The sequence below is a fragment of the Emys orbicularis genome, chromosome 5 (assembly GCF_028017835.1).
Source record: "Emys orbicularis isolate rEmyOrb1 chromosome 5, rEmyOrb1.hap1, whole genome shotgun sequence".
Classification (NCBI taxonomy): domain Eukaryota; kingdom Metazoa; phylum Chordata; order Testudines; family Emydidae; genus Emys; species Emys orbicularis.
The window spans coordinates 82496334-82567750 of NC_088687.1; the positions used below are offsets into that span (position 1 = coordinate 82496334).

Genomic DNA, 71417 nt, shown 5'->3' on the forward strand with positions numbered 1-71417 from the left:
CCGGGAGCTGCGACGGTGCCGGCTCCGTGAGTGCGATCAGGTCCCTCGCGGTATTAAACGTCTCCGGAGTCGAGGGGAGACAAGGTTCCACCACCAGCCTAGGTGGGGAAGCAGTCCGTACCGGACTCAACGGCCTCGGTGCCGGAGTCGACGGTGTGGCCGCCTGCTTTTGGCGGTCCAAAGGCGGACGCGGCTCTACCCCCGGCACAGGGGGAGCCGGCGTCTTCAGGGCAGCAGTGTCCTGAGCCTTGCGGGCCTTCTTATGGCCTGGAGAGAGGGATCGGCGCCGAGTCCCCTGAGGTGGGCGCGGTGCCGAAGTCTGCCGGTGCCGGGAGGACTTGTCCGTGGCGCCGGTCGGAGCCGCTGGGGCGCTGCGCACCGACGCGCTCGGTGCCGGGGTCGGGCGCGCCGAGGGAGGATCCGGGCTGAGCGCCGCCTCCATGAGGAGCTGCCGAAGCCGAAAGTCCCGCTCCTTCCTCGTTCGAGGCTTGAAGGCCTTGCAGATTGGGCACTTATCTGCGTGATGGGCTTCCCCGAGGCACTTCAAGCAGGAGGCGTGCGGGTCACTTGTTGGCATCGGCTTCGCGCAGGACGCGCACGGCTTAAAGCCAGGAGCCTTGGGCATGAGCCCGGTATGCTCCGGGGGGAAAAAAAGGGGGGAGAACAACCCCCTTAACCCCCGCTCACAATTTATAACAGCTACCAGCTAAATAACAACTATCTAAAGACTCTAACTACTATACAACTATCTAAACTATCTACAGAAATAAGCTAGACGCTAGGGAGTGTGGAGACCAGCTAAGCTGTGCTCCGTAGTTCCAACGACCGTCAGGGGCGGTAAGAAGGAACTGAGGGGGCGCTGGGTCGGCTGCGGTATATATCCGGCGCCATGAGGGCGCCACTCCAGGGGGCTCCACAGCCGACCCACCGGGTGTTGCTAGGGTAAAAGTTTTCCGACGATCGTGCACGCGGCGCGCGCACACCTGACTGGAATGGATATGAGCAAGCACTCGAAGAAGAACCAGACTTTTGGTGTCCAGTCAGTACATCTGACTGAACACTGCACCAGACACCTGGCAACTCTAAGTTACAAGAATGGACCATGTTTGGAACAAATTAATTAAAGGAACTGTGACGGTGATACCAATTATAGAAAAGCTGAGGCTTATATGGCTTGGGCATGTAACAAGAAGATTGGAATAATATATAGGAAACAGGGTGTTACCCTCCACCTCTAAGTTTAAGAGAAGAGTTTTGGGAGATCCAAAACTACATAGATTCATAGACTTAAAGGCCAGAAGGGACCATCAAGATCATCTAATCTGACCTCCTGCGCATTTCAGGCCATAGAACTTCACCCACCTACTCCTGAAATAGACACCTAACCTCTGGCTGAGTTACCAAAGTCCTCAAATAATGATTTAAAGACTTAAAGTTACAGAGAATTCACCATTGACACTGGTTTAAACCTGCAAGTGACCCATGCCGCAAAGGAAGGCGAAAAACCTCCAGGGTCTCTGCCAATCTGACCGAGGGGAAAATTCCTTCCCGACACTAAATATGATGATTAGTTAAGCCCTGAACATGTGGACAAAACCACCAGCCAGACACCTGGGAAATAATTCTCTGTAGTAACTCAGAGCCCTCCCCATCTAGTGTCCCATCACTATCTGTTGGAGGTATTTGCTGCTAGCAGTTGCAAATTGGCTACATGCCATTGTAGGTAGTCTCCTCAGAGTATCCCCTCCATAAACTTATCAAGCTCAGTCTTGAAGCCAGTTAGGTTTTTTTCCCCCACTGCTCCCCTTGGAAGGCTGTTTCAGAACTTCATTTCTCTGGTGGTTAGAAACCTTCGTCTAATTTCAAGCCTAAACTTGTTGCTGGCCAGTTTATATCCATTTGTTCTTGTGTCCACATTGTTGCTTAACTTAAATAACTCCTCTCCCTTCCTCGTATTTATCCCTCTGATGCATTTATAGATACCAATCATATCTCCCCTCAACCTTCATTTGGTTTTGGATGGATGGATGTCATACAAAAGGATTTGATTAGCTGTGGAGTTTCCAAGGAACTGCTTCAAGACAGACTGGAATGGAAGAGAAGGACTCGAAGAGCTAATCCCATATTGATGAGACTAAGGCTAGAAGAAGACGATGATGTTTGTAATACATGTCTGTTATAAGGTTAAAGAGGAGTCAACACAGATAAAAACTAGGTGAAAGGAAATCCTGTAGTTGGTGTACTATGCCACTGACTCCCCATTTCCCTGCCCCTTGTGTAGTCATTTAAACTTAATCATAGAGTCATAGAATCGTAGGCCTGGAAGGGACCTCAAGAGCTAATCTAGTCCAGTCCCCTGCACTCATGGCAGGACCTGTGCAAAGCTGGTGCAAAATGCTATCATTTTTTCTAGTAGCATGTTATGCCCACTTTGCCTTGATTCGAATGACTACACATGGTGCAAGGCAGTGGATAATCAAGCCTGTGATATTCATGAGTGATTTTCTTGGACAGTTCAATTCCCCAGTTCCTAGCTTTTGGGAGTGTTTGGTTTCCCAAAGCCCAGATTCTGTATCAACTCATCGTTGTATGCAATCGCCTTTAAGTGGTCACATAAACTTGAGGGTTCAAGTTGACAAATACAGATATATACACATAAAGGAATAATAATGACATCAGTGGTTCCTACAGGCCACTGGCCTAGCCACTGGCATTTGCCATAGGTAACATGGTTGAAGTAGGTCTTGAGGAGACATCTGAAGGACAGAGTAGTGGCATAGTTCAGTGAGGGCATTCTGTGTGTGAAGGGTGGCCTATTGGGAAGCATGACCATGCTTATGATAAAAGCACAGGCTTGGGAGATGGAACACCATTGGTTGAGAGTGGAGATGACAGATGCTGACACAATCAGATACAAGAATGGATAAGCAGGAAAGGGCTAAATTGTGAAGGGCCTTAAAGGTAAGGACAAGAAGCTTGTAGAAAAAGGGGACTCCAGGAAGAGATTCAATGGGAGGGAATGTGGGAGGGAGAGAATGATATAGTCACAACAATAGGCCAGGAAGATAATCTTAGCAGCAGTGTTTTAAATGGACTTGAGGGAGTCAGGTGGGTAGGGTAGGGCAGAGAAGAGAAGCCTACAAGTAGTCAGGGTGGAAGATGATAAAGGCCTAGATGAGAGATATGGTGGTATGGACAGAGATAAAATAATAGATCATAGAGATGTTATGGAGGAAAATGACATAAGATTTGGTGCAGTCGGGATGTGCAGGTTAAGAGAGAGGGAGGAGCCAAAGATGACTCCCAGGTTATGGGCCGGAGTGACTGGGAAGGATTGCGTACCTTCACGGCATGATGTTGCAGTTCCTAAACAGAGAGGCCCTGTGTAGAGCCTTGTAGGACAAGGACCCAAATGTGGATGTTCTCCTAAACACTGCACTACTTCTCAGATTGCAGGTAGAAGTTTTTAATTCAAGGAGATTCACAACTGCAAACTCTTATGTGTTTGTGAAAAAGATGTGATTACAAGCTAATATCCTTTAATATTAGTCCATTTGTAACTATAAGAGTTACTAATTTTTACAGATTTCCTAAGTGTCATGAAAGACATCTTAAATTTTCAGTGCAAAATCTTGAAATCTGAACCTGAGGGTGGGTCAAAATCAAATCCCTACATCTGCATGCCCATGGGAGAGGAGTATTTTAGATTCAGGGCCCCGGTGTCAGGCTCAACTCTGCAACTTTGCTTCTTCCACAAACTTACTTGTAACTACAGTTAACAATGCTTAAGAGATGGGTTTGATTACAAATATACAGTATCAGAATTGAAAACTAGGCTACATTTGCCTGATATTTCAGCAGTAGCTTGAACAAGGAAGCCATTGTCACTTTTAAAAGTTATATTGAATTTCTGGAACTGCTTACATGCGATCTTGTCTCCTTCAGTGCCATCCAGTGGAATTAATGTGAAATATCACAATCACACAGAAGATAGAAAGAAATATTGTAGTATGCAAAACAACCCTTTATCTTCAGGATGTGCTGTTCATGGCAGGTAAATTGCAGGTTGTCAGGGCTATTGGTATAACACTGAAAAACAGAACCAAGATTTTCTATAACAATAAATCAAATTACACCTGACATCTTTGCCTGGAGTCCCAATAAAACTTTCTATAGCATTTCTATAGCTATTTGTGTCCATAAAATAAGTGGCACATACAAAATTCATGATGGTGCAGTGGTATAAAGATTTAATAGCATCCATTTGTGTAATGCAGCCATCCCCAGCTCTTGCCAACAAAATATTAGTTATTTTTCTCTCCCTCTATGGTCTGGGCAGTTTGACTTAAGGAACTAAGGAGTCCAGATTTACAGGTACTCTTAACCTCATACACTACATGTATGAAGAGAATACAAGAAGGTATGGTGTTGTATTACTGTGACAACCAGGGTCCACACAACCCATGGGGAGAACTTGGAGTCTAAACCCTGAAGTATAAGAAATTGAATCAATAGATTGTATACAATATTATTGTACTATTAAAATGTATCGAGTAAGGTATCATACAAAAACTGGTAACACACTGGTCATGAAAATCATTGAGTAATGTAGTAACTCCTCGCTTAACGTTGTAGTTATGTCCCTGAAAAATGCTACTTTAAGTGAAACGATATTAAGTGAATCCAATTTCCCCATAAGAATTAATCTAAATAGGGAAGGTTAGGTTCCAGGGAAATGTTTTTCAACAGACAAAAGACATTATATACATATACATTATAAGTTTTAAATAATTTTAAACAAACAATTTAATACTGTACTCACCAATGATGATTGTGAAGCCTGGTTGAGACAGGGGCACAGCGGGGTTAGGGTGTGCATGCTTGTCTTGCTCTGCCCGCCCGGTGCTCCTGCAGGGGAGCAGGGTGGGGGTGTGGGGGCTTGCCCCGTTCCACCTGCTTGGCACTCCTGTCAGGGAGCAGGGTCGGGGGCTTGCTTGCTCCCCGGCTGGAATGCCGGGTGGGCGGAACGGGGCAAGCCCCCACACCCCGACCCCGCTCCCCATCTGGAACACCGGGCTGGCAGAATGGGGCAAGCCCCCGCCCCAACCCCACTCCCTGGCAGGAGCGCTGGGCAGGCATGCAGAACAGGGCGAGCCAAACAACCTTATAACAGAACATTGCACGAATTTAAATGAGTATGTTCTCTAATAGATCAGCAACCTAATAACGAAACAATGTTAACCAGGACGACTTTAAGTGAGGAGTTACCGTATGTATGGGTTGTGAACAAAGAGTTATATATGTGTCTTGCAAATATGTTCTTAAAATGTGTTTGGGAGGCCATGCATACATCAAGTCTGCCCCAGACAAAGGAAAGTGGATTCCTCTGTCTGACTGGCTTGATTACAGGCAGAGGCTAATGAAAGTACATGTACATGTAAGTTAAACAAAGCAATCAAGTTAACAAGTAACAGAGGAAGGAGCTTAGTGAGCTCACATCAGAGGCCAGAGTCTGCACCCCAGGAAGTCTTCCTGGCTCTTGAGGCAGAGACAACGGGCTTTGGTAACATAAGAGGAGCAAAAAGACGTTTTAGTTATCCATCACTTAGGGGACATTGGGTACAGCACTCCCTGAGCCTGTGAAAGTTGGATCCTCTTGCCTGTAAAGTTAGAGCTGCAGATAACTTTCTGTAAGTAAGAAAACTGCTTAAGCAAAGATTGTAACTTGCTAAAATTAAGTTTTAGACACTAGAAAACCTGCTTAATTTTCATTTGTAAGTATCATAAGTATCATTTAAGTGATAATTTTCTCTTGCTTATTATCACTTAAATCTCTGGTCTTTGTTAACATACTTACCAGTATTCTTGTTTTATTACAAAACCTTCTGAGTGCTGTGTATCAAGCTGAAGTGTGAGTCTTCAGTTAGCCAACAGGCTGGTGTATACACAGTCTCTTTGGATGCAGCAGCGAATAATTTCTGTGAGTGTCACAGTGAGAGGGACTGGACACTGCAGTCCAGATGTCTCTCGGGAACTAGGGTTAACGGTATGTTACCGGCAGTGCAAAATTTAGCCTGGCAGAGTCTCAAGGAGTTTGTTGGTGAAGCAGACAGGCTGGTGTGGCAGGGAGGTGATGCACTCTAATCATCAGCAAAACTCTCACCTGCTGAAGCAAAGGTGTGACAGGGATGTATGTCTACACTGCAATAAAGAAACTTGCTGCACCAAGTCTCAGAGCTCAGGTTAATTGACTTGGTCTTACAGGGCTTGGGCTGTAGGACTAAAAGTTGCAGTGTAGACATTTGGGCTCAAGCTGGAGCCTGGGCTCTGAGACTCTCCCCCCACCGGGGTTTCACAGCCTGGGCTCCAGCCCAAACCCAAACACCTACACTGCAATTTTTAGCCCCACAGTAAAAGCCCTGTAAGCCCGAGTCAGCTGACTTGAGCCAGCCACGGCCATACCGTGGGTCTTTTATTGAGGTGTAGGCATACCTACAGTGGTTTACAGTTTTGGGTATGATGAATAGACCATCACTCCTTGTTCCAATTTTGTCAGAGAGAACCTTCTTGCCCTTGATCTTGGGTTGGGTTACAGTGATCTCATTCTCCCCATTTTAATATTTGCATAAGGAATCTTTGGGCCTTATCATCTATTTCTTGGACTCTGGCTCTGGTGTACAGCTGTCATATGAAACCCTAACGTTCTATCTGTAAACCCTTTAAAGGTGACCTGCAAGAAAAAAAATTGGGCTTGATCTCTTTTTTGTTTCTTTATGATATACAAAGACTTCTATAGAAAAAATGTAGGCTCTTATATAAAAAGTATCTTCTCCTTATTTTATTACCATACAGATTCAGGTCTTGTTGACCCTAAAAGATGTTATGGCCCTAAACTCTTTGTTTACTTTTGCTAACTCTATTAACTCAAATGCCAAATGAACATTGGGAAGAATGGATGTCTTTGTAGATTTAGCTCCCTTTCCCCAACTCACTGGGGAGTAGTACTCTGCAAGGCTCTGTCCACAAATAAGTTATGCATGTGGATTGCCAAAATGAGACTGCTCACAATAGATGGTGCAATGTTCAGAATATGATTATGCTGCCACTTGGTTCCACTGGACTCCATTAGCTTGGCTTCCCTTTGGTAGGACTTCAATAAGCCCATGGGCTCAACTAGGCTCCTTGAGGTTGGCTTTGCCTTGATTGGTGAAAAACAAAAGTTGGGGAATTTCCCAAACACCCCTCACTTCAGGCACCAAAATGAGAACAAAATGAGTAAATGGGGCAGCTCTATAGCCTCCTTCTCCTAGTAACTTGGCATGTGAGTTCACACCTCTTTGAGATGAATGGGTACTTCACACCTCTCAAAACTATTGTTCCAGACTTTTTAATGTTTTTTTCATAACCATAATGGCTACAGACTTGCTTTCAAAAACAAAAAACAAAATCTGAGCTTCTGAAGGACAAGTGCTGGTGCAGTAATGGTCATCTTTGCCATCATTCTTCATATCTGTAAGTTTCTCCATCAGCAGAGACTTAAGGAAAATGTTCTACTTCAGAGAATTGCACAAAGAACTGCCTTTTTTCAAAATGGCCACTATCTCCTATTATTCTCCATGATATAGAGGCCACAGCTTGTCCTTAGTAAAGATGGCCACTGCTTCCATTTACCTGCTCCTTCCAGTGCCCCCCTCCCTGACTCTTGACAGCATAGGGAGCCATCATCTTTCCTGAGGGCAGCTTGATTTCACTCCCATTGTAAACAATGGAAGACTGGTCATTTTGAAAGAGGGCATTTTAACTAAGGGTCGTCTGTAGCTTCAGTTTCATTGAGAATGCATTTTTGGTATGTAATTTACTAGGTTTTTCAAAAAGAGCAAACTGGGGGGAAAAAGAAAAGAAAAGAAATGCCATCATGTGGCATCATATTGATGCCTATACAGGTCATCAGTAGGGTTGGAACTTTAGATCCACCTCATGGATCTCTGCCACTTGAGCTAGTGCAATAACTGATAGCAATAGTAGGTTGTCATATCTATGTGTTCCAGCACTAGAGGGAGATAAGACACATGTTGCCAGTGAATTTCACAGATACCTACTGATGGTAGAGGAATGATGAGTCTTGGCAAACTTAGGTTCCATTCCATGCTCTGGAGGGGATTGTTCTCTAATGGGCATAGACTCTTCTGCCCATTTCCCCCAAACTTGACACCTTCTGCCCTCTCCACGGCTGGCTCCTCATCCCAGACCCAGTCACAATCTCCTTGCTAATGCAGTACCAGCCATCACTCCTCAGGCTTCTCATCTCAGTCCCAGATTCCTTGCCCAGCCAGTCCCAGTTCCCCAGTCCCAGCTTCTCATTTGACTTGTCTTGCCTCTCCTCCACTCACTGGCTCCCAGTACCAGTCTCTCTCCCCAAGCTCCTCATGCAATCCCAGTCTTCCCTCGCTGACTCCTTGTCCCAGTGCCTTTGCCCAGCCAGTCCCAGTTCTCCCCCTACATCCCACCTCGTTGGCAGATCTGGCTCTCCTCCTCCTGTTTCATTCATCCCTCCCCTGATGCAGGGCTGGTGCAAGGATATTTTTCGCCCTAGGCGAAACTTCCACCTTGTGCCCCCTCTCCCCTTCCCTCCCTCCCAGAGCATCGCTTATTATAAACTTTCAAAAATGCATACTGTAGTGTAAAAAAAAAATTTTGCTCACCGCTTTTTGGGGCCCCCCAAATCTTGGCGCCTTAGGCAGCCGCCTAGTTCACCTAGTGGTTACACTGGCCCTGCCCTGATGGCTTGTCCAGCCAGCCCCAGTATCCACTCTTCCTGCCAGCTCTTCATTCACTGTGTTCCCCTCCCTCAGCGGACTGGTTGCCAGTCAAACCTGCCCCCACGCATTTCCTTCACCAGCTGCCAGTCCCAGCCTCCCCTGGCTCACAGTTTCCTTGCTCAGTCAGTTCCAGTTCTCTCCTGCTAGCTCTTCATCCAATCTGTCTCCCTAGTCCCACTCCCACATTGGCTCCAATTCCCAATCTTCTCATTCAATCTCAGTTTCTCTCCTACTCCCCTCTCCCACTCCCTGCCGGCGTCTTCTCACATTCTCTTTGCTGAGCCAGTCCCAGTTCTCCTCCCACACCTCAGCTCCTTGGCAGATCTGTCTCTCCTCTTCTCTTGCCCCTGTTCCCCCCACCCCAGCAACATTAGTTCCTAGCTCCAGTCTCCTTGTCCAGTCAGTCCATCTTCCCCTCCCCTCATGCAATTTCAGTATTCTCCCTGTGACCCAGGGACTTCTTGATGCCAGCTGGCAGTGGGCATAAGAGATGCATAAGGGTTACAGGAATCCCCCTCATAATTACATTCTAGTTCACCAAAAAGTGTCATATGAGATCTCTAATAAAAGCCTGAGTCACACTGGTCATCAATATCATTGCAAAATGCATGTACAGATGTTATCTAAGGAGATATGTACATACCCTGAAAATTATGTTCTGAAGTCTATGTCTAGGGTCTGATCACCAGCAAAGGTGAAAAACAAGTTTTCTTTCAGACAAGAGATGTTTCTGCCATCTAACTGTTTACATGTAAACTGAGTATTTCCTGGTTCACAATGGGCCTCCAGTCTTAGCTGAATGCTAATGAAGAATTGTGAAAACTTCAGAGAGTGGATAACTAACAGGAAGAGGTAAACAGCAGGGAGTGATACCCTGTCTTGAGATGCACATCAAAGGTTTGTTCTGGTATATTTATGGGCCAAAGACTTCAGCTAGGAAGTAATTGGACAGCGAGTTTGCTTCATGAAAGAAGGATCTCAGCCGGGCTTGGTTGAAAATGCTGGAGAGAACTTTGGGAGAGAGAAGCTTCTTCAGACAGGAGGATAACTTGTTATTTAAATTGAGCCGCTAGAAAGCAGGTTATGATTTTGTGTTTTATGTAACCTTTTGTTTCCAATATTCTTACTCACCGTCACTTCAGTGTCTGTTCTTTGATAATAAACTTATTCTTGTTTTCACTATAAATAATCTAAGTACTGTGGTGTTAAGCAAAGTGGTGATCTGAGTTGAGGCATACAAACTGGTGTGTTTTGTTCCTTTGGGACTAGTGGATCTAAGAGTTCTGTGAGTGCTCAGTGGAGCAGGGACTGAGCACTGGGACGTTTGGAGGCCTCAGGGGTTGGCATGTACCTATTGCTTACCTGTACAGAGTGAGGCCTGTGGAGGCCTGGAAGGAAGTGCGTGTGTTGCCAAAGACAGGTGGTTTCAGGGAGCTGATCCACAGCATGTACAGACAAGACTTCTTCACGCTAAAGGCAGGCGGTTGTGAGGTGCGTCACAACCCTGGGTGATCCTGGGAAGCATCACACTTATCCCAACCAACTGGTTCCTAATCCCCAGTTCCCTCGCTGGCTCCTAAACCCAGTCTTCTTGCTCAGTGAGTCCCAATCCCAGTCTCCTGGCCCAACCAGCCCCAACTTGCTCTTTCCCCCAGCTCCCAGACACCTTGCCCAGTTTCCCTGCTCCAACTCCCAGTCACAGTTTCTCTCCTGTCCCTTCCAGTCTCATTCTCATCAGAGTCCTTGTCCCAGTCTAATCCTTTCCTTCCACCTCGTCTGGCTTCTGTCCCCTCTGCATTTGAATCAGTCAGCATCCTCCTCTGTTCTATTCAGGTTTATATACTGTTTTCATCACCTCCATGCTGCCTGTGTGCCAGCAACATTGAAAGCACAGGAGAGAGAGGCTCCTATGCTCTCAGTGCCAATGGTTGGCCTCACCATGGCCTGGAGCAGTAATTACAGTGAAAGCCCTTCTTTGCCCCATAGCACTGGACTGGAGCATGCTCTGTAGGATTGTGCATGTACAGTCCTGTCACACGTTCGAGTGGTGAGGGGATGGTGCATGGACAGTTGTTTTGTGGGGATAGCATGTGCACAATTTGGTCAGCACTAGGAGCTGTGAGAATCTTCAGAGACTTTAGCTACTAAAATCGAAGACGTCTATTGAGAATGCGTAAACTGCAATTTTTCAGAGGCTGATAACTTGGCCACATAATGCAGATTTTCAGGAGGATGCACAAGGCACATCCCTGACACAAAGGTCAACCCTCTTGCCAAATGTCAAGCCCCTGCTCCAAACCATGTGGGCAATGGAGCTTTCCAAAGGAAGGGTCTCAAGAATTTAAGATGGGCAAAACGTATTTTTCCCTAGTTTCATTCTCAGAACGAAACGTTTTAAAAAAACACACACTGAGGCAGACCTCCAGCATGGAAATTTTCAGCCCGAATAGTGGAAGTTTAGCAAAGTTATAAACAGCTGGAAACAGGGTCATACAATGGGAAGTGTCCAGTAGCCTTAGTAATAGGTGGTGTTATCAGCCCCACATATCAATTTATTATATACAAAAGAATGTTTAAAGCAACCATTAAGGTGTTGAGAACACACACATATGCACATAGGGAAGAGATTCAGTTAAGACCTTCATTTCTCTCTGTAATTTTACTCTCTAAGCTTACACGACGTGGTTCTTGATTATGATGAAGCCTCACAACAGAGGGTGATTTTACACTGCAGAGCTGTTTACAGTGGCACAACAGAGGGAAGTAAGAATTTAATAGTAGTCTTCATCCCAAATTTCCATCTGCTGATGGGATTAAATAAAGTCCTTGATGCTATTTTAACAAGCATTTCCTTTTTGTATTGAGGATTCTTTGAGGACATGGTATCTAATAAAATTCCATGGTCTGAGACAATTAGATTGGGAGAATGCAAATTACTGTTTCCATGTTTTCTGGTCCATTGGCTGGGAGACAGTGGGAGAGAGTGCACACCCACACATGTGTCAGTAGAATTGAAATACACTGATGTCCCTTGCTTGACTGTGAGGATTTTGATGTGCTGCACTAGTGGAACGTGAATGCCATCTTGTGTGATGGTGAGACGTTGGTTGCAATTTTGTTTTCCTGGTGATGGTGTCAAGTTGCTTTTTTAACAGAATCCAACCTGGAGCTTTCATTGTAAGTGCCTGATGATAATTACTTCTTCTTTCAAGGACCTACCCATGGATGGCGCTCTGAGAATTTATTACAGTGTGGTGATAAGAGCCCTTAGTTCTCACCCTACTGTGATAATAACTCTGAGTTCTCTTTACTTTGCTGTGCTCTTAGGTGCAGACTGCTCATATTAAGCTGTGTAAATAGTATCACAGCATATTATCCTTATAGCACAAAATATAATTGAACTCAATGGGGAAACTGCCCTATTCATTTCAGTGGGACTTTGCTTCACAGAAATAATTGGATCTGGCTACACTAGTTTCAGGAGCAGAAATAAACTTTCCTGATATAGCAAGTGAGGGTGCACTGTTGTGACAATAGCCATTGGAGGGTTTCACCTGGAGATTTTAGTTTTGTTTTTATCAAGAGAAGCTATTATGGAGCCCCAAATGACTAACAATACCACCATCAATGAGGTGTTTAAAACTGCTTTGCCTAGTGGGAACAAAAACACCTCTTTTGTTCCTATCTCGAAAATTAATTGCACAGTATTAGCACCACCAATGAGGTGCTTAGCTTCAGAAGTGCCTTCCCTGGTGAGAATGAAAGCATTGCTTCTCTTTCTTTTTTCTTCCTTTTTTTTTTAATTAACAGCACATTCTTTCTTTCTTTTCTCTTCTACATACACTTTCTTAATCAACCTACACCTATGTGACGCTGTGTGGAATTTGGGGGACACTTTGGGATATTATGCGTACCAATATTGTAAAATTGCTATGAGTTATGCCAGATATGCCGTGTAAGGTATCTGCAAAAATGTTATAATTTGCCAGGTATGATAATCTTGTTTTTGTGTCTGTAGTTCCAAACTTATACTGTGCATCTGGATGACGCCCCCAGAGAGTTTGGCATCAGCACTGCCTAGCCTGCTTGACTGCCCATCAAGGGACATCAGCTACACAACTGACCCATTGAGACAAGACAGATACACCTTATGACTCAGCAAGGCATGCAGGGGCATGCCTATGGACAGAATTCTAACTGCCAGGCCATGTGCTGGGCAGCTTGTGTTTGGAACAAAGGAAATCAAGCTGTATGGCAAAAGACTATAAAAGGCAGCTGCATCTTCTCCATTTTGTCTTCATTCCTGCTTCTACTGGAGTAACCTTTCTACAAACACAATAAATTAGGTGCAGTTCACATTTCTCAGAGCTAGTGTTTTAGACTCTCTGCTAACTCAGGCACATATTACTGCATCAGTTACACTTGGCTCACACTTTGAAGGTTTTATTCATAAGCTGAACAGCTGGAGACCTTTTTTTTTTTTAAATGAAAACGTAGATTCTGGAACACAAAATGACAGCCTATAAAATACCAGCGCTTTGAGCAGCTGCAATCCAGCCTACTTGACACTTTTCACTCTGTTGGCTGGATGTTTTTTTACCATTCCACTCTGACCTATTCCAGAGTATCCAGTTATCTCCTGCACTGCTCTGAAGAACCCTTTTATTGCCAGCATTTATGCAGCAAAGAGAGTGCATGTGTTTTGGAGGCAGACTTCAGGTCTTGTGCAGAAGAGCCTAGATGAAGGAGGTCCCTTGCTGCATATCCTTGTCTGGCGTCAGATGGATGGGCAGCACTGTCTTTTTTTCAACTTAGGTAACTGGTACCCCCCATTAGCCAATGCTTTCATCCCGCAACATCCAGCCTACAGTTTCTCTTCACATTGTTGCCTTCAGGCCCCCTCCTTATCTAGCCCAGTGATTTTCAACCTGTGGTCTGTGGACCCCTGGGGCTCTGCTGACTATTTCTAAGATTTCACCTCCATTTGAAATTTTGTAGAGGTCCCCAAATGAAAAAAATGGTTGAAAACCACTTAATTGGACCACCTCCACCAAGCTAGGGTTACCATATTTCAGCAAGCAAAAAAGAGGACGGGAGGAGCCCCGCCCCCATCCTGCCCTAGCCCCGCCCCTGCCCCTCCCACTTCCCGCCCCCCTCAGAACTCCCAACCCTCCTCCCGCTCCTTGTCCCGTGACTGCCCCCTCCTGGGACCCCTGCCCCTAACTGCCCCGCAGGACTCCACCCCCTACCTAAGCCTCCCTGCCTCTTGTCCCCTGACTGCCCCTTCCTGAGACCCTCCCCCCATCCTAACTGGCCCCCTAGGACCCTACCCCCTACCTGTACCCTGACTGCCCCAACTCTTATCCACAGCCCCACCCCCAGACAGACCCCTGGGACTCCCACGCCCCATCCAACCACTCCCCACCCCCTGACAGCCCCCCCCCAGAACTCCCGACCTATCTAAACCCCTCTGCTCCCTGTCCCCTGACTGCTCCGATCCCTCTCCCCACTCCTGCCCCCTGACAGCCCCGCCCCCAGAACTCCCAACCCCCCCCTCGCTCCTTGTCCCCTGACTGCCCCCTCCTGGGACCCCTGCTCCTAACTGCCCCCCAGAACCCCACCCCCTACCTAAGCCTCCCTGTTCCTTGTCCCCTAACTGCCCCCTCCTAAGACCCCCCCCACCCTAACTGCCCCCCAGGAGCCTACCCCCTACCTGTACCCTGACTGCCCAAAACCTTATCCACCCCCCCCCCAGAAAGCCCCCCCCCGAACTCCCGACCTCCCCCCCCCCCGTCTCTTGACTGCCCCATCCAAAACCTCCCTGCCCCTTCTCCAACCCCCTGGCCCCCTTGTTGTTGGCCTTCGCCTAACATCTCTGTGAACTTGCTCAGGAACGACCTGAGCCGTTTGTCCCGGCACGCTGGGCAGCGGGGGAGGAGCTCCAGACTGCCGGAGGTGATCTGCAAATGCAGGGAGGGAGGAAGGGAGTGATCTCTGCTGCAGGGGAGAGGAGGAGGGGCTCTCTCTGGCTGTCGGAGCCCCATGTAAGTGGCACCATCCGGCCGGCTGCACTGTTAGCCGCGCGCTCTGCATGGGGGGGGGGGGGGGAGTCCAGACATTTACAAATTCCCCCCGGATGCTATTTTTAGCTCAAAAAGCCGGACATGTCCAGGGGAATCCGGACGAATGGTAACCCTAACCAAGCCAAAGCCAACAAGCTGTTGGGGGGCTACTAGGCATAGCTACCAGGTAACTCGGGAGAGTGGAAGACCAAAGTGTCGATGAAGCTCTTTTGCTCTGGGCCTATCTGCACCCCCAAACCCCATCTTGTGAACTCTCACCTACTTCTGTGCTCGCTGCTTACAGGCTTTGTAGCAAGCTGAAGCAGAAATGTAAGGGTCAGCTTTTCTAGCAGGCAGACTGCTGTAAACAGGCCTTGCAAGGCCACAAGATAAGCAGGCGTATGGGAACTGTTCTAATTGTAACTGCTAGAGAAGGGAGGGGTGGGAGGTGTAAGAGGGAGTAACAGGACAAAGGCTTACACAGAGACTGCTTGAAGTATAAAAGGTAAAAGTTATTTGTATTTGTTGCACTGGATTTGAGACATGCTGGTCTCCTAGTGCCATTTCAGAGCTCTGAAATAAACTTGGCTTGCTTTCTCCCCTCGGTGTCTTTATTGGTGCCAAGCACACCGGGCAACGGACCATTTGAAGTCCGCCTCGAGCACTTGGGCGGTAACAGTTTTGGCGTCCCTGGGTGGGCTCGAGGCTGAAATTTAGCCTTGCCCGGATCCCTCCTGGTGGCCGACGGATTACGACGACGACCGACGCCCAGCGCGCACCGGTGACTTCATCGGGGGCCTCGGCAGAGACGTGGTTTGCTCGACCCCGGAGGGCACAACGGTGCAACGCACACAGACAGTGGAGAAGCAGCTGCGGGCGACGGTGGGGAACCGGTCCCGTTGATAGGGCGACGGACCGTCGATAGGGCGACGGTGCAGAACCGGACCCTTGGATAAGGTAGGAACAGTCCAGTGGGGACTTTATCTGTCTTGACCTGGGGACGCCCAGAGGTCTACCTGTTGTGACTTGGGGACGCCCAGAGTCTCCCTCAGTATGGGGCAGGGACAGAGTACAGCCGGCAGGGTACAGTGTACACCTTTAGAATGCATTCTGGTGAACTGGAAGGTGTTTGGATCTGATCAGTTGATTAAAAGTAAATTGAAAAGGTTCTGTACAGTTGATTGGCCTCAGTACCAGCTGGAGTGCCAAGAAAGGTGGCCACCGAAAGGATCACTTAATTACAACACGATCCTTCAGTTGCTTTTGTTTTGTCAGAAAACAGGTAAATGGAATGAACATCTCTATGCGTATACGTTTATGGTGTTAAGAAATAGGACTGATATTTTGCTCAAGTGTCATTTGACTCCGACTGGCTCGGTAGTATGTGCTGCTAAACCCCAGAACCCTCCCACTGTTGTAATGCCAGAATCGGTGTCCCCTTCGGCTCCTCCACCCCCACAGGCTTTAGAGAGTACCCCCCCCCCGTGGGATTGTATCCGTTGATTACTGAGAGTGTGGTAGCCCGTCCAGGAACACAGGAACGGCCAGCACAGATAGTGTCTGTATATTCGTCCATCTGGCTGCTTTTAAGGCAGAGGCTGGAGAATTCTCAACGAATCCAAGCAAGTTCATTTCTATTTTTGAAGGTTGTCTAGCTAGCCATAAGCCTGACTGGGATGATTGTAATATACTTATGGGAACCCTGTTGTCTGAAGTGGAGCGGAATCAGGTTACAGCTAAGGCTAAGGGGAAGACAGAGAAGGCATTTAAGGTTTAAAAGGGAAAGCTATTGGACTCCAGATGTTGTACAGAGTGGAATCCTTAGAAGTGAGTGTGCTCGTCCTGGTTTGTTGCTTCAAAGCTCTGTACAGCAGTTATGTTACTGGAAAGGTGCATGATGGCAATGAGTATGTGTTAATGGTTGGAGGAAAGGTGTATGAGTGAAGAGTGGAAGGTTCCTTTGGAAGTTAGAAGAAGCTGAGAAAGGGAGAAGAGGAAAAAGCATGGAATGGGTTAACTGAGAGGAAAATACAGCTGGCCTCAGTCCAAGGTCAGTGTTCACAGCCAAGACTTTGCTGACAACCAAGAGAAAGGGGGGCTGAATGTGCCCAAGCAACTGAGATCAGCAAAATACTGCAAGGCATAATGAGGACAACAGAAGGGTTAAAAAGGCAGTTTTGTTGGACCGTATTGGCTCAAGGATTTAAAAATTCCCCCACTCTGTTTGGACAGGCTTTGGCCAGAGACTTGGAGGAGTGGGCTAATTCAGATAAAGCCCTCTTGCTGCAATATGTAGATGATTTGTTAATTGCTGCTGTGGGTCTAATCCCTTGTTTCAGAGCTACTGTGAGTCTCCTAAACTTTATTGGATTGCGAGGATACAGGGTATCTCAAAACAAAGCCCAAATTGCTCTTACAGAGGTTCAATATCTGGGATTTCACATCAGGCAGGGAGAGAGACAGCTCTCAAACGAAAGAAAGGAGGCTATCTGCCAAGTTCCCATCCCCAGCAACCGTAAACGGCTTAGAGCATTTCTGGGCATGGCAGGCTTTTGCAGAATATGGATTCCAGAGTTTGGACTGTGGGCTAAACCTCTGTATGAATGTGTTAAGGGAGCGGATCAAGACCCCTTTCACTGGTCCCCAGAAGCGGACAGGGCATTCAAGATCTTGAAAAGGAAGCTAATGGAAGCTCCAGCCCTCGGCTTGCCCGATATATCTAAGCCGTTCCAACTGTATGTGCATGAACGAAAAGGGGTAGCTTTGGGAATGCTTACCCAGCTATTAGGTGCCTGGAAGCGTCCTGTAGCATACTTTTCTAAACAACTGGATCAAGTTTCAAGGGGCTGGCCAGCCTGTTTGAGGGCGGTCGCAGCTACTGCTCTGGTGCTTGGGGAAGCGGAGAAGCTGACACTGGGAGGAGCTGTGCAAGTGTATGTTCCTCATATGGTCCGAGCCTTGCTGGACACTAAGGGGGGTCTTTGGCTCACACAGGCTCGGGTTGCTCGGTACCAGGCGAAGCTGTTAGAGAATCCTGAAGTCACCCTGCAGATCTGTCCCTCCCTTAATCCAGCTACACTGCTACCAGAGACAGAAAGGCAGGAACATGACTGTTTAGAAATCATAGATGTTCAGTATTCTAGCCGCCCAGATCTAAAAGATCAGCCACTCCCAAATGCTGACTTGGAATGGTATACAGATGGAAGTAGTACTGTTGTGGATGGGCAAAGGAGGGCTGGTTATGCTATTGTGTCTCTTCATGATACCGTGGAAGCTGAGAGTTTACCGGCAGGAACGTCTGCCCAGCTTGCTGAACTAGTGGCCCTGACCCATGCCCTCGAGCTGGCAAAAGACAAACGGGTTAATATCTTTACTGACTCAAAGTATGTTTTTGGGGTATTGCATGCCCACGCTGGTTTGTGGAAGCAAAGGGGAAAGTTAACAGCTCAAGGCTCTCCGGTCAAGCATGGGTCTCAAATTCTCCGGCTTTTAGAAGCAGTACAACTCCCCTCAGCAGTAGCAGTGGTGCATTGCAAAGCCCATCAAAGGGAAGATCAAGATGTAACCAGGGGCAATGCCAAAGCAGACAGGGAAGCTAAGCGAGCTGCTACCCTGAAATCACCAACAGAGGAGAATGCCCAAATGCATGCCCTCATCCCATCAGTGGGTGAGCTTGCAGCCCCTCAGTACTCCCAAGAGGACAGAAACCTGGCTGACAGTCTCGGTCTCCAGGAAAAGGAGGGATGGTTTTATTCCACAGAGGGAAAAATCCTCCTGCCCAAGGGCCTGATTCGACCGGTGTTGCAGAAACTGCATCAAACCACACACGCAGGCAGAGAGGCTCTCACCCAGCTCATGACTAAATATTTTCTAACCTCTGGATTTAAACCCCTAGCATCACAGGTACAAGCTGAATGTTTAATCTGCCAAAAGAATAACCCACGACCAGGAGTAGCAGTGCCACCAGCCACCCTGGAACCTACCCCAGGCCCAGGATTGGTGTGGCAAATAGACTTTACTGAGTTTCCCAGGACTCAAGGGTACAGGTACCTTCTTGTTTTAGTGGATCGATTCAGCGGATGGCCTGAAGCCTTCCCATGTCGCAACAACACTGCCAAAACAGTGGCTCTTAAGTTTGTCAAGGAAATTATTCCTCGCTTCGGCCTTCCTCAATGGATGGAATCTGATAATGGAACACACTTCACATCTCAAGTGGTTCAAAAGATATCAAGTGCTCTGCAAATCCCCTGGAAACTCCACACATCCTGGCGACCACAAGCCAGTGGAGTAGTGGAACGCACAAATCAGACGCTCAAGAGACACCTTTCAAAGGTCTGTCAGGAGGCCTCTCTTAAGTGGCCTGATGCCTTGCCCCTTGTGTTACTTCGCATTCGTGCTCTCCCTAAGGGTAGGATAGGGCTTAGTCCCTTCGAGATTATGTTTGGAAGAGCATGGCCTATGAATGGTACCCCAGTTCTGGCAGGGGAATGGGAAGTGGGGTGTGGTTTTTTGTCTCAGTACATGTGCCCTCTGTCTGCTGTTCTTTCTTTTCTTCACAGGTACACCAAAGATTCACAGCCTCTTCTGCTGGATGTCCCGGTCCCCTCCCTGCAGCCTGGTGACTCCGTTCTCGTGCGGACCTGGAAGGACGAGCCTCTCCAAGAGAAGTGGAAGGGACCCCACACCGTCCTGCTTGTCACCCATACAGCGGCAAAGGTCGAAGGACACAAGAACTGGATTCATCACTCTCGACTGAAAGCAGTGCCCGCTCCTAAACAGTGGACTGTCCAGCCTGCGGAGAAGACTGCTAACGACGATTTGGGACTTAAGCTGTTATTTAAAAGACAGTAAGGATCGCTGGGAATGCGTTGTGATCTTTCTGAACAGTCACGGCATACTCCCCGCGAAAACCCTGAGCATTGGTTTTATTTTCTCACAGAAGGCGGACCTGGCCTCTGTATTTGGTCTTGTTATTTTTTTGACTTGTTTAGTGTCAATAATTCTTTTTGTCTTTTGGGTATTTGGGTTTGTGGTACTAGTGCCTACAAATGGCTTCCTAATGGTTGGCATGGTAGCTGTTACAAAGGCTATCTTGCTCCTCCCCTCCGCATTCTACCCAAGGCTCCTTCAGGTCGTCCCAGGTACTATCGGTCCTTGAGAGCTACCTTAGAACCCATCAGTGAAGGAGACAGGTTTGGGATGATAGCCCTCCCTTCCTATGGGGTGGGACGACTAGCCCAACTTTACAGAAGACTATCTAAATTTCTCACCCAGTTTGCCAATGATACCCTAGCCATAGAGAAAAGCATAAGTTCTGAGCTGTACCAGCTTCGACTGCTGGCTTTGCAGAACCGACAGGCCCTAGATTATGTGTTAGCCTCACGAGGCGGGGTCTGTGCCCTTATTGGAGAAGAGTGTTGTACCTATGTCCCAGAGTTTTCACAGGACATTAACAAGCACATCTTGTCAGCTGAACGGGCCTTTAACCAGTGGAAGGCCCAGGAAGGGGAACCCACTATTTTGGATTCCCTTTGGGGTTGGATACCTGGTTTAGGGGAACTAGGGGATATAGGGGGAAACATTGTTCGCATCTTGCTCACAGGTGTGGTGATATGTTTTGTTCTTGTTCTTTTGCTCATTTGCTGTAAAGTGCTCATATGTAAGATTTGTACCTCTCCCTCCCCAGAAGTTCCTTTATACCCTCTCATTGATAATCCTGATTGTATGGAGCTTAATCGCATTTTGTCTTTAGAGTATGAGAAAACTCTGACAAAGGTTTGTTGAGTGTTCTCAAAGGAGGGATTGTTGGGGGGCTACTAGGCATAGCTACCAGGTAACTCGGGAGAGTGGAAGACCAAAGTGTCGATGAAGCTCTTTTGCTCTGGGCCTATCTGCACCCCCAAACCCCATCTTGTGAACTCTCACCTACTTCTGTGCTCGCTGCTTACAGGCTTTGTAGCAAGCTGAAGCAGAAATGTAAGGGTCAGCTTTTCTAGCAGGCAGACTGCTGTAAACAGGCCTTGCAAGGCCACAAGATAAGCAGGCGTATGGGAACTGTTCTAATTGTAACTGCTAGAGAAGGGAGGGGTGGGAGGTGTAAGAGGGAGTAACAGGACAAAGGCTTACACAGAGACTGCTTGAAGTATAAAAGGTAAAAGTTATTTGTATTTGTTGCACTGGATTTGAGACATGCTGGTCTCCTAGTGCCATTTCAGAGCTCTGAAATAAACTTGGCTTGCTTTCTCCCCTCGGTGTCTTTATTGGTGCCAAGCACACCGGGCAACGGACCATTTGAAGTCCGCCTCGAGCACTTGGGCGGTAACAAAGCTGTTGCTGCCTCATTGACCCTCCTGAGTTGAAACCCAAGAAGCTGTTTTCCTGCACAGATGCCCTCTCCAGCATCGGGCCAATCTGCACTGAGCCAAACAGGGGAGGGGCTCTCAGGGTGACCACGACAGGGGCGGCTCTATGTATTTTGCTGCTCCAAGCATGGCAGTCAGGCGGCTTTTGGCGGCGTGCCTGCGGGAGGTCCGCTGCCTCCGAAGGCTGCCTGACTGCCGCCCTCACAGCGACCGGCAGACCGCCCCCCGTGGCTTGCCGCCCCAGGCATGCGCTTGGTGCGCTGGTGTCTGGAGCCACCCCTGGAGCACGAGCTGCCCCGAACAGTGGGAGACCCATATTTCTATGGGCACAATGACACAGAAGGACAGAAAGGCATTTCCTAGGTTCCTTCCTTGGGGCCTCACATCGGGTCTCGTGCGGTCACGGTGCCGGGGCAGGGACCCAGGGGCCACGCGATGGGGCGGGCAAATCCCGATCCCCGGGAAACCTTCCCGCGCTGAACCAGACCCTGACCCTCCAGCCGTATCTTGGGCACGGAGCCTGGAGAGCACTCCCGGTGACGTCATAATCACTCATGGAACGGGACGGGACAGACGTTCTTATTTATGAGGTCGGTGCAGGCGGCCGCTTCCCTAAGCGCTCCCGGCTCCTGGTGGGAGGGCCCGAGAAGGACAACAACAGACACCAGTTCGAACCGCACAGCACGCTGGGAAGGCAGCTGGTTGCTGCTTCTCGGTTTCTCCCGCGGAGGGAAGAGGGCGGCCGCACCGGTAGTGAGGTCATAATGGACAGACGGAAGGAAGCGGCGAATCGGCTGCATCCGTTGTTCTTGGCTCCGAGAGCGGTCCCCGCGCGCCCGCTGCAGCGGCTCGAGGCGGGAGGGGGTCAGGGCTCGCTGGTGGTCGGGCTCGCGACTCGCGTGCAGGCGGGAAGCCGCTGCAGTAGCGGCCTCAGCCGGGGGCGAGGCGGGCAGGCGCCGCGGGGCCGAGCCGCGAACATGGCGGAGGCCGCGGCCTCAGAGCCGCTGGGCCGGAGCCGGCAGGAGGCGGCCTGGGTGGAGAAGCTGCGCGGGGACTGCGAGCCCGAGCACCACTGGCGGCACCGCCGCGAGTTCCTGCTGCGCAACGCGGGGGGCTCGCCGGCCGGGGACAGCGGGGCCCTGCAGCGCCTCGTCTCTCTCTCCATGGTGTGGGCCAACCACGTCTTCCTGGGCTGCCGGTGAGTGGGGTGGGCGGGGGCGGAGGGACACTGGCCAGGGTTGGGGCGCCCCGTTTGCGGGCTGATGGGCGCGCGTTTCCCTTGGAGACGTGCTGAGCTCGCTCCCGTTGTCTCCCCTGCCCAGGTACTCGCTGTCGGTGATGGAAAAGGTGCTGGAAATGGCTGAAGGCATCAAAGTGACCCATGCGCCCGCCCACACTACGAGAGATGAACTGGTTGCCAAGGTGAAGAAAAGAGGCATATCAAGTAGCAATGGTTAGCAGATCATAGCTGTGACAATTCCTAGGAGTCTAGAAAATGATTTTCAAATGTTGAGAACTTGCCTTTGCCCATCTATAATAATCGGGATTTAGTAGCTAGGATTTAAAACCTCCCAGGATAATAGTTTTATGTCAGTGCTAACTCTCATTTGTCAGTCTCAATGTTAAACTTTAAACATGAGAGTACAGTATCTTGCTATTTTAAGTGTTTTAGTGTTGCTGTTTGACTGCATCAAATGCTTCTGAATTACTAAGTTAAAAGTATTCTTTAAATAGGTTTGTCGATGTGTTGCAGGCATTTGTGCTCTGACCTTTCATCCCATTATATTGTGCTCACCGTAGGCTTTTCTAATAGTAATGATGACCAATGTGAAGCATATCCAACTTTATACTCATATTGGCTGTAAATGTGTCTAGTTTTAAAGAAATTGCCAGAAGAAAACAGTGCTTTGAAGAGATTTAGTAAACAAAATAGAGAGGTGTCCAAATCAAAACCTTGCATTTGAACCCTGGATCTATGTTTGTATCATAACACCCAGTTTAGCATATCTCTCTGCTACTGAAATGCCTTGGAATTTCAAGGTAACATTTGGAATCAGATTTCAAACTCTTGAGTTTGTGGGTGTTTAAGCCAGTGGTTCTCAACCTTTCCAGACTATTGTACCCCTTTCAGGAGTCTGATTTGTCTTGCATATCCCAAGCTCCACCTCACTTAAAAATACTTGCTTACAAAATCGGACATAAAAATACAAAAGTGTCACAGCACACTATTACTGAAAAATTGCTTTCTCATTTTGTCTGTATGAAATTTAGTATGTATTGACTTTTCTAGTGCTTTTTAAGTAGCCTGTTGTAAAACTAGGCAAATATCTAGATGAGTTGATATACCCCTGGAAGACCTCTGCCCGGGGTACACATACCCCTAGTTGAGAACCACTGCTTTAAACTAATCAGTTTTAGGGCCAGGTGAGATTTTTGTTTGGACTAATATCTCTAGAAACTTTAAATCAATTGCCAGTAGACAGGGAGCTATGCTTCTTAGTTATGGAAGTAAGGACATAACTCTATTTGTGTTTTTTAGAAGGGGTAGAGGAACCTTGCAAGAAACGAGCTGTTGACAAAAGTAGAGATTCTAAGGATGTTGGAAATGATTCTAAGTCGACAAAGACAGAAGTTTCCAAGGAGACCGAGAGCATGTTGCCGAAGAAAGAGGAAAAAGATGTGGGAAAAGATTCAGAGCATTCACTGTCATCCTCTATCTCAAACCAAGAAAAGAGCACAGTGCCAGGAACGGGAACAGAAACAAAAGCAGCTAATTATGAAACCACTACCATGCATAATTCAACTGCAGCACCTGCTTCATCTGGAACTGAGTCAAAAATGAATTATCATTCAAGTATGGAAACCAAACATGAAAAGAAGAGTACATTGCCCAGCGCTCCGCCGGTGGCGGCGGCTTCCAAAAGCGGCTCCCCGGCCAGCGCTCCGCCGGTGGCGGCGGCTTCCAAAAGTGGCTCCCCGGCCAGCGCGGCGGCGGCTACTAAAAGCAGCTCCCAGGCCAGCGCAGTGGCAGTTACCAAAAGCGGCTCCCAGGCCAGCGTGGCTACCACCAAAGGCAGCTCCCAGGCCAGCGCTCCGCCAGCAGCGGCGGCGGCTACCAAAGGCAGCTCCCAGGCCAGCGCTCCGCCAGCAGCGGCGTCGGCTACCAAAAGCAGCTCCCAGGCCAGCGCTCCGCCGGCTGCCAAAAGCAGCTCCCAGGCCAGCGCTCTGCCAGCAGCGGCGGCGGCTACCAAAAGCGGCTCCCAGGCCAGCGCTCCGCCAGCAGCGGCGGCGGCTACCAAAAGCGGCTCCCAGGCCAGCGCTCCGCCAGCAGCGGCGGCGGCTACCAAAAGCAGCTCCCAGGCCAGCGCTCCGCCAGCAGCGGCGGCGGCTACCAAAAGCGGCTCCCAGGCCGGCGTTCCGCCGGCAGCGGCGGCGGCTACCAAAAGCGGCTCCCAGGCCGGCGCTCTGCCGGCAGCGGCGGCGACTACCAAAAGCGGCTCCCAGGCCGGCGCTCCGCCGGCAGCGGCGGCGGCTACCAAAAGCGGCTCCCAGGCCAGCGCTCCGCCGGCGGCAGCTACCAAAAGCGGCTCCCAGGCCAGCGCTCCGCCGGCAGCGGCGGCGGCTACCAAAAGCGGCTCCCAGGCCAGCGCTCCGCCGGCAGCGGCGGCGGCTACCAAAAGCGGCTCCCAGGCCAGCGCTCCGCCGGCAGCGGCTACCAAAAGCGGCTCCCAGGCCAGCGCTCCGCCGGCGGCAGCTACCAAAAGCGGCTCCCAGGCCAGCGCTCCGCCGGCAGCGGCGGCGGCTACCAAAAGCGGCTCCCTGGCCAGCGCTCCGCCGGCAGTGGCGGCTACCAAAAGCGGCTCCCTGGCCAGTGCTCCGCCGGCAGCGGCGGCGGCTACCAAAAGCGGCTCCCTGGCCAGCGCTCCGCCGGCAGCGGCGGTGGCTACCAAAAGCGGCTCCCTGGCCAGCGCTCCGCCGGCAGCGGTGGCGGCTACCAAAAGCGGCTCCCTGGCCAGCGCTCCGCTGTCGGCAACGGCTACCAAAAGCAGCTCCCTGGCCAGCGCTCTACTGGTGGCTTCCAAAAGCAGCTCCCAGGCCGGCGCTCCACCGGTGGCTTCCAAAAGCAGCTCCCAGACTAGTGAAAGTCCCGCTAAAGTGTCATGGAAGCCATTAACAAGTGAAGATGCAAAAGAAAGACAGCCTTTTTTCAATAGACTGTACAAATCTGTGGCCTGGAAGTTGGTTGCTGTTGGAGGTTTTAGTCCCAATGTCAATCATGCAGAACTTCTAAACTCATCCATTCAATCTGTGAAAGCCACTTTAGATGTAACTTTTGTTCCACTGAAGGAACTTGCAGACTTACCTCAAAATAAAAGCTCTCATGAAAATATAGTTTGTGAACTGAGGTGCAAGTCTGTTTATTTGGGTACTGGCTGTGGAAAAAGTAAGGAAAATGCCAAAGCTATAGCTTCAAGGGAAGCTTTGAAATTATTTCTAAAGAAGAAAGTTATTGTAAAGATATGTAAAAGAAAGTACAAAGGACGTGAAATTGAAGATTTGGTACTTCTTGATGAAGAATCAAAACCCTCAAATTTACCCCCAGCTTTAAGAAATCCTCAAGAGATCCTGTAGGACACATAAGAACTGAGGGTTACTTTTGTACTCTGAAAATGTAGGCTTCCAGATATTTTGTATTTCTCAGTTTTGCAGAACAACTACATTATTGTTCCTTTCACGCGGTAGCAATTGTAAATAACTTCTTATAGATCACAAGAAGTGTGCATTTAAAGGTATGCCTTAATATAGAGCACACTAGCGTGCTGTTTTATTTGCTAAATAGTCTACCTAAGTCTTCTATTTTTAATTAAAAGATTAAGGTACAATTTGATTAAAGTCTAATAATTTTGTAATTCTTACAATTTGGTGGTAGTGTGCTCAGTTGTCTACCATGTCTTTTTAGCTGCATAGGAATGTATATAGGGACCATAGTACTTGAATGGTTGAAAGTTGTTAAATTTCAAGGAAAAGGTTGTCTGTTTGAAATTTGTTGCCCATAATGTTCACTATTCTTGTTTAAAAGAGAGAAAATAGTTGGCTGACTATTTTTATGAAAAGTTGTAACATTTTAAAGTTAATCCTAAAATAATATGTGATCCTGTTTAACATTATTACAATAGCAAATTGTCAGTAAATAATAATCAGGGTGATTTCAACCACCAAAACTCTTTAAGCAAATTAAACTTGTGAAATACCATTTACACTTCGTTTTTCAGATAAACATGGACTTCTATATAAGCATATTTTATGACTGCTACTATTAAAAATAATAAACTTCTGGGATATCCTCACTTTTAATATTTTGTTTTGGATATTAAATGCTTTGAAAACTGACCATTTTGATAAATGTTAGTAACATCTTTTTTGAAAAAAAAATCTTAGACATTAAACTGGGTCAGAAGCATCTGTGAAAATGATCAACAGAGCAGTACTTCTTTTTTTATATAAAAAGAAAAATGTACACTGGCTTCAGTGTGGATGGGTTTCAAGGTGTAGTTACTGGTGGTTCTTATTGTTTTTTTAAGATGCACAAGAGATACTAATGTAAAACTAGAATAACAATATTTTCCAATAAATAATGGAATGTATACTATTCCCACTCTATCATCAATTAAATGTGGGGCAGAGGAAATGCAGGTGCTTCTGTTGTGTTGAGTGTGTCTTCTGAATTGAGTTTACACATATTTTGTGCCTCATTTTACTCTGTTTACACACTCAGTACTCACACTGATATCAGGAAGTTTCATACAAAGATCAAGGGAAGCCATGGCCCTTTAGGTGCAGCAGTCTGGAAAGAATTATAAATGGAGTGTATAAAACACTGGATAATAAAAGTAATGGCTGAGAGCATGTTGTTCATAGTGTTTTTTCAATGCTGTGAAAGGAGTTTCTCAAATTTAAAATGGTGGTAGTTAGGCACTTTTTCTATGTAAAAATGTGCTATCTCACTCAACAGATCTGCTCTATACTATCAATATCAAATTCTACAACTGGTAGCACTGTAGAACTAATAAAAGTTGAGGAATGGTCTACATGGTTCTCTTCAGTCCTGTGAATTGACAAAACTACTTTCTGATTCCCGAATCTCTGATGGTATCATAGAAGGCAGAATACAGCTTGATGGTGAGTTTGCTGCACCAACAGTTGGAAAAAAAATTGTCATTAGATTAAATTTGATGGGTAAGAAAATGTATTGTACAGATGGTGTAGTGGTTAGGGTACTAGCTTAGGTTACTGAAGACTGGGTTCATTTTCCTGCTCTGCCACAGGCTTGGTGTGTGACCTTGGACAATACCTTTGAAGATCTGGACCTTAGTCTCTGCCTCGGTTTCCCATTTGTAAAATGGGGATAATAGTACTTCCCTACCTCAGAGGGTTGTGAAGGAGGATAAATACATTAAAGATTGTGAGGCGCTCAGATTCTATGGTAACAAAAGCACCTAAGCTCTAGACACTTGATTGCAATACATTAAAGTGATTATTCTATAACTATTTTGCATAATGAACTCATTGGTGGTAAAGTATGTAGCTTATGATTTCAGTGAGAGTTCTGTGTGCAGTGCAGCTGAAGAAGTGGCCCCATTCTCCTCCTCTTCCTCATCTACAAAATCCTCCTCCGTGTTGCGTGAGACTCGAAGCGGCATGTATGGGGCTCTGACCCAGAGCAACCGTTTGCCTCCTTTGTCTTTTGATAGGCTTGCCTGAGCTCCTTGACTTTCACGCAGCACTGCTGTGTGTCCCTGTTGTAGCCTCTGTCCATCATGCCCTGTGCGATTTTGGCATATATATATATGCTAATATATATATATATATATGCCAAAATCGCACAGGGCATGATATATATTATATATATATATATTAGCATTTATATCTTCTTTTTGATTGGAGTTCTGCCTGCACAGATTCTTCTCCCCCTACAGCAATCAGATTCAGTGTCTCCTGTTCGCTCCATGCTGGAGCTCGTTTGCGATTCTGGGGGGACTGCATGGTCACCTATGCTGCTGAGCTCGCCACGCTGACCAAACAGGAAATGAAATTCAAAAGTTCCTAGGGCTTTTCCTGTGTACCTGACTAGTGCATCGGAGTTGAAAGTGCTGTCCAGAGCAGTCACATTGGAGCACTGTGGGATAGCTCCCAGAGGCCAATAACGTCAATTTGCGTCGACCCAGCAAGGTCGATTTTAGCGCTACTCCCTTCACCGGGGAGGAGTACAGAAATCGATTTTAAGAGCCCTTTAGATTGATGGAACAGGTTGCTTGTGTAGACGCATTCATTATAAAATTGACGTAACGCAGCTAAATTTGACCTAACCCTGTAGTGTAGACCAGGGCTAAGTCTTTTGTGAAGCATTTCAACCCAGGATGGTTTAAATCCTGTTTTCATGGATGTTACTGCACTACCTGATTACCACCTCAAGTGAAGAATAAGCAAGGTGTCCTTTTGCCTTCTTTATACCCAAAAGTTCATTGTCTCTGCACCCTAGAGACGACAACTCCCTGGGATTTAGTCTCTGCTGTTTTCCCATCCTGTTTATGCCATAATGGCTTACAATGCATAATTTACATTTCACAGAGAGATCCACATCTTATTTCCTTTCTGGAAGAAACCTTTTCAACTGTCCCTGGTTACAGACTTTAAAACATAATTCTAGTAAGTCATATAATCACCAGTACATACATTTCACAATAATATTAATGACCTGTGTGATCCCAGTTTTCATTTGATACCTTACAAGATGCTATTTTTGGATAAATACTATGAAAAACAGGTGTTCTGCATAGTGAGTTTGTCAGGCCTGTTAAGAGTTGCTGATACAGAGTAGTGAAGCCTTTGCTAGCTGGCACCAATGGTTGTGTCACACTTACGTAGCTCAATCTAACACATTCTACAAAACTAAGACTAAGTAAACCAGACTCCAACATGAAGTTGTAAAGTTCATTGGCTGACTAGTGAGGCAGTGCTGATAAAAAGGATCTGGACTTGATGGCTTCAAACCCTAACATTAGACTTTTCTTTATTTTTAAACAGTTGTTTTGAGTTAAATTTGCCACAGTCTATTCTTATGTGCTTGTAGCATGTGGCTTCAAGCTTTTCTGCAATATCATAAATGGGAAATAGGAAATGACTGCCTCGGCAGGAATGGTCTAGATAATACTTAGTCCTGCCATGAGTGCAGGGGACTGGACTAGATGACCTCTCAAAGTCCCTTCCAGTCCTATGATTCTATGAAACGTGTGATGTTACATTTAGGTAGGTGGCTCAATCTAACATCACAAATTTAATTCCTAGGCTATATCTCTACTGCAAAAGGTGTGTTTTTAACTTGAGATCGCTATCTTGATGTAAAATCCTAGTGAAAACAAGGCTCTATAACTTTTATCTCAATTTAACTACTCGAGGTTAAACCCGCAGGGGTGGGGAGGTGGAGGAAATAAGGGTTGAACTTGACTAATTATATCAAGGTAAAAACTACTGGTGCCATGTATCCACTAGGATTTTACATCAAGATAGCTGTCTCATGTTAGCTATCTCTATGTAAAATCACATATTTTTTGCAGTGAATGAATACCCTTGGTCTAGACAAGGTTCTAGTGATTAGATGTTATAGGCATGTCATATATTACATGGCTATATATTCCGGTTGTTTATCCTATTTAAAATTTTACTGGACTTTTTCCTTTACAGCGTTGTCAGATTTCAGGAAATGGTTTGAAGGAGGCTGTACAGGACCAGGGACCTACCCAGGCAAGTGATAGCATGAGGCTTGTGGATGAGTGGAAAATAGATCCCTGATGCAGGGTACTACTGCTTCAGGTGGGAGCCTTGACATCTAGTTAAACATAGACCTATTAGATAATCAAGTCTATTCCTTTGCCAGGGCAGGATATTGTTCCTCTCAAACCTTCAAGGTAATTGCCCCTGTATTCCCATTCCATGATGCACTCCAGAAGTTAACAATCAGGTCTCAAGTCTTCTGGACATTACTTGTTTAGGGACAGGGACCCATGTTCTACTCACTTCTTACCAAAGTTTTAAGGCTGTACAGTCCCCAGCCATACATTGTGATATCCCCAGCAATCAGTGTGCCTAAAGGCCAGTACCTGCGCTGTGCTGTTGTCTCCAAGGTCAATGACGGTGATGATTTACCAGTGACCATACAACTCTTTCTCAGCGGAGTACATTTATTCCTAGGACAAGAGCATCACAGAAAAAAAAACATATAAAAACAAAACAAAAGGACTTAAATACACACTAAACATACCAAGAATCACCATATGGGAAGTCTGGAAGGCCAGTATAATTTCAATCCTTCAGCACAACTGGGGCCTCCTTGTTGTTCATTTCTATTTACTGGATCAGAAAGAAAGTGCTGAGTCTGTTTAAATACAGCTTTTTATACCAAAGCCTCTTTCTTTGTCTCCTAGTCTTTGGAAAACCCAGTTTTAACCCATATATGCAAAGGGCTCATATACCGTATACTGTTCACATACATATGTACTGTTGTTCATATACTGTATATTTATTAATTAATATAATTGCATCTTATTGGGAATGTGCACAAGACTCAATGGCTGGGCAAAAGACTATTCCACAGTCTGATATCTTTCAAATAGGAGACTCTAAGTCTAGATGGAATTATTGGTTACATTTCAGGATTGTTTGAATGTAGAATGTCTGTTTCGAACTGGGGTAACTTGAAAAATATATTTTAAAAAATTAACTATTTTGAGCATCAGGCAGCAGAAACCATTTCTAAACCCATAATTCATGGCATTCAAGGCCTCACTACTAAAAAATCCAATACAGTATGTGGTGTATAATATGCAAAACATTGCTAAGCTGTTTAGCAAAACACAAGTAAAACTTAAATTAATTGCAACAAATAATAAAAAGGTAAAGGAAAACCAGAAAGGTAAAGAAATTATTTGTACATGTTAACTACCACAACCAGCTCATTAGGGAATATTAAAAAAGGAAAACTGCTTGCCCTTATTAGCAATAAACTATTAGCTAAATCATATTGTCCTCCATGTATAACAGAAAAAGTGGTAAATTGGCAATATGTTAAATTGTGTAGGCAAATTCCCTTTAGCACAATTTGTAATTTGGGGTCAGTGACACTGTATCCTACTCAAGGCACATATTATTCAAATCAACTTTACTCAGTGTCTGGTCCCATATATAAATATCAATACTGGATCACAACACAGCAATATTTGATAACCTACTGAACAGACAGTAGCTTATTTATCTGGAAGACAGCATCTACAAAGAACAACTGGCTCTACCTTAACTAGAGGTGTAACATGCAGCAGTGAAAACTTGAGGAGCACTGCATATAATTTGTTGTGCCAGGAATGCTTTGGTATTGCAACTTCAGGGTGTGGCCATGATGGCTTGAATCAAAAGCTAAGCTGCTCCTGTCTCCTGCCCACGGAAGCTTACCACATAGTGACAACCAGCAGTAAGGGTAACCTATAATATGGATGGGCAGGACTATGTAGTAACTAATTACAAGGAATTTATAAATGGAGGCCTCATTTGTAGTGTCATTATTCCATATTTTTGTTTTACTCTTCATGTTTATAGCACTGTGGGACACACTGTAATAATGCCTATTCCAGTTTTCAAAATGAATCTATGGGCATGTCTACACTATGGGATTAATCCGAATGTATATAATTCAAATTTAGGAAACCGATTTTATAAATTCGAATGTATTCGGCCACACTAGGCACATTAATTCGGTGGTGTGCGTCCAAGCTACCGTACTAGCATCGATTTCCAGAGCGTTGCATTGTGGGTAGCTTTCCCATAGCTATCCCATAGTTCCCGCAGTCTCCACCCCCCTTGGAATTCTGGGTTGAGACCCCAGTGCATGATGGGGCAAAAAACATTGTCGCAGGTGGTTCTGGGTACAGCCTCCCCCTCCCTCCCTGAAAGCAACGGCAGACAACCATTTCGAGCCTTTTTTCCTGAGTGAACTCTGCAGACTCCATACCGCAGCAAGCATGGATCCCGCTCAGCTCCAGAACGCAGTCATGAACATTGTAAACACCTCGCACGTTCTCGTGGAGTTTATGCTTACCCAGGACCAGAAAAAAGAGGCGAGGAGGAGGAGGCGGCGACTGCAGCGCAGCGACAAGCGTGATGAGGACATGGACATGGACCGTGAATTCTCTCAGACCGTGGGCCCCGGTGCTTTGGAGATTATGATGTTAATGGGCCAGGTTATAGGCTTGGAACGCCGATTCTGGGCCCGGGAAACAAGCACAGACTGGTGGGACCGCATAGTGTTGCAGGTGTGGGACGATTCCCAGTGGCTGAGAAACTTTCGCATGCGTAAGGGCACTTTCATGGAACTTTGTGACTTGCTTTCCCCTGCCCTGAAGCGCCAGAATACCAAGATGAGAGCAGCCCTCACAGTTGAGAAGCGAGTGGCGATAGCCCTGTGGAAGCTTGCAACGCCAGACAGCTACCGGTCAGTCGGTAATCAATTTGGAGTGGGCAAATCTACTGTGGGGGCTGCTGTGATGCAAGTAGCCAAAGCAATCACGGAGGTGCTGCTACGAAAGGTAGTGACTCTGGGAAATGTGCAGGTCATAGTGGATGGCTTTGCTGCAATGGGATTCCCTAACTGTGGTGGGGCGATAGATGGAACCCATATTCCTATCTTGGCACCGGAGCACTAGGGTACCCAGTACATAAACCGCAAGGGGTACTTTTCAATGGTGCTGCAAGCACTTGTGGATCACAAGGGACGTTTCACCAACATCCATGTGGGCTGGCCGGGAAGGGTTCATGACGCTCGCGTCTTCAGGAACACCAATCTGTTTAAACGGCTGCAGCAAGGGACTTACTTTCCGGACCAGAAAATAACCGTTGGGGATGTTGAAATGCCAATTGTTATTCTTGGGGACCCAGCCTACCCCTTAATGCCATGGCTCATGAAGCCATACTCAGGCAGCCTGGACAGGAGTCAGGAGTTGTTCAACTACAGGCTGAGCAAGTGCAGAATGGTGGTAGAATGTGCATTTGGCCATTTAAAAGGTCGCTGGCGATCCTTACTGACTCGCTCAGACCTCAGCCAAACCAATATCCCCATTGTTATTACTGCTTGCTGTGTGCTCCACAATCTCTGTGAGAGCAAGGTGGAGACCTTTATGGCAGGGTGGGAGGCTGAGGCAAATCGCCTGGCTGCTGATTACGCGCAGCCAGACACCAGGGCGATTAGAAGAGCACACCAGGAAGCGCTGCGCATTAGGGAAGCTTTGAAAACCAGTTTCATGACTGGCCAGGCTACAGTGTGAAATTTCTGTTTGTTTATCCTTCATGAAAACCCGCCCCCTTTATTGACTCATTCTCTGTAAGGAACCCACCCTCCCCCTTCCCCCAGCTTGCTTTCAAAGGAAATAAAGTCACTATTGTTTAAAAATCATTTATTCTTTATTAATTGATTATAAAAAGAGGGAGAGAACCTGAGTGGGGTTTGGGAGGAGGATCAGCGGGAAGGAAAAGCCCACTAAAAAAAGGTTAAAAAAATGGCAGCCTTTTGCTTGGGCTGTCCACTGGGGTGGAATGGGAGGGTGTATGGAGCCTCCCCCCCCCCCGTGTTCTTACACGTCTGGGTGAGGAGGCTATGGAACATGGTGAGGAGGTAGGGGGGTTATACAGGGGCTGTAGCGGCACTCTGTTCTCCAGCAGCCGTTCCTGAAGCTCCACCAGACGCCGGAGCATGTCTGTTTGCTCACGCAGCAGCCCCAGCGTTGCATCCTGCCTCCTCTGATCTTCCTGACGCCACCTCTCATCTCGAGCGTCTCTCCTCTCCTCACGTTGGTCCCTTCTGTCCTCACGTTGGTCCCTCATGTCCTCACGTTGGTCCCTCCTGTCCTCACGTTCACTGGCTTCTTTCCTATACTTGCAAACCGTGTCCTTCCACTCATTCAGATGAGCTCTTTCACTCCTGGTGGATTGCATGATTTCTGCAAACATCTCGTCTCGCGTCTTCTTTTTCCGACGCCTTATCTGGGATAGCCTTCGGGAAGGAGGAGGGAGGCTTGAAACATTTGCAGCTGCTGGAGGGAGTGAAAAAAGGAGAGAATTTTTTTAAAAGATACATTTTTCAGAACAATGCTTATACTCTTTCACGGTGACAAATACTATTCACATTACATAGCACATGTGATTTCTGTGCAAGGTCGCATTTTGCCTCTTAATATTGAGTGCCTGTGGCTTTGCTGCTAGAGATCACAGACGCAGGTCCGGGCAACAGAATTCAGCTTGCATGCTGCCATGGTAAGCCACTGTCTTTAGGCTTCTGCGCCCTGCTTTCCCACATACCAAGCAAAGCCTGTTGTGCTGCAGTTTTCCTGTTAACCTTCAGCAGCAGAAAACAAGCTAACACCCCCCCACCATCCAATTCTCTGGGATGAGTGCTTTATCCCTCCCCCCACCGCGTGGCTGGTATCAGGGAAGATCCCTGCAGGAACCAAACTAACACCCCCCCCAACCCGCCATGAATTCTCTGGGATGAGTGCTTTATCCCTCCCCCCACCGAGTGGCTGGTATCAGGGAAGATCCCTGCAGGAACCAAACTAACACCCCCCCCCAACCCGCCATGAATTCTCTGGGATGAGTGCTTTATCCCTCCCCCCACCGCGTGGCTGGTATCAGGGAAGATCCCTGCAGGAACCAAACTAACACCCCCCCCCAACCCACCATGAATTCTCTGGGATGAGTGCTTTATCCCTCCCCCCACCGCGTGGCTGGTATCAGGGAAGATCCCTGCTAGCAAAACGCGAAAAGCTCCGGGCCAATCCTCCCCCCCCCTTTGCACTTGGCTAAATGCAGGGAAGGATTTCTTTTCAGCCACAGGCAAACAGCCCAGTAGGAACGGCCACCTCTGTCCCCTTAATTAAATTCCCTTATTTCAACCAGGTTACCCTAAGCGATATCACTCTCCTGAGGATTACACAGCAAGATAAAGAACGGATGTTGCTTGAATGCCAGCAAACACCGGGACCATACGCTGCCAGGCTTTGTCATGCAATGATACCAGATTACTTGCTACTAGCATGGCGTGGTCAAGTGTCCTACCATGGAGGACGGAATAAGGCTGCACTGCCCAGAAACCTTGTGGCAAGGCTTTTGGAGTACCTCCAGGAGAGCTTCATGGAGATGTCCCTGGAGGATTTCCGCTCCATCCCCAGACATGTTAACAGACTTTTCCAGTAGCTGTACTGGCTGCGAATGCATCCCAAGTGCTCAGGGCAAATTAATCATTAAAAATGCTTGCTTTTAAACCATGTTTTATATTTTAAAAGGTAAACTCACCTGAGGTCCCTTCCATGGGGTCATGGTCTTGGGTACTGGCTTGGGAGGCTTGGGAGGGTACTTCAGTCAGGGTGAGAAACAGATCCTGGCTGTTGGGGAGAACGGAGAGCTGGGTGCTCTCTGCCAGCTCGTCCTCCTCCTCCTCCTCTTCCCCTTCCGCGGAATCATCAGGTGTACCTGATGAGATTATCCCCATCTCGGAATCCACAGTCAGAGGTGGGGTAGTGGTGGCGGCCCCCCCTAGAAATGCATTTAGCTTGGCGTAGAAGCGGCATGTCCGCGGCTCTGACCCGGAGCGACCGTTTGCCTCCTTTGCTTTTTGATAGGCTTGTCTGAGCTCCTTGACTTTCACGCGGCACTGATCTGAGTCCCTGTTGTGGTCTCTCTCCATCATGCCCTTGGAAATTTTTTCAAAAGTTTTGGCATTTCGTCTTTTCGAACGAAGTTCTGCTAGCACTGAATCCTCTCCCCATATAGCGATCAAATCCAGTACCTCCTGTACGGTCCATGCTGGTGCTCTTTTTCGATTATCAGCCTGCATGGTTACCTGTGCTGATGAGCTCTCTGTGGTCACCTGTGCTCTCCACGCTGTGCAAACAGGAAATGAAATTCAAATGTTCCCGGGGCTTTTCCTGTCCACCTGGCCAGCGCATCCGAGTTCAGATTGCTGTCCAGAGCGGTCACAATGGTGTACTGTGGGATAGCTCCTGGAGGCCAATACCATCGAATTGCGGCCACACTAACCTTAATTCGGATTGACAATACCGATTTTGACGCTACTCCGCTCGTCGAGGAGGAGTACAGAAATCGAATTAAAGGGCTCTTTAATTCGAATTAAATGGCTTCGTTGTGTGGACGGGTCCAGCATTAATTCGATTTAAAGCAGCTAAATCCGAATTAAAGTCGTAGTGTAGACCAGGCCTATGATAGGAAGTGAGACCCAATAACAGGATGAAGTTGAAACTTACCTACCAGTTTTTAATGGGAATATTGATCCACTCACTTTAAATTTAAAATTATTACTAAACAGAAAAGACACACATTATTCAGATTAGCAATGACATGCACAAGGCAGAACAAGCCTTTTGACCGTATCCATGATGGAGAATCTTGAAATACTCATTTCCCACACTTTGCTTGTGTTATAAGGTGTATTAATTTTAGTTGCGTTAATTATGTATTGTCACTTACGCAGTTTGGTAAAACAAGTTACATATAAAGGCCCTCACCACTGTTTTACATATTAATTTAGCAAAGATGTTGGCTTAACTATAACAATTATCAAGGCAACAAGCAGGGATATGTTGACCAGTATATGCTGGCTCACATGCATCTAATCTATTTATCATATTAATATGTCCACACCTTATGTATCTATTCGTATGCAGTAAGCACAAACAGCATTAAACACAAATATTATAGCAGTTATATAGGCTAAATTGATCTATATCTTTACTACTATCCAGTTCATTTATGCTGAGTATCCCATAACACCTTGCTTTAGCTGAAGTAAGCTTTAGCTTAAAGTATATAGGAAAAATGCCAGGATTGGGAAATATGATGATTGTACCATAGCAACAGGCAGGGAGCTATTCTCACAGTCCTGTACTGGAATGTCGCAAAGGAAGAGGACAAAACATATGATTGTTCTACCGTAGTACAGACCTAGGAGGTGCCTTCTCACCCTGTCGTACCTGGAACACATCTGTTCAGAACAAAGAGATAAGGTGTACACCTTGGTACCCAAAAAACAAAGTAGAAAGACGACTGGTTAAATCTAATTTTGTAAGATGTACACAGTATCTTTCACTTGTAAACAGGGTACAAGAAGATAACTTTAGGGGTGTAACTTTGGGAGCACACCTTTTGAGTAAAGCAAATGTATAGGGCGCTACCAAATTCATGGCCATGAAAACCGCATCATGGACTGTGAAATCTGCTCTTCCTCCGTGAAATCTGGTCTTTTGTGTGCTTTTACTCTATGCTATACAGATTTCATGGTGGAGACCAGCGTTTCTCAAATTGGGGGTCCTGATCCAAAAGGGAGTTGCAGGGGGGCCGCAAGGGTGGGTCACAGTGTTGCCACCCTTACTTCTGCACTGCCTTCAGATCTGGGCGGCTGGAGAGCGGCGGCTGTTAGCCAGTCACCCTGTTCTGAAGGCAGTGCCCCGCTAGTAGCAGAGCAGAAGTAAGGGTGGCAATACCATACCATGCCACCCTTACTTCTGCGCTCCTGCCTTCAGAGCTGGGCAGCCGGAGAGTGGCAGCTGTTGACTGAGGGCCAGCTCTGTAGGCAGCAGCACAGAAGTAAGGATGGTAATACCATACCATGCCATCCTTCTGCGCTGCGGCTGGCGACGGCATTGCCTTCAGAACTGGGCTCCCGGCCAGCAGGCACTGCTCTCCAGCTGGCCAGCTCTGAAGGCAGGGCCACTGCCATCGGCAGTGCAGAAGGGTAGCAGTGCCGCAGCCCCCACCTACAATAACCTTGCGACCCCCCCCCAACTGCTTTATGGGTCAGGACACCTAAAATTACAACACTGAAATTTCAGATTTAAATAGCTGAAATCATGAAAATTATGATTTTAAAAATCCTATGACCATAAAATTGACCAAAATGGACCGTGAGTTTTGTAGGGCCCCATGAATATAACAACATTGCACGAGATGGCTTCCCGGAAACTGGTATCATATAGAACCTTTTTCCTGTACTACACTATTATTGACATATAGTAATAAACCTGACTGACATTGGTTATTTGGTCTCTTACGTTTATTTCATAATCAACCAAAGTGTGGTCATGCAATTGACTATACCATTTACCAATACACCCCAGTGGGTGACATCTCCCTGGAGATGTTTGCACTCCTTAATCACCCTCCACTATTTTTAGTTCCTGGAGGAGCTGTGAAGCAGAACACAATCATATATAAACCATTCATAAATTTAATACAGTGGTCCCCAAAGATACTGCATGGGATATCAATATCTGTCACAGTCCCCAGATATCACATCAGACAATATACTGATACTAGAGAATTGTACATTTTTTTAGTTTTTGCAGGCCAAAGTCACTGCATGTACCAGGGGCTCCCTGCATTCATCCATTCCCTCTCAAAAACTCCCAGGGTGTCACCATCCCATTCCCTTTATTTCAGGTACTCTCTACAACTCCACTCCCTCACCTTGTACCAGGGGCTCTGTGTCCCCTCTTCCCCCACTCCCTCCATACCAAAATTCCCCATTTCCCTTCCATCCATGCTAAGGGGCAAAGGCTGTGTGAACCTTCCCACTACCACCATTCCCCTTCCCTTTCATCCCATGCTTCCTCCCCCATACCCTCCTTTTCCCCTTTCCACAACATGCGAGGGTCCCCTTTTCTCCCCCCACCCCTGGCAGAGGTTCTGTGTATGTCCCCCATCTCCCTATGCCAGGGGCTCTGTGTGCCCTCATTCCCTTTCTCCCCATCCCAGGGACTCCCATTCTGCCTTATATGCCAGGAACTCTGTGTGCCCTTCCCCACCCCACCCCAGCAGGATTCCCCATTCTCTGACTCGCCTACACCATGGCTCTGTATCCCCCTGCTTCCCTCACCATTATTATTTTTCTTTTTTCTGTCTGGGAAATAAATTATTCTAGGTGTCAATATATTAAACTCTGTTTGGGGGATAGGCGGAGCCCAGGGTGAGATAAGGGGATTTTAATTTTGGAACGTGTTAATTGGTATAATTGTTTGATCTATAGCAGGGGTCGGCAACCTGCGGATGCATGCCAAAAGCGGCACGCGGGCTGATTTTTAGTGGCACACTGCTGCCAGCTGGGGTCCTGGCCGCCGGCCCTGCTCAGCCTGCTGCCGGCCTGGATTATGGAACCCCAGACCAGCAGTGGGATGAACCGCTCAGCCTGCTGCCGGTCTGGGGTCCCAGCCACCAGCCCCTGCCAGCCGGGGTCCTGCCCGCCAGCCTGCTCAGCCCGCTGCTGGCCTGGATGGACGGCAGCGGGCTGAGCAGGGCTGCTGCCGGTCTGGGGTTCTCTCTGCCGCCCGCGCTGCTGGTCTGGCACACGAAACCTTTTACTGGCATGCAAAACCTTAAATTAATGAAGACTTGGCACACCTCTTCTTGCCGACCCCTGATCTATAGATTGCAGAGGAGCTTGAAACTGTGGCTCTGCTAAACAGATGATCGCCGTTCTCTGTGTCCCCATTTTTCCCACTTCTGGTTTGATTTTACCCAAAATCAATACAATTCTGCCTACTAAAGCCTAGAACAGTTCCTGAAATTTTGGAATTGATCCAATATGACATTCAAAAGTTATGTTGCATCCAAACAGAGAAATGCCACCAAGTCGAGTGTAAGACGTTGCAAACTCAGACAGCTAAATTTGGTATTAATGTTAATTTTTGTCCTTTTGGCTATGTCAAAGTCATCAATATTTACCATTACTTGTAAACACCCCAGGCCTGATAATACCATGAGTAGCCTGAAAACTACCCCTAATGGGAGATGGATGTGTGCAATTGTTGGGCTAATTAGGGCTTGCTTTTTAAAAATCACCCACCAAAACATACATTAATTGAGCCTTCATTATTCCAGGACCACCATTTGTACCGGCTTCCCCTCCCTCTCGTCGGCCCTGCCGCCTACAACAAAGTCCTGGAAGGAACCAAGATGAAGCAGGGGTGCAACTGCTTGCATCTGTACTGTGCTCCCCGTTGAATCATCACTTTGTGGTGGAAGACCGGTTGGTTCACTAGTGTTACTCTGACTCCAGTCGGTGGCTCAAGGCAGGTGCAGCGAGCTGGGCCCTCCGGGCGCCCACGTTTGAAGGAGGGAAGGGTGATGGTCCCTGCAGAAGAAGGATTATGAGTGATGTGCTGAAAGAAGGAGGAGGATCTGAAGACCAGGAACAGCTGGGAGCGGACACCAGCATTGCTACCAAAGCGTCTGCACACCATAGCGCCCAGCATCCCCTCCTCGCTGAGCAGAATTAAGAAGCTGTGCTGCAGCCCCTCTGACGTAACTCGAGTGTAGTGGGACACAAAAAAATTCCCGACCCCGTCCCTCCGTTGCAAACTCTGCTCTGCAGCTCCACCCCATTGGGAGGGAAGGGAGGGGGCCATGGCAATGTTAATCTGCATAATGTATTCACACGTGATGTGCACAACAAGGTCTGACGCTCTGAGGTAAATGTTTGTCTGTAGCTGGGGCAGTTGCTTTTCGTTTAAGCCGGACACGAAGCACCGCTCTCTGTGTGGGTCTCTGGGGCGCTGTAAGATAAACAGGTCGGGCGTGTGGGGTTGCGGCCCGTTGCCTCACTGCTCACCGTGACCGTAAAGCATTATTACATGCAGGCCGATATAAGGCAGCCCGCAGAGCCAGATTAATAGGGCGTTCTGAAGACCTGCTCTCTAGGCTACATGCTGAGGACGCTGGTTCCTCCAGGGCTCCCGAGCCCGCCTAGGGGAAAGTCCCCGGACCCCGGGCAGAGAGTGCCGCTCGCTCCGCAGCGTGCAGTGACCCGCCTCGCCGGCTCACGTTCTCCCCGCCGAGAAGCCCCCCGGGCTGAGCGGGTGGGCGCGGGATGGGCTGCCCGTCACTCCCACAGGAACGCAGGTAGTGCGCAGGCGTGTTTCCCTCCGGGCTCCCGCCGCCGCACCAACAGAACGGGGCTCATTCTCAGAACGCCCGACCTTTTGCCAGCGCCCCTCCCGAGCACAAGCTGCGAAAGCAACTAAATGCAGCAATCGTTATCTGAGGGTCAATTCTTTTGAACAGTTCTTGGGGTATTGTAGGGCACCCCATGGAAGTACGGCAGTTAAATTGTACACAGGATTTTAAGAGGCGGTTGGAAGAACACATCGATAGAGAATGACAAGAAAATCTTTAACATCAGAATGGATTGGGTGGATCAAACCAAATTAATTTACCGGAAGTCACTTCTATATATAGGTGCAGGAAGAAATGTATGCGTTGGGGAATTGTTGACAGATATGCTCCTAAACATGTCAGGGATAACTGGTTTGATCAGCTGTAAACCTTGACATAACTAATTATTGCAAGTAAATAACTAATTCCTCCATTGTCTAAATCAGGACTTCAAACAGTTCAGGTGCATTTCAAAGAACGGGATGCAGATAGAATAAGCATGACACATATCTGGAGCAAATGGTAGTTTTGATTAAGCAAACTAAGGATGTATAAATTAGATGAGTAAAATAGATTTCAATATAACTAAAGAATCAGCAACATTAGGAGGAACTTATTGCATCAATCAATAAATTCAAATCCTGCTCACCTGACACATGGGAAGTTCCAGTCACATAAATGGAAGCAGGCACTAGATTCATTCAGAATATATTTATATTCCGTCAGATTGCAGTTGTGTAGGCTTGTGTGCAGTGGCAGAAATGCAACTAGTACTGTTCCACCTGTGCAGCACCACTAGTGATAGCAATAGTTAAAGCTTAGTGTAAAGAGAGTTCGGGTGTTTTTACCAGGGCTATATGACACAGTGGTGAAAAGTCCATTGGCTTTCTATTGATTTGAATGGACATGTGATTTGAACAAGGTATTAGGTTGATGTAGTATCAAAGGGGTAGCTTCAAGGTAATAGGTTGATCTAGGTTTTATCTTTAATTATAAGCTGTTTTTTCCCTTTAAACTTGTTTATTTAATGGCTTTTTTACCTTAGACTACTAACAAGTAATTGAACTGCTCCCTTTTCTCTGTGTCAGACTTCAATGCTGTCCAAATTACCTTGTGCTTTCTCTGTTTCTGACTTTTTCTCTGTCTGAATGCAGGAAGAAAAGTGGTGGTACTGTTCCAGGCTACTTCCACAAAATAAGTTCCACCCACGTGAATCTCCACAATGAGACCTCACTCACAATTAATTGTATGGGTGTTCAAAATATGATAGCGTTGCCACTTGATTCCCCTCTGGTGGGGCTTCTATATGCTCATGGTCCCTGCCAGACTCCTTGGACTGGGGTCCTTCCTGATAGGGGAAAATCAAAAGTTGGTGAATCTCCCAAACATCACCTAGCACCAAAAAGATACTTTCCTCACAGTAAATTATGCAGACATGTGATCTGTCCTCTTCTATCTTACACCAGTGATAAAATAGTTAACAATATTAACACTTAAATGATCATCATGACTTACCAAGATTAAAAAAGAGAATGGACATTTATATGGATATCCATATAAACAGAATATCCAGAGTTATCGTAATTAATTATGACCATATCCCTTCCAGAATTTAAACCTGTGCATCAGGGCTTAAGTCAATCTATTAACTATTATAGTATGAGACCCAAGGGGGGGCAGACTACTTCTATTTCTGCCTACTATAGGTTTTTACACATTGCTCTTAAGCATCTGTTACTTGTCACTGTCCAAGATATTGGACCAGATGGACCTTTGGTCTGATCTAATATTACAATTCCCATGTTCCAATCATGGGGCATCTGCCTTAGCTTCTCACTGAGATGAATAAGACAGTTCAGATCTCTAAAAGTTGTTGTTCCAGGCTCTCTGCTGACACATCTCTGCACTGAGAGATTTGCATTCTGAGGTTTTTTGCTTCAACCATAATAGATAGAGATTTTCTTTAAAAATTTAAGAAAGCAAGCTGAGATTCTGAAGGACAAGATAATATCTTCAGATAATTGCTGGCTGTTCCTGAGCCTTGATCTGAGTCTGGGGCCTCTCTGAGGTGGAGCTTGTTGAGCTTCTAAACCAATAGTATATGTAGCAGACATTTTTATTACAATCTGGAAACTCATCCACCATTTTATACTGTTTCTTTCTTTACCTCTTTTCTCCTCTAATTTGTCATACTGAACAGCCATATGTTAGTGAAGCTATGTTAAATGAATCAAATAACAAAATTCTGTCAAAGAACCATTCATAAAGAAAGCACTGAGGGATGGCACAGATATGTAAAGTTATTTTGGGAGAAACTGTAATGAAATCTCAGTGTTCTAGTTTCGTCAGCTGGTGCTGTGATCTCTCAGGCTGTAGGGAGCTAACGTCTTGCTTTGGTATCTCTGTTTATTGGTGGAAGCAGCTCCCACATCTACTTCAAAGAAAAATGTTGTCTTCAGGGTCTTCTATCTCTGCTATATAAACATATTTTTTCACACAAATTTGTATGTCATATGTTGAACCCAAATTGACAACCCTTAGCTATTGTTTTACATGCCATTTAGATGGCTTTTTTATTTGCTACTACAGTACTACAGAGGATGTGTTTCCATTTTCTAGTTTCCCTTGAAATGTATTTTAGTCATTTAAACTTGTTTTCATATTCCATGTAATATTTTGTAGTCTGGTGTCAGATTGTATAGATTTATCTAGAATAAATATTATTCCCCTTTCTTGTAGGAATAAAAGACTGAATTGACTGAAGACCTATTCTAACATTAGGAAAATGAAGAGTATATTCTGAGTGATCTAGGATTATGAATAACGTACTGCTTTCACATGACTAATCAGACACACTCAATTCTACCTGCATTTAAGATACCTCCATGTTTGAAAATAACTGCTGCCTGGTAATATTTTCAACATTTATAAAAATCAGTGAGAGAGGAGTGGAAATATTATACTGAGTGCTGTTGCAGATAGATGACTTGAAAATGGTGTGTGAGGATTTGCAAGTACCACATACAATTGTCTATAAATAAGGCAATATATAGCTGACTTTCAATGAGTCCAGTTAAATATTTTTTCCCCACCAGCAATGTTGATGTTACAGAAAATGTATTTTCAGCTCTGACATCTGAAACTAGAACCTTTTAAAGAATTGCCACTTGCAGTCGACTGAGTGTGGCTCTAGTAGGCTGGGCTCAAATTGGCTGCAAAGCTACTTGCTGTGCTGTTATCTTAGATGAGTTCATTTGAAAAAATATTTGTTACATAAGAAGAAAAACAGATGTAACCACCCTCTCCCATTTTTCTAACTCTTCTTGTGTTTTTGACATTGTGTTTTAAGAGATGTAATGATGCAGAGTAACTCCGTTAGGTGTTGCCAATATTTTAAAAATCTTCTGCAAAAAAATTCCCTCCTTGATCTGTGAGGAATATCATGCCTTGGATTAATATGTTTGGATAGAGGAGGGATGAAGGGCTGAGGAAGTATTATTATTTATTATGATGATTTGTATTACCATAGTGCCAAGGAGCTATAGTCATGGACCAGGACTCCCTTGTGCTGGGTTCTGTACAAATACAGGACAAAAAGAGAGTCCCTACTCCAAAGAGCTTAAAATCTAAAAAAGAAAAGAGACAGCAGATAGATACAGACACAGTCTGGAGAGCACAAGGAAACAATGAGACAATAAGGTCAGCAGGGCTGGCTTTAGGCCGATTCCCCCGAATTGGGCCCTGCGCCTAAGAGGACCCCGTGCCCGCGCCAAAGAGGACCCTGCGCCCTAAAGAAAAGCGCCTAACTTAGGCGCCTTTTTAATTTTTTTACTCACCCGGCAGCGGTCCGGGTCTTCGGTGGCATTTCGGCAGCGGGTCCTTCAGTGCTGCGGAAGACCCGGAGCGAGTGAAGGACCCTCCGCCCAAATGCCGCCGAAGACCCGGACCACTGCCAGGTATTCGAATCGGGCCCCGCACTTCCTAAAGCAGGCCCTGAAGGTCAGCATGATAGGCAGTGGTCTCACACCAACAGCCTAACAGTTGTTGAGCTGTTTGTAGGCATCATGGAAAAGGAGAATTTTAAGGATAGTATTGAAGGAGGATAATGAGGTAGTTTTTGCAGATGTTTACAAACAGCTGCTCCCAAGAGTGAAGGGCAACATGGGAGAAAGCACAAAGGTGCTTGTTTGAAAGTTGAACAAGTGTGTGGTGGAGGCTGACATCTTGATAGAGAATCAGAGATGACAGCCAGGGTGGGAGGTTGACTGTGAAGGGCCTTCAAAGTGAAAACAAGTTGCTTATGTTAAATGTGACCGAGAAGGGGGAGCCAGTGGAGGGATCAGAGGTGACATGGTCAAAGTGATGGGCTAGGAAAATGATCTTTGCATCAGTATTTGGAATGGATATGTGCAGGGCAAGATTGCATTTGTCAAGGCCAGAGAGGAAGATGTCAAAGTAATCGAGAATAGAGATAATGAGAGCTTGGACAAGAGTTTTAGCTGTGTGGATGGATAGGAAAGGCCACATCTTAGAGATGTTATGCAGAAAGAATCATCAAGATTTAGATGTAGCCTGGATGTGAGGACCTAGAGAGGTCCAAGTTGAAGATGATGCTCAAGTTACAGGCTTGAGTGGTAGACAGGATAGTGGTGGTTTCCACAGTGACAGAGAAAGAAGGTAGCAGGAAGGTTTGAGGGGAAGCTTATGAGCTCTCTTTTAGCCATTTAGCGCTTGATCTGACAGTTAGACATCCAGGAAGAGATATCAGAGAGATATTTAGTTTGGACAGAAGGAAAGAGGTCTGGAAGAGAGAGAGAGATTTGTAAGTCATCAGCATAAAGTTGGTTGTTGAAGTTGTGTTTACAGATGAGATTACCGAGAGAGAAGGTGTAGAGGGAGAAAAGAAAGGGATCAAGGGCAAAGCTGTGTGGAACCCCCACAGACATGTGGAGGAGGGGAAAAGGAGGATCCTCCAAAAGACACCTGAAGAAGTGATTGGACTGGTAAGTAGAAGGAGAACCAGGAGTCAACAGTCACAGAAGCCAAGGGAGGACAAGATTTCAGGAAGAGCATGGCTGATTGTGTTGAAGGTGGCTGACAGGTCAAGGAGGATGAGGATGGAGTACAAATTATGAGAATTTGCTAGGAAGAGGTCATTCCATTCCTTGTTTAAACAAAAATGTTATGTCAAAACTAGAACCAAAGAATAAGACAAAGCTATACTTCGTTGGAAATACTAATACATTGTTTTTGAAAAACATGTATATTGGTAGTATAGCACAGTGTTCCACTTGGGTAATTTAAAGTGGTGGTGGCAGCGAATGCCTCCCTGGGAAATATTTAAAGATACCTGCCAGTGAGGGCTACTTGATTATTTCATAAGTAAAAAATTGCTCTTCAGCAGTATTTTTAGTTACTCTCTTTTTCATCCTCATCAGAGATGAGTCATCTCTGGAAGGGATGGTTCAGCATTTTTCCAGAAGGACAATGAATTCGTGAAAGGTTAAAAAATTGCCTCAAGTTTCACTTTAGGTTGGTGGCAAAATTTTAACAAGAGGTTCCTAGGAACTTCCAAGAATCTTTAACTCATCAGTGGAGTGACTGTAATATTTGAATTTAGTAAATGCCGACCATTGACTCAAAATAGTACTCAAATTTCAGGATACTTATTGCCTGACCTGGAGGGAAAATGAACATAAGCACATGCAAATATCATTATGAGGGTCCAGAATCATCAGTCATTGAGTCTTCCTGAAGTTGTAGAGCATACTTCTTTCTCACAAACTTGCTGAGTTTCCCTTTGTTGCGGAGGTGTGGTTCTTTGTATACTTCTCTGTTCCCCTCAAAAAGGGACTGCTACTGTAGGAACATGTCAGCAAGATCCTTATTTTTCTTGGGCAAAATTGGCTTGTTCCTTTTCCATATGAAGCCTTCTGTCTCAAGAATCCAGCACAGTCAAAACCATAATCTACTGTGACAGGGTCAGGCCAGATGGCTACAGGAGAGTGATAGAAGGTAGATATAAGCAGGTCCCTTTTCCCTGAGTAAGATAATGGGCTGTTCCAGAACAATCAGGAAGTTGCTGGAACCAATTAAGGCAGGCTAATTAGGACACCTGGAGCCAATTAAGAAGCTACCAGAATCAATTAGGACAGGCAGGCTAATCAGGGCACCTGGTTTTAAAAAGGACCTCACTTCAGTTAGTGAGGTGTGTGCGAGGAGCTGGGAGCAAGAGGCGCGCAAGAAGCTGAGAGTGAGTAGGTGTACTGCTGGAGGACTGCGAAGTACAAGCGTTATCAGACATCAGGAGGAAGGTCCTGTGGTGAGGATAAAGAAGGTGTTGGGAGGAGGCCAAGGGGAAGTAGCCCAGGGAGTTATAGCTGTCATGCAGCTGTTACAGGAGACACTGTAGACAGTTGCAATCCACAGGGCCCTGGGCTGGAACCCAGAGTAGAGGGCAGGCCTGGGTTTCCCCCATCTCCCCAACTCCCTATTTTGATACAAGAGGACCTGGACTGTGGGTCCCACCAGAGGGGAAGGTCCCTGGCCTGTCCCCCGACCCACTAAGGGGGTCAGCAGAGACTGCGGGGATTGTTCTCTTCCTTTTACCCATGCTGGCCAGTGATGAGGTTAGCTGAGTGAACGGCAGGTTTGAGCCACTGGCAAAAGTGGCCAAACTGAGGGGCAAGCAAATCCACCAATAAGCGCAGGACCCACAAAGGCAGAGAAGGAACTTTGTCACAACTGGTGTCAGGAGTGGGATTTAGTGTGCACAGCATGGCAGAAGGAGGGTGTTGTTGTTTAAAAAAAAAAAAAAAGAGAGGTGTTTCCCCCCCCCCACACACACACCACCACAATGGAAGACGTTGTGCGGGTACTGATACAAGCCATGGCTGGCCAGCAGGAGGCTACCCGTATCCAGGCAGCTGCCCAACAGGAGGCAGTGCGGCTGCACAGGAGACCAATCGCTTGTTAATGGACCAGGCCACTCAAGACCGTACAATGTTGCGGGAACTGGTAAACCAAGTGAAGGCCCTTACAGAGATGAACCGCGGCTATGATGGGACGTGGATCATGTGGGCCAGCAATTGGCTGCAGAAAATGACGCGGGGGGATGACGTAGAGGCATATCTCCTGGCCTTTGAGAGGACAGCCCTGCGGGAGGCTTGGCCTCGAGATCAGTGGTCTGGCATTCTTGCCCCATTCCTGTGTGGGGAGGCCCAGAAGGCCTACTATGATATGTCTGCAGGGCCGGCTCAGGCTTTTTTGTTGCCCCAGGCAGCAAAGGGGGGGGGGGGGAAGCCGCGATCGGTGGCACTTTGGCGGCAGCTCAACTGCGCCGCTTCATTCCTCGGCAGCTATTCGGCGGCGGGTCCTTCGCCCCAAGAGGGACTGAGGGACCCGCCGCTGAATTGCTGCCGAAGACCCGGACGTGCCGCTCCAAGCACCTGCTTCCTGCATTGGTGCCTGGAGCCGGCCCTGTATGTCTGAAGAGGCTGCGGCAGACTACCCCCAGCTGAAAGCAGAGATCCTGGCCAGATCTGGAGTAACAAACGCAGTGCGGGCCCAGCGGTATCATGAGTGGAGGTACCAGGAAAACAAAACCCCGCGGTCCCAATTATATGACCTCATCCATCTCGCACGAAAGTGGTTATGAACTGAGTCCCAGAGTCCGGAGGAGATACTAGAGGCTCTGGTCATCAACCATTACATGAGAGGACTACCGTCAGACCTTCGCGCCTGGGGAAGCCAGAACGAACCCTCCACCTACAACAAGATTGTTGCACTGGTAGAGAGGCAAAGGACGGCGAGGGAGCTGACTCGACCAGTTAAGGAAGGGGCACCCTCGGTTAAAACTAGCAGCACCAAGCCCCAGAGCTCAGGTGACTGGGCCACCAGGAGGGCTCAGGTGGAAAAAAAGGAGCTGAAGGCCCACCAGAGGCCACAAAGAGTCGGAGCACTGAGGGGGAAGAGGATAGTGTCATTAGGCTACCCAAACTGAGAGCGCAGGGAATGCCTAAGGCCCCATATAGATATTACGCCTGCGGGGAGTGGGGACACATAGCTGCCCAGTGCCCAAATGCCGAGGAGTCTATGCAGTGTAATCTAGGAAACTGTGAAAACCCATGCTCCCTAATTCACATTGTGGCGGTTGCACTAACCCCACACAAATATATTAGGCAATTGAGGCTAAATGGAGTAGAGACTACAGCACTGATAGATTCGGGGAGCGCCATCACACTCCTCTCAGGAAAGCTTGTGAAACGTAATCGGTTGTTACAGGCAAAACACACAGGGATGACATGCGTCCATGGGACAGTTAGTTACTACCCACCATCCCAGTAAAAATTGAAATCCATGGGAATACTGCTGAGGTAGCAGCAGGTGTAGTCCCTAAACTCCCATACCCGGTGCTCATAGGGAGGGGCTTCCCAGGATTTTGAGACTTACTCCTGGTAGGGGGATTGGAGAAAGGGGGAAACCTTGAAGTTAGGGAGGCATCCACAGTAGACTCTCAACCCCCAATCTTCTCTGAAATATCCCCAGATTTGTTCTCCACTCCCAAGTGGGGCAGAAAGACAAAAAGGGAAAGAAGGGCAGCTAGGGACTTGGGGACCTGGATCTGACCCAGGGACAGGCAGTCGGACCGGGGTAGCTGGAAAGGAGGCTGCCCTGGAGGGAGAAGCACCCGAGCCAGACCCCAACGCTAATGCCTCTGAACCAGGAGAGGCGATGGAGACTGGCCCCCTAGATCTCAGACAGATTAGCCCTGGGAGAGAGAATTTTAGATGGGACCAGGCTGAAGATCCAAGGTACAACAACTTTAGGAAGGAGGTGACAGAAATAGATGGGGTCCCCGTGGAAGGGAAAACCCAAGGACCAGGACCCTACTTCATAATGAAAAAGGATCTCTTGTACTGTTATCATCAGTACAGGGGCAGAAGGCACAGCAGCTCCTAGTACCTCAAAAACACCAGAACGCCTTATTAAGCCTTGCCCATGGTCATCTTTTTGGGGGGCATTTGGGGGTAGAGAAGACCCTGGCATGGGTCCTACGACGGTTCTTTGGGCCCGGAGTACATGAAGAAATGCGGAGGTATTGTGCCTCCTGCCCAGAGTGACAGCTGCACAGTCCCCGTCCTCATTTGAAGGCACCTTAGTACCCCTTCCCATCATAGAGGTCCCCTTCAAGCGAATAGCCATGGACCTAGTGGGACCCCTGGAGAAGACGTCCCTGGGCCACCAATATATACCTGTCATTCTGGACTATGCTACTCACTACCCAGAAGCCGTCCCCCTGTGGAACATGGCCTCTAAAACGATAGCCAAAGAGCTGGTGGGGATCTTTGCCCGAGTGGGGCTACCAGAGGAGATATTAACAGACCAAGGAACCCCATTTATGTCGAAGCTAATGAAGGACCTCTGTACTCTGCTCCACATACATAGACTGAAGTTCTCAGTGTATCACCCGGAGACCGATGGGCTGGTAGAAAGGTTTAACCGAACCCTCAAGGCTATGATAAGGAAGGTGGTAAGTTGGGACGGGAAGGATTAGGACACCCTACTACCTTACTTTATGTTCACCATCTGGGAGGTACCTCAGGCCTCAACTGGGTTTTCCCCCTTTGAGTTATTTATATGGGCGCAACCCCCGTGGCATACTAGATATCGCCAAAGAGATCTGGGAAGAGGAACCCAATGAGGGGAGAAATATAATTGAACATGTATTGCAGATGCGAGACCAGATAGCCCGGGTCACCCCTATTGTATGGAAACATTTGGAAAAGGCGCAGGAGGCCCAGCAAACCCATTACAATCGCCAGTCAAAAGTCCGACAATTCCAACCAGGGGATCGGGTGATGGTGTTGGTACCCACGGCAGAAAGCAAGCTTTTGGCCCAATGGCAGGGGCCCTATGAGGTGGTTGAACCCGTGGGGGAAGTAACCTACAAGGTGTGGCAGCCAGGACGCCGGAAACAAGAACAGATTTATCACATTAACCTCTTGAAACCTTGGCACCAGCAAGAGGCATGTGTAGTGGCCCAAGAGACCCCGATCCAGGGAAATAACCTGCAGGCGCAGATCAGGATATCCCCTGATCTGACACCGAACCAGAAGAAGGAGGTAACTGAGATGATCAACCGGTACCAGGACGTATTTTCAACCAAACCAGGACAGACCACCGAAGCATATCATCACATTATCACAGACCCTGGGGCAAAGGTGACTTTCAGGCCCTACCGAGTCCCAGCAGCAAAAAGAGAGGAGATCAAGGCAGAGGTAAAAAGGATGTTGGAACTAGGAGTCATCGAAGAGTCCCACAGTCAATGAACAAGCCCGATTGTGTTGGTGCCCAAACCCGATGGCACCACTAGGTTTTGTAATGACTTTTGCCGGCTGAACGAGATATCCAAATTAGATGCATACCCCATACCCCGCATTGATGAGTTAGTTGACCGCCTGGGAAATGCCCGATTTTTGACCACCCTTGATTTAACAAAGGGATACTGGCAGATTCCCCTTGCCAAAGATGCGAAAGAAAAGACGGCATTCTGTACACCAGAGGGTCTGTTTCAATATACTGTTCTTCCTTTTGGACTGCATGGGGCACCTGCCACCTTCCAGCACCTTATGGACAAGTTCCTGCGGCCCCATAACAGTTCTGCAGCTGAATACCTGGACGATGTGATTATTCATACCCCCAACACGCACTTGGAAAAGGTGGAAGCGGTTCTGGACACGCTAAGACGGGCTGGCCTCTCAGCGAACCCAGCCAAGTGTGCTATAGGGCTAGCCGAGGCTAAATACCTTGGCTAGATTGTAGGAAGGGGCATGATCAAGCCCCAACTAAACAAACTGAGGGCCGCCGTGAATCTCTGAGACAAGCAAATCCGCCAATAAGCGCAGGACCCACCAAGGCAGAGGAGGAACTTTGTCACACTACCCAGACTGAATATTGAGACTCCTTTTGTAATAATCTAGTAACAGCTTTCAGTTTAAATTTGTTCTTCCTTTAAATCAAGTATGTAGTAGCAGTTAAGGCAGAAACATTTCTATATGAGATGATGTTCAAACTTTCCCTATCTGCCATTATACCAGTATCCATATATTCCGTGCTGTTATCAATCATCCAAAAGAGTGTTATAAGACACATAAAACACAAAGAGTCAATCTCTGCCCCAGAGAGATTACAATCTACAGTTTAGACATGATAAACCTAACAAAAGTGGCAAATAGGAGGAGGTGATCAGGCAAGGAAGGCCAAGGGTTGTATCAATACAGTTGCATAGTTATATGGTTAATATTATTGAATAGTCATTGCAGATGAAATAAATTTGCAGGATGGATTTAGACCTGGACAGAGAAGTGTCTTAGCAAACAAGAATGGGGGAGGGCATTTCTTGTACAGAATGGCCTGAAAAAAGGCAGGGAAATGCTTATGGCAGAAATCGCAACCGCTGCTTTTGGGGCTCCTGAGATGATGGATTTAATCAGTGCATCACTGGCTGCTTTGGCAGTGCCTCTTCTCCAGACAGCACTATACAGTTTTGGTGTTGCATTGGCCCTCTGCTACACTCCCAGCAGAAAGGATATTGTGGTTGATGCTGTCATCATAGCTTTCCCCCGGTGGATTTTCTCCCAGATAGCTTTGTGTTTGGTCTTCTACTGGTGGAAGCCAGTATAAACCTAGGCTGTGTCTGGTCCAATGTCTTGAAACATCAGTTCAATGGTAAAAAGTGAACCAGAGTGAATCTTGCAAGAGATTTTATTCTGGTTCAAGCTTCAGTCTATGAGAAACTAGCTTCATGTTCCGTTCAATATCAGCTGTGTTTACCATCACAAAGTACCCAGGCACATTGGAATTTCCAGAAAAGTGAAACTCCCACAACTCTCCTCCTGCAAATTTGAACACATTTTAGAACCAGATTTGTCATCTAAAGGGTGAAACATGAAACTAAAACAGCTAATAGTGTCCTCTTAGCTTTACAAATCAGGCTCAGTTATGAGACAGGAACAACCAGGCAAATAATTTTGACAATTACTGTAATCCATTTGTTAAAACCATCCAAGAATACTCAGGTTATACATTTTAGCCTGGTTTCCCATTTGTTCCACAGGACTACCCAAACTTTCATTTTGAAAACATGGCTAGACGGTGTTTATTCATCAATTGTAGCCTCTGATCAATCCCCTGGAGCCTACCCCACAGAAACTTCCAGTTTTAGATCACTGTGCTTGCGTGGCTTTGCAGAATATCATCAGCAGTTCTATTCCATATGGCATTGCCAGCTTTAGAGCCCAAAAGTAAGGCTCTCAACTTGTGTTATTTGAAATAGCAGGTGAGGAAGGAGAGTCCCATTTTGAAAATCACTTATATATAAAATAATGGTAGATTCCTTAATGTAGCTCAACCTAGGTTTGGAATCTCTGAAAACACTGGAGCACCTTGACAAATGCAATCAAGCCAGAACATAGAACTCATGTGGAAAGAACTATTCAAATAGAATAAGCAGTTATTGGGAGACGGAGCATCACATAAATTTGATTTACTGCCATATTTCCACACAATCAGTTTTTAATTCTGTCCCAGAGGATACAGACAGAATTCACTTTACCAGTATCTGAGAAAAGAATGGACAATTACTTGGATATTAATCATGGATTCCTCCTCTCATGAATATGAACTCAGGAAAGAATTTTCACCTAAGGCATTGTGATGAGATATATCTACATCACACTGGCCCAGCTAAGATTAATCACACAATGTGGGCTGAAAAGGCCAGCCACCGTTCCCCCTCGCCTCTGCTGGGCATGCTCCACTAGAGACCGGATATAAAAGGGAGCAGCTCAGCTCAGTCAGGGCTGACTGAGGAGGAGAGCAGTTGCATGCTGCAGACACCTGCCAGGGAATTGCTGAAATTCCAGATGGTGGAGACTGAATGAACTGAATCAACGATGGAACCTCATCCAACCATGGAGGAGGAGGTAGATTGAAGGCTGTCACTCCCAGAGGAACTGGCAGAGCAGGAAACAAAGGTAGAAAGCAGCCCAGGGAATGCAATTGTTGAATCAGAAACCTGAGCCTGAATCAAAGATTACCGGTTTCCCAGAGTCTTGGGTTGGGACCTGGTGGAGTAGATTGGGCCCACGACCCCTTATCCTGACCTGCACCTACTGCTGGATGCGGGCATTGCCCGAAGGATTGGGCACAACTGCCCATAGGGCAGTTTTAAGGACTCTGACCACTAGGTCATGCTACCCTGAAGCTAGTGTAACCATTTTGACTCTAGCAATTAGGCCCCGTGGCCCTGCAGATGGGATGGCTCTAGTGACAATTGCCACTGAAGCAGTTGCTTCCCAATTTTTGGTCTTCCTTGATCCAACACCCCATGACAGGGTGTCTCTATCCCATGACAAGCATATTGGTAGACACCTTGGAGATCAAATTCCTGAAATTGTAGGAGATGGGCCCTGGTAGCTCTTTTTGAGTGTTACAGAAGCAAAGGGTGACCTCAACCTCTGCTCCACTACTCGGTACTCGGGAATTGGTTGGTAGGGCTAATTGAGAAGGGCACATGGCTGGCCACTCAGAAGAAGTGCTGATTCAGCACATCTCTTGGGCAGTTTCATCAAGGGGTTCTTATGGTGTCCCACATATAATTTTAAAGATGCCCTCCACATGTGGAACCCTAGGGGAAGGTGATGATATTTTGCTGAGCACCTGCCTTTGTAGATGAATCTTTGTGCCACCCAGATGAATCAAGCCCATTATGATCTTTAAAAAGATGGTATCTATGTTTGAATTACAGGCAAGCATGTTTTTGGCTGACTCCATATTGAAAAAGTTGTTCAAGAACAGCGATCAGTGCTAAAATATTAGCCTTGTTGCACTGCAAAGGAAAACATCTTGGATTATCATCTGTGTAAGTGCCAACGACATAAATTAAATCTGCCTGAGGGCTAATCTAACTTGGTGTACCGGACTCTTGAATACAAAATTTAGGATTTTTTTTAATGAATAGGCAGAACTTGCTTGTTTGTGCAGATTCTTTGTTTTTGTTTTTATGGTTTGTTTTTTGGTTGCATGGCAGCCTTCTGGATTTCTTCACCTACAATGTATTGGCATATAAAAAGTCATAAACTTTAAGCCAGAAAGGTCCACTAGATCATCTAGTGTAACCTCCTGAATATTGTAGACCACCAACACCACCCAGTACCTGCACACTAAACCCAGCAACTGAAATGAGACCAAAGTATTACAGCCCACAGGAGACTAGACTGTTATGTGTCACAAGAAGAGAATCGGAAGGAGGAAGATGTGGCCAAGAAATCTGTGTGGCTATTAATTTCTTTTCACTTGCTTGGAAAAAGCATATTATGTGATCCTTGGGACACTTCCACTTAATGCTAAACATGTCTTTCATGACTGGAGCCACACTTCTTCTAACTGATAATCCTGCTTTTCATTAACCCTTCACATGATGCGACTTTTTAGAGGATTAAAGAAATGGCTGCATTCATCAATAAAAAATCCTTAACAAATTATTGCACTACTTAGTAACAGAAGTCCATCATTAGATCGGACATGATAACTGTCTACCTGTATTTGGAGGGTGTAAGAAAGGGATTGTTTAAGGCGGTAGGGTACAGTGGGGTAAAACTGGTAATGGGATGCAAATGAAAAAAGGAAAATTTAGACTGTAGACCTGGAATAATTTTATCATTGTGAGGTCTACTAGACAGTGGGATAATCTCCCTCGAGAAAGGATGGATACATTGTTTGCAACTCTTAAGACTAAACTGGACAATGGCCGAGCAAATATACTGTTGGGAACAATCCTGCACTACCAGTGGGGGTGGGCTAGGTGACTTAGTACCTTTTCTCCAAATCTTAAATTCTCTGATTTCTACTACGTATTATTTCAGTACATAAGATAAGAATTTAATCAGGTTTGATTACTACAATGCATCCTACGTGGGGTTATGCCTGAAAACCAATTTCAGTGTTCAACTTGTACAGCATGTGGCAACTTGTCGTCTGCTTAATGGAGTGAATCAGTGTGAATGCATTACATCTGTGCTCTGTAAGCTGTATTAGTTATGTGCTTCCAGAGTATCTACCAGATTTTAGTTCTAAACTTGAATCATATATAGATTGGGACCTGTCTTTCTTAGTTCCTGGTAGCTCAGCATTCTCAAAGTCAATGCAAGCTAGGGGGCTCAGCAGCTTTAGGGACTGCCTCTCTCCTTCTGCACCAGATGGACCTCTGAAAGGCATTTGACTTAGTACTACATGACATTATGATTAAAAAGTTAGCAAAAATCAATATAAGACATGTCAGGGTTCCCTCCCCACTCTGAACTCTGCGGTACTGATGTGGGGACCCTCATGAAAGACCCCCTAAGCTTATTTCTACCAGTTTAGGTTAAAAACTTCCCCAAGGCACAAATAAAACGGTTACTCGCCTTTGTAACTGTTGTTCTTCGAGATGTGTTGCTCATATCCATTCCAATTAAGTGTGCGCGCGCCGCGTGCACGATCGTCGGAGAATTTTCTACCCTAGCAACACCCGGTGGGTCGGCTGGGGAGCCCCCTGGAGTGGCACCTTCATGGCGCTGGATATATACCCCAGCCGACCCAGCGCCCACTCAGTTCCTTCTTGCCGGCTACTCCGACAGTGGGGAAGGGGGGCGGGTTTGGAATGGATATGAGCAACACATCTCGAAGAACAACAGTTACAAAGGTGAGTAACCGTTTTTTCTTCTTCGAGTGCTTGCTCATATCGATTCCAATTAGGTGACTACCAAGCCTTACCTAGGCGGTGGGGTCGGAGTGAGACATCGCTGAGTGCAGAACGGCTGATCCAAATGCAGCATTGTCTCTAGATTGTTGTATAAGCGCATAGTGAGCGTCAAAGGTGTGAACCGATGACCAAACCGCCGCTCTACAAATGTCATGGATCGGGACGTGAGCCAGGAAGACAGTCGAGGAGGCTTGGGCCCTCGTGGAGTGGGCGGTGAGGCGCGGCGTCGGGGCACCGGCCAAGTCATAGCAAACACGAATACAGGACGTGATCCAAGTGGAGATACGTTGCGAGGAGACCGGTAGGCCTTTCATCCGGTCAGCCACTGCAACGAAGAGTTGAGTCGTCTTCCTAAATGGCTTCGTACGCTCGATATAGAAAGCAAGGGCCCTGCGTACATCCAAGGAGTGCATACGCTGGTCTTGTCGCGTAGCGTGCAGCTTAGGATGGAAGACCGGGAGAAATATATCCTGGTTCACATGAAAAGCTGATACCACCTTGGGAAGAAAGGCAGGGTGGGGGCAAAGCTGCACCTTGTCTTTATGGAAGACTGTATACGGAGGTTCGGACGTGAGGGCTGTGATTTCAGAAACACGCCTTGCTGAAGTGATGGCTACAAGGAAGGCTGTCTTCCAAGATAGGTAAAGGAGTGAGCAGGTAGCCAATGGCTCGAACGGGGGCCCCGTGAGCTTGGAGAGAACCAGGTTAATATCCCACACCGGAACCGGTTGACGCAGCTGTGGGTATAGGCGGTCTAAGCCCTTGAGGAATCTGACAACCATAGGGTTAGAGAAGACCGAGGAAGTGTGTTCTCCTGGGTGGAACGCCGATATAGCAGCCAGGTGCACCCTGACCGAAGATATCGCCAGGCCCTGCTGTTTTAGGGATAGGAGATATTCAAGTATAAGTGGGATCGACGCCTGCAAGGGGGGCGTGGCCCACTGCTCGCACCAACAGGAGAAGCGCTTCCATTTGGCCAAGTAAGTGGCCCGTGTAGAGGGTTTCCTGCTGCCCAACAGAACCTGCTGCACGGAATGTGAGCATCGTAGCTCCGCCCGAGTTAGCCATGCAGCATTCACGCTGTAAGGTGGAGCGATTGCAGGTCGGGGTGACAGAGTCGGCCGTGGTCCTGAGAGATCAAGTCCGGGCGCAGTAGAAGCGTGATCGGAGTCTGTACCGACAGCTCCAGGAGCGTGGTGTACCAGTGCTGTCTTGGCCAAGCTGGAGCGACTAGAATCATACGTGTCTTGTCTCTGCGTAGCTTGAGCAGGACCTTGTGGACCAGCGGAAATGGAGGGAAAGCGTAGAACAGCTGGTCCTTCCACGGTAGCAGGAAAGTGTCTGACAGGGAGCCCGGAGATCGCCCGTGGAGGGAGCAAAACACGTGGCACTTCCTGTTGGCACGTGAGGCGAATAGGTCGATCTGGGGAAATCCCCACCTTCAGAAGATGGAGTGGATGATATCTGGGCGAATCGACCACTCGTGTGTTTGGAAGGACCTGCTGAGACGGTCCGCTAGAGTGTTCTGGACTCCAGGGAGGAACGATGCCATGAGATGTATCGAGTGGGCAATGCAAAATTCCCACAGGCGAATGGCCTCCTGGCATAGGAGGGACAATCGGGCTCCCCCTTGCTTGTTGATGTAGAACATGGCCGTGGTGTTGTCTGTGAGGACTGCCACGCAACGGCCATGTAGGAAACCGTGAAACGCCTGACAGGCTAGGCGCACTGCCATCAGCTCTCGAACATTGATGTGCAGAGCTAGTTCGGATGTGGTCCACAGGCCCTGCATTTGGTGCTCCCCGAGGTGAGCGCCCCAGCCGAGAGATGATGCATCCGTGACCAGGTACAGGGAGGGTTGTGGGGTGTGAAACGGCACTCCTTCGCACACCGACTTGTGGTTCAGCCACCAGTTGAGAGAGATCAAGACCGAATTTGGAACCGTGACCACCATGTTCAGGCTGTCCCGACAAGGACGGTACACCGACGACACCCAGGCCTGAAGCGGGCGGAGCCGAAGTCTGGCATGCCTGGTTACGTAAGTGCAAGAAGCCATGTGTCCCAACAGGACGAGGCACTTCCTTATCGTGGAAGTCGGGAAGCCCTGAAGGCTGCGGATGATGTTTGCGATGGTCTGAAACCGAGTGTCTGGCAGAAGAGCACGGGCGAGTCTGGAGTCTAAGACTGCCCCGATAAACTCTATTCTCTGGGTTGGCTCCAGAGTAGACTTTTCTTTGTTGAGTAAGATGCCCAACTTGTGGAATGTTTGTAGTGTGATTTGGACTTGGGTTGAACCTGCTCCCTGGTGTGGCCGCGCACCAGCCAGTCGTCTAGATACGGGAACACCTGTATCCTTTGTCAATGAAGGTAGGCTGCTATGACGGCCATACATTTGGTGAACACCCTCGGAGCCGTGGAAAAAGCCGAAGGGAAGGATGGCAAATTGGTAGTGTACGTTGTTTACTACAAATCGAAGGAAGCGTCTGTGCGGAGGGTAGATTGCTATATGAAAATATGCGTCCTTCATGTCGAGGGCGGCGTACCAGTCTCCAGGATCTAGGGAAGGGATAATGGTCCCCAACGAGACCATGCAGAACTTCAACTTTACCATGAATTTGTTGAGTCCGTGTAAATCTAAAATGGGTCGAAGACCCCCTTTTGTCTTGGGGATCAGGAAGTAGCGGGAGTAAAACCCCCTGCCCCTTAACTCTGATGGAACCTCCTCTATCGCCCCCATAGAAAGGAGCGTAAAAACCTCCTGTGTAAGGAGTTGCTTGTGAGAAAGGTCCCTGAAGAGGGACGGAGTGGGAGGGGGGGAAACGAAGAAAACTGGAGAGCGTATCCCCCTTCCACCGTGCGAAGAACCCAACGGTCCGAGGTTATAAGGGACCAAGCATGGTGGAAATGGGACAGGCGATCCCGAAATAAAGGGAATGGATCCTGAGTGGTGGCTAGTACGCCGTCCTCGAGCGCACCTTCAAAAATTTTGTCTAGGCCCTGAAGGTGGTCTAGGAGGGCCTTGGTTCTGACTGGGTTGGGGGCCGGTCGATCTCCTTCTACCACCTCGTCCACGTCTTCTGGGGAAGTCCTGTCTTGGACGAGGAGGAGGGTAGAACCTCTGGGGCTGGGGCCTAAAGGGCCTGCGCTGGGGTCCTGGGACATGCATCCCCAGGGAGCGCATGATGGTTCTAGAGTCTTTTAGGCTCTGCAACCGAGAGTCCGTCTTGTCCGAGAACAGTCCCTGACCATCAAATGGCAGATCCTGTAGGGTCTGTTGCAGTTCTGGCGGCAAACCAAAAACCTGGAGCCAGGAAATGCGTCTCATGGCTATACCTGACGCCAGTGTTCTAGCGGCAGAGTCTGCTATGTCTAGCGAGGCCTGTAAGGAGGTCCTAGCCACCTTTTTACCTTCATTTACTAGGGCCCCAAACTCCTCTCTCGAGTCCTGGGGGACCAACTCCTTAAATTTACCTATGGAGTTCCATGAGTTGTAATCGTAGCGGCTCAAGAGCGCCTGTTGGTTTGCGGCTCTGAGCTGCAGACCCCCCGCTGAGTAGATCTTGCGTCCGAACAAATCGAACCGCTTGGCGTCCTTCAATTTGGGCGCTGCCGCCTGTTGACCATGGCGCTCTCTTGCGTTCACTGAGGAGACACTAGTGAACACGGCTGAGGGTGGGTGTAAAGATACTCATGGTCTTTAGAGGGGACAAAGTATTTCCTCTCTGCCCCTCTGGCAGTGGGTGGGATGGAGGCAGGGGTTTGCCATATGGTGTTGGCGTTAGCCTGGATCGTGCGGATGATGGGCAACGCCACCCGGGATGGGACATCAGCTGAGAGGATGCTCACCACTGGGTCCTCCACTTCCACTATCTCCTCTGCCTGTAGATCCATGTTCCGTGCCACCCTATGTAAAGGATCACTTGGAATCCCTATTTCCCCAAAATATTCCCCCAAGCCCCTTCACCCCCTTTCCTGGGGAGGCTTGAGAATAATATACTAACCAACTGGTTACAATGTGAGCACAGACCAAACCCCTTGGTTTTTAGGACACTGAAAATCAATCAGGTTCTTAAAAGAAGAACTTTATTATAAAGAAAAAAGTAAAAGAATCACCTCTGCAAAATCAGGATGGAAGGTAACTTTACAGGGTAATAAAAAGATTTAAAATACAGAGGATTCCCCTCCAGGCTCAGCTTCAAAGTTACAAAAACAGGAATAAAACTCCCTCTTAGCATAGGGAAAATTCACAAGCTAAAAGAAAAGATAATCTAAAGCATTTTCTTGCCCTTACTTACAATTTTTGTAATCTTAGATGCTCTTTTCAGGTATGTTTTCAGGAGATGTTTTTTCTGCCTCGTCATGCTTTCCATCCAGAGAGAGAACAACAAAGAGAGCACAAACAAAACCTCCCCCTCTCCCCGAAGATTTGAAAGTATCTTCTTTCCTTATTGGTCCTTTTGGTCAGGTGCCAACCAGGTTAGTTGAGCTTCTTAACCCCTTACAGGTAAAGTGATTCAGTACCTCTGGCCAGGAGTGATTTTATGTTACTGCATACATAAAGGTGGTTACCCTTTCCTTTATATTTATGACAAGACATATTAAGGGTGACTAACTATTTGCTCTCAAAATATAATTGTTAATACAGAATCATCATTAAATGGATTTATTTCTACTGGAGTTCTGCAGAGATCAGTTCTTGGCCCAATCATATTTAATATTTTTATCAATGATCTTGAAGAAAATATAAAATCATTGCTTATAAAATTTACGGATGACAAAGATTAGTGTTGTAGAAAATATAATCCTGAGGACAGGTCAGTTATGCAGTGCAATCGGTATCACTTGGCAAACTGGGCACAAACATGCATTTTAATATAGCCAAAGGCAAAGTAATACATCTAGTAACAAAAAATGTAGGCCAAGCCTACAGACTGGGGAACTGTAAACAGAAAAGCAGTGACTGAAAAGTATATAGGGGTTCTGATGGAAAAAGAAATGAACTGTGTAATGCTGTAGTCAATCCTTAGACGTGTAAACAGGGAAATGCTGAGCAGAATAGGAAGGTGTCATACCTTTTTACATGGCACTGGTAAGGTTACTACTGAAACTCTGCAGTGTCACACAATTTGCAAACTTTTAACAGTATTAGTAAGATTACACAGAAGATATATCTATAAAACCATTTTCATGCCCTCTATGAATTATTCAGAACTAATTTTATTGAATATTACTCTACCAGTGGTGCATGCATAATCCTAGATCATGGAAATAGATTGGGGTTGAGCAGTTTAAACGTGCTGTCATTGACATAAGAGAAAATTTCGATTATTGCTTTATTTCACTGTTCTTCAATGGAAACTTGTATTTTTCAGTTGAATTCTGTTATAAGATTGCAGAATGATACAGATGTCCATACTCATTACAAGTGTAACTACAACAGCTCAAAATACACAACTTCTTTTTAAAGCATTTTGTACCAGTTCAATAAATCTATGTACTTTTCTTCCAATGCAAAATGACTAAAGTCCTCAATTTTTTACAATATAAATGTTATTTATAACACCAGTAGATATTACATTGACAATGTGGTCTGAATCATCCATATAGTGATGATCAGTGCCATAAAATGAAACTGTTTAACAATTTACCGCAAATTAAAATGAAACTGGCTAGTTTATTTCACTTTGGAAACTGATTTGTGAAAAAAATCCATGGTGGCATGGATGGTGTTCTGAGGGAGGTTGTTAATGTTGTGGAGTTTCTGGTGAAAGTTGGCTGTGTCTTGGAGGAAGTTGGCCCTTTGTGTGGTGAGTGGTTTGAGGATTGTTTCTATGAATCCTGATATTCCTTCAGTAAGAATGCCATGGCCACATATGATGGAGTTGCCTGGGATCCCTTGCTTGTATATCGTGGGAAGTATGTAGAAGTTCCCTGGGATGGAATTGTGGGGGATGAGGTTGTAGAGTTTCTCTTGGAATTGTTTCAGGCAGGATTTGATGAAATCCTTAAATTCCTGGGTAAACTGTGCAGTTGGGTCTTCTCTGAGTTCTTCATAGTAGGTGGAGTCGGAGAGTTGTCAGTTGGCCATGTTGTGATGGCAAATATTGTCAACGTAGCAGAGTTCACATGAAAATAGCTGAAAAGAGTTTTGTAGATTAAATCAAAATTTCTTGGTAACTAAACTTGCATAATATAATTGTTCCAAATCTTTCATTGCTAAGAAATATAAGCCTATGTTTCTTGTTGCCAATGTCTGAGACAAATTCTGCATCAAACTTTGGGGAGACAGGAAGCTCTATTAAAATTAGAGACTCTCTGCTCTCCCCGACCGGCCGGAGCGCCAGGGGGAGGGCGGTGAGCCCAGCCGGGGCCCCGCTCTCCCCGACCGGCCGGAGCGCCGCGGAGAGGGCGGCGAGCCCAGTCGCGGCCCCGCTCTCGGGCCGGAGCGCCCCGCCGCCCCCCTCCAGGCGCCGCCCCAAGCACAGGCTTGGTGGGCTGGTGCCTGGAGCCGGCCCTGCATGCAAAGGTAGATGGGTGATGGAACCCAGAAACCATGAATGGGAAAGTGTGGGGAGGAAGAAACATCAGTTTTCAAAATATACCGTATAACATCACCTCATCATCACCAGGTGCAGCTATGGCATTCAACTGCCTTGAGACACAACCTGTAGTGAAAGTGATTTACACCTGTGCACCCCCTGCCTTTTTAATGGAGAAGGGCAGTGGAGTAGCCCCACTTACATTTAAAACGTGTGACACGCCCCCTTCTTGCCCCCAGCTCCCTGCAGCCCGGCACTGCCCAAGTACGGGGCAAGCCGCAGCCTATGGGGGACAGGTGACGGCAGAGGGTCCCACCGCCCACGCGCTGGAAGCGGCCCCTGTCTGCCAGCCACACCGTGGGGCAGAGCCCCTCTGAGAGCAGAAGAGAGAACGCAGGGCTGAGGAGGAAGGGGCTGGAAGGAGTGTTACTTTCCCTTCAAGAGAGCCCCGCCTCCCCACCCACGTCCAGTCTCCGAACCAATAGGAGCGGCCCGGAGGCGAAGGCGGGAGAATGCGAACCCCTCACAGCGCCGCCAGCCGCGCCTTATTAGGGCAGGGCCTCGCGCATGCGCAAAGTCCACCGTCCGGCCCGGGGCGGGGGCTCCAAGTGGTTTGCCTCGGCAGCGGCCGTGGAGCTAAGGCGGGGGGAAGCCCAGGGACGCCGGGACCTGCCCGCCCCGTGGGGGCAGCGGCGGGAGCAGAGCCGGAGCCGGCCAGCCCCGTGCGCAGCCTGCAGGGAGCAGCGGCGGGAGGGCCCAGGGGCGCCCCGGCGGGGTGTGAGCGCCGGGAGGGAGGGGCCGGCCGGGGGTGCATGTGCTGCTGGCGCGGGGGGATGATGCTGGGGGGGCCGCAGCTGGTGCCGGGCCCGGCGGCGCTGGCGGGGCCCGGCGGGGAGCGGGCCCGGCTGCTCTCGCTCTACGTGCAGGACTATCTGGAGTGCGTGGAGTCGCTGCCGCTGGACATCCAGCGCAACGTGTCCCTGCTGCGGGAGCTGGACACGCAGTGCCAAGGTGAGCGCGGGCCGGGGCCGGGCCCGGCAGAGTCTCGGCTGGGAGAGGGAGACGCGGCCGAAGGGGGCGGAGTCCGGTCTATGAGGCGGTGCCTGGGGGGATGCGGGGCCCGGCTCGGCGGCTGCGGGTCAGTGGCTGGTTATTGGTCCCAGTGCGTGGCCGGGCTCGGCGGAGCCTGTCACCCACCGCGCTTGGGGGAGGGGTGACGGCCAGCCCCGCGGGGAGGGAGGTTGCGCCCGCGGGAAGGATGGAGGCTTGGAGAGGCTCTGGGGGCGGGGGAAGCGGTCCCTCTCCCCGCTGGGGCTGGGGAGGAAGCGGGCAGCGCGGGGCTTCAGCCCCCCAGGGAGTCGGGGGGGGGGGGGGAAAACGGACGGCGACTCCTATATTTCTCTTCCCCCTCCCCCGTCTGGTAGCTGCGGGAGCCCCTGTAGCTGGGGGTGGAGGAGCCCTTCTGTGTGCGGCGGAGCTGGCTCTGACAGGCCGCCGCTCTCTGGTGGTGAGTCTCTGAAAGGGGTCTCTGCTCTGCCCCAGCCTGGACAGGGTGACATGTGCTGGCCGGCGACTCGTGCGTGGGCAAGTCTCTGAGCTGCTCGGTGTTATGTCAGTGTTCCGGTGGGAAGATCATGTGCTGAGGGGTTTGCGGGAGAGTGCTGGGCAAAATAGCACTGGCCTAGGGCAGAGAACTCGCCTCCTAGAAAGTTTGGTAAAATTCCGCTTGGCTGTTTGACATACCGATTGGGTGCAGGAGAGTCTAGGTCTTTATCTGCAACTGCAAAGGCACGGTGGATTTAAGACATCCCCTCTGAGGATCAAGGAATTGAGTTTAGAAGTAATGCTGCAAGCAGGTTTGACTAATTACAGTATATTTATCTTTCTAGAAAAGAATCTGGGGAGGGAGGCACCGTATTGAGGAAACTATTGCATATGTAGTTCATGGTTAACTCACATGTTTGGTAATACCTTCTAAACTGGCTAAGATTAATTTAAAAGTCTTATTGGTTTAATAGAATCATAGAATATCAGGGTTGGAAGGGACCTCAGGAAGTCATCTAGTCCAGCCCCTTGCTCAAAGCAGGACCAAGCCCCAGACAGATTTTTGCCCCAGATCCCTAAATGGCCCCCTCAAGGATTGAACTCACAACTCTGGGTTTAACAGGCCAGTGCTTAAACCACTGAGCTATTTCTCCCCTCAACGGTTGGTTTATTTTAACCTTTCATAGCTTTCCTCTATCTCTTCATTCTGACAAGCTGTTCTTTCCAGAATCCCAGCTTGCTATGATTTTATTAGATTGCACATTCAGTTCCCAGTGTGTATGTTGTCTGGGGTTTTGTACCCTGTAGCGTGAGGCACACTAGGCTGTGAAATTGCTCCTTGAGGAGTTGCTTGTCCCTTAACCACACCACACTTGGAACCTCACATTTAGCATGATCTGTAGGGCAAAGTGTGCTGTGGGATGGAGCTATATGAAATTCTTGGATGAAAGGTGACATAACTTCTAGGTGTTTAAATGAGATGCTTAAGTGTTGTCCCATTTTTACAAAGGGGTGGGGCGGGGCAGTGGTACTGGTTAAGGAATTTACATGGGTCTCAGTAAGTCAGTGGAAGACTTCCAGTTCTATCTACTAGGCTGTACAGTGCAGCATGACTTTAATGCACAACTGAATAATTGCGTTCAACTGAACCTCTTTGAATGTGGACTGCCCCAGAACTTCTGTTTTATCAAGAATTTATTTGTATTAGCGTAGTATCTAGGAGCCCACCTTACAGGCAAATGTTTCTTAAAAGAATCAATAATGTAGTGTTGGGACTCCTAAAGGTGAAAGTCATTCATAGTTCCCACAGCAGCTGTAATTTAGTTGTTCTGTGTGTATGTTGAGGCATTAGTTTATCATATAGTAATACTCATTGACATGGTAAAAGATCAAAAGTCTGTTTGTTAAACTATCTTGAATATAAACACAATTAACATTCGCTGCTCTGAGAGATGAGGTCACATGCTTGACCCTGATCCCTCTAAATGTTTAGGTTTGTTCAAAGAATGGGGAATAAGGAATAATCAAACTAGTAACATTGTCTTACTCAATTCCTTTGTTAAACACTAGAAGCAATTTGTAGTACAGCAAAACAATCTGAGCTGTAGTTAAAATGTTATCTGCAACTGAAGTGTAAATTAAACATAGATTTAAAACATTCCATTCCAGACAAGCTACTCAGATTCTTGTTTGGGCTATCCTAAAGCCCTTCATTCTGATTATTGCTTGGATCTGTAACTCAGGGTATGTTTACACTACGAAATTAGATCGAATTAATAGAAGCCGGTTTTATAGAAATCGGTTGTATACAGCCGATTGTGTGTGTCCCCACATAAAATGCTCTAAGTGCTCTAGTCGGTGGACCGCGTCCACAGTACCGAGGCTAGCGTCGACTTCCAGAGCATTGCACTATGGGTAGCTATCCCACAGTTCCCGCAGTCTCCGCCGCCCATTGGAATTCTGGGTTGAGATTCCAATGCCCGAATGATGCAAAACAGTGTCGCGGGGGGTTCTGGGTACATGTCGTCAGGCCCCTCCCCCTCCGTCAGAGCAACGGCAGACAATAGATTCGCGCCTTTTTACCTGGGTTACCTGTGCAGACAACATACCGCGGCAAGCATGGAGCCCGCTCAGCTCAGCTCACCGTCACCATATGTCATCTGGGTGCCGGCAGACGTGGGACTGCATTGCTACACAGCAGCAGCAGCTAACTGCCTTTTGGCGGTAGACGGTGCAGCATGACTGGTAGCCTTCATTGGCGATCTGGGTGCCGGCAGCCGTGGGGCTGGCAGCCGTGGGGCTGCATTGCACCAGCCCCATGCCTTTTGCCTTTTGGCAGTAGATGGTTTATTACGACTGGTAACCGTCCTCGTCGTACAGCAGTGGCTGTCAATCGTGGGCACCTGGGCAGACATGCTCAGTCCTATGGAACTGTCTTGATGATGATGGTTATCAGTCGTAGTATGCCATTTTCTGCCACGCGCCCTGTTGGCTCATTGCACGTTAGCTGAGTCTTCCCTGAGCAGCAGATCGTGCAATAGGCCTGAAGGCTAACTGCCAAGCGCCCAGTATTTGCTGCCAAGCACCCAGAAAATGCCGAGGGCTATCAGTCATGCTGCACCGTCGTCTTAAGATGTAAAAAATAGATTTGTTCTGTATTCATTTCCTTCCCCGCTCCCTCCGTCAAATCAACGGCCTGCTAAACCCAGGCTTTTGAGTTAAATCTCGGGGGGGGGGGGGGGGCATTCTGTGTGACAGTTGTTTGTGTTTCTCCCTGATGCAAAGCCACCTTTCTTGATTTTAATTCCCTGTACCTGTACGCCATGTCGTCACTCGCCCCTCCCTCCCTCCTTCCCCTGGTCCGTCAGATACTACTTTCGTGCCTTTTTTCAGACCAGACGCCATAGCTAGCACTGGGATCATGGAGCCCGCTCAGATCACCGCGGCAATTATGAGCACTATGAACACCACGCGCATTGTCCTGGAGTATATGCAGAGCCAGGACATGCCAAAGCAAAACCAGGACCAGGCGAGGAGGAGGCGATTGCAGCGCGGCGACGAGAGTGATGAGGAAATGGACATGGACATAGACCTCTCACAAGGCACAGGCCCCAGCAATGTGGAAATCATGGTGTTACTGGGGCAGGTTCATGCCGTGGAACGCCGATTCTGGGCCCGGGAAACAAGCACAGACTGGTGGGACCTCATCGTGCTGCAGGTGTGGGACGATTCCCAGTGGCTGCGAAACTTTCGCATGCGTAAGGGCACTTTCATGGAACTTTGTGACTTGCTTTCCCCTGCCCTGAAGCGCCAGAATACCAGGATGAGAGCAGCCCTCACAGTTGAGAAGCGAGTGGCGATAGCCCTGTGGAAGCTTGCAACGCCAGACAGCTACCGGTCAGTCGGGAATCAATTTGGAGTGGGCAAATCTACTGTGGGGGCTGCTGTGATCCAAGTTGCCAGGGCAATGAGAGACCTGGTGATATCAAGGGTAGTGACTCTGGGAAACCTGCAGGCCATAGTGGATGGCTTTGCTGCAATGGGATTCCCAAACTGTGGTGGGGCGATAGATGGAACCCATATCCCTATCTTGGCACCGGAGCACCAAGCCACCGAGTACATAAACCGCAAGGGGTACTTCTCAATGCTGCTGCAAGCCCTGGTGGATCACAAGGGACGTTTCACCAACATCAACGTGGGCTGGCCGGGAAGGGTACATGATGCTCGCGTCTTCAGGCACTCTGTTCTGTTTCGAAAGCTGGAGGAAGGGACTTTCTTCCCGGACCAGAAAATAACCGTTGGGGATGTTGAAATGCCTATCGTGATCCTTGGGGACCCAGCCTACCCCTTAATGCCATGGCTCATGAAGCTGTACACAGGCAGCCTGGACAGGAGTCAGGACCTGTTCAACTACAGGCTGAGCAAGTGCCGAATGGTGATGGAATGTGCATTTGGGCGTTTAAAAGCGCGCTGGCGCAGCTTACTGACTCGCTCATACCTTAGTGAAAAGAATATCCCCATTGTTATTGCTGCTTGCTGTGCGCTCCACAATATCTGTGAGAGTAAGGGGGAGACATTTATGGCGGGGTGGGAGGTTGAGGCAAATCGCCTGGCCGCTGATTACGCGCAGCCAGACACCAGGGCGGTTAGAGGAGCACAGCAGGGCGCGGTGCGCATCAGAGAAGCTTTGAAAACGAGTTTTGTGACTGGCCAGGCTACGGTGTGAAACTTCTGTTTGTTACTCCTTGATGAACCCTCCGCCCCTTCCCCCCCCCCAGTTAACTCTACTTCCCTGTAAACCAACCACCCCACCCTCCCCTACCCTCCCCCCTTCGAGCACCACTTGCAGAGGCAATAAAGTCAGTTACTTCACATTCATGCATTCTTTATTAATTCATCACACAACTAGGGGGATAATTGCCAAGGTAGCCCGGGATGGGTAGGGGAGGAGGGAAGGAAAAGGACACACTGCAGTTTAAAACTTTAAAACTTTAACACTTATTGCTCGGGAAATCATCTGGGGTGGAGTGACTGGGTGGCCGGAGGCCCCCCCACCGTGTTCTTGGGCGTCTGGGTGAAGAGGCAATGGGATTTGGGGAGGAGGGCTGTTGGTTACACAGGGGCTGTAGCGGCGGTCTGTGCTCCTGCTGCCTTTCCTGCAGCTCAACCATACGCTGGAGCATATCAGTTTGATGCTCCAGCAGCCGGAGCATCGACTCTTGCCTTCTGTGTGCAAGCTGACGCCACCTCTCCTCTTCAGCCCGCGATTCAGCACGCCACCTCTGCTCTTCAGCCCGCGATTCAGCACGCCACCTCTCCTCTCGTTCATACTGTGCTTTTCTGTAGTCTGATATTGACTGCCTCCACGCATTCTGCTGTGCTCTTGTCAGCGTGGGAGGACATCTGGAGCTCCGTGAACATATCATCCCGCGTCCACCGTTTTCTCCTTCTAATCTTCACTAGCCTCTGTGAAGGAGAAACATTTGCAGCTGGTGGAGGAGAAGGGAGAGGTGGTTAAAAAAGATACATTTTAGAGAACAATGGGTACACTCTTTCACGTTAAATTTTGCTGTTCACATCACACAGCACATGTGCTTTCGTTACAAGGTCGCATTTTTCCTCTTATATTGATGGCCTGCCGGTTTGGTGTGAGAGATCACTCACGCAGTGCCAGGCCACAGATTTCAGCTTGCAGGCAGCCATGGTAAGACACAGACTTTTGGCTTTTTTAACCTTCTTAACATGTGGGGATGGTTTCAAACAGTACTGCTCTCATTAACCATACCAAGCACCCGTTGGGTTGGCCATTTAAAATGGGTTTGCAATGTAAAAGGAGGGGCTGCGGTTTCAGGGTTAACGTGCAGCACAAACCCAACTAATTCCCCTCCCCCACACACCCAATTCTCTGGGATGATCACTTCACCCCTCCCCCCCACCGCGTGGCTAACAGCGGGGAATATTTCTGTTCAGCAGAGCAGAAAGGGGCACCTCTGAATGTCCCCTTAATAAAATTGCCCCATTTCAACCAGGTGACCGTGAATGATATCACTCTCCTGAGGATAACAAAGAGCGATAAGGAATGGATGTTGTCTGCATGCCAGCAAACACCGGGACCATACGCTGCCATGCTTTGTTATGCAATGATTCCAGACTACGTGCTACTGGCCTGGCGTGGTAAAGTGTCCTACCATGGCGGACGGGATAAGGCAGCCCTCCCCAGAAACCTTTTGCAAAGGCTTTGGGAGTACATGAAGGAGAGCTTTCTGGAGATGTCCCTGGAGGATTTCCGCTCCATCCCCATACACGTTAACAGACTTTTCCAGTAGCTGTACTGGCCGCGATTGCCAGGGCAAATTAATCATTAATCATTAAACACGCTTGCTTTTAAACCATGTGTAATATTTACAAAGGTACACTCACCAGAGGTCCCCTGTGTGCCCACAGGGTCTTGGGTGAGTTCGGGGGTTACTGGTTCCAGGTCCAGGGTGATAAACATATCCTGGCTGTTGGGGAAACCGGTTTCTCAGCTTCCTTGCTGCTGTGAACTATTTACATTATCTTCATCCTCATCTTCCTCGTACCCCGAACCCGCTTCCCTGTGTGTTTCTCCAGTGAGGGACTCATAGCACACGGTTGGGGTAGTGGTGGCTGCACCCCCTACAATGGCATGCAGCTCCGCGTAGAAGCGGCATGTTTGCGGCTCAGCCCCGGACCTTCCATTTGCTTCTCTGGCTTTGTGGTAGGCT

The 71417-nt window shown here is 47.7% G+C and overlaps 3 protein-coding genes across 3 annotated transcripts in view; all 3 read left to right on the forward strand.

Annotated features, from left to right (window-relative positions):
- The first annotated feature begins 22220 nt into the window (after positions 1-22220).
- Positions 22221-23864, forward strand: CDKN2AIP (CDKN2A interacting protein). The gene is made up of 3 exons (XM_065404852.1): positions 22221-22441; positions 22566-22665; positions 23783-23864. Exons 1-3 carry the CDS (start codon positions 22221-22223, stop codon positions 23789-23791), a joined length of 330 nt encoding a protein of 109 aa, XP_065260924.1. The 3' UTR covers positions 23792-23864.
- A 31-nt stretch (positions 23865-23895) lies between these two features.
- LOC135879667 (CDKN2A-interacting protein-like) lies at positions 23896-26587 on the forward strand. Its single transcript, XM_065405718.1, has 2 exons — positions 23896-24316; positions 25130-26587. The coding sequence occupies exons 1-2, from the start codon at positions 23896-23898 to the stop codon at positions 25873-25875; spliced, it is 1167 nt and encodes a 388-aa protein (XP_065261790.1). The 3' UTR covers positions 25876-26587.
- A 37852-nt stretch (positions 26588-64439) lies between these two features.
- ING2 (inhibitor of growth family member 2) overlaps positions 64440-71417 on the forward strand; it is a 12802-nt gene continuing 5824 nt past the window's right edge. Inside the window, exon 1 of the mRNA XM_065405196.1 lies at positions 64440-64638. Coding sequence (XP_065261268.1) covers positions 64440-64638 — 199 coding nt within the window. The remainder of the gene's footprint in view (positions 64639-71417) is intronic.

Bases quoted from the DNA above. Each gene is read 5' to 3' on its own strand.
- CDKN2AIP (XM_065404852.1), top strand. From the start codon at position 22,221: ATGGCGGAGGCCGCGGCCTCAGAGCCGCTGGGCCGGAGCCGGCAGGAG. The intron at 22,442-22,565 runs GTGAGTGGGGTG...TCCCCTGCCCAG, and splicing joins CACGTCTTCCTGGGCTGCCG to GTACTCGCTGTCGGTGATGG.
- LOC135879667 (XM_065405718.1), top strand. From the start codon at position 23,896: ATGTTGCCGAAGAAAGAGGAAAAAGATGTGGGAAAAGATTCAGAGCAT. The intron at 24,317-25,129 runs GCAGCTCCCAGG...CTCCGCCGGCAG, and splicing joins CAGCGTGGCTACCACCAAAG to CGGCGGCGGCTACCAAAAGC.